This window comes from Diadema antillarum, unplaced genomic scaffold, assembly GCF_040938485.1.
Source record: "Diadema antillarum isolate AM-2024a unplaced genomic scaffold, OU_Dant_1.0 seq00000098_RagTag, whole genome shotgun sequence".
In the NCBI taxonomy this organism is placed as follows: Eukaryota; Metazoa; Echinodermata; class Echinoidea; order Diadematoida; family Diadematidae; genus Diadema; species Diadema antillarum.
Genome location: NW_027271187.1, coordinates 260,609 through 332,697, shown reverse-complemented (window position 1 = coordinate 332,697; position 72,089 = coordinate 260,609). Strand labels below are relative to the sequence as shown.

Here is a 72,089-nt window from a genome sequence, read left to right as displayed (position 1 = left end):
TAATGTACTGTAATATTGTATGGGGTAACAGTAGCAAAACAAAATTGAACACAATTTTTCTTCTCCAGAAAAAGGCTCTTCGTATATGCACACATTCACATTTTTTGGCTCACACTGACCCCATATTTTATCGCCTAAAAACTTTGAAGGCCCATGATATACACTTATACCTAACTGCCATATTTATGTATAAACACACTCGAAATGCATTACCATTTTTTCATAATACCCTAGTAACCAATGACCATATTCACTCATACCCTACCCGTCGTTCCCATGATTTTCACTTAAGTAATCCGAAGCTTTTACTTGCTCAAAAGTCGATTAGACATCAAGGTCCGGATACATGGAACACTCTTCCTGAGGAGTTGAAACAGTGTGCCTCCTTGTTTTCATTTAAAGCAAACTTAAAGAAGTACATTTTATTACAGTATATTTCAAATATGAACTAAAAACAAATAAATTATATAACTAATGTTGGTCTCTTGATAGCAACAGCGCATATCGTCCCCTCTTTCAGTAAACCAATTTCACTATTCTAAATTCCAGCCTATCTGCTATTGTGCACCCTCAAGCACCTGCACACACATTCACCACCACCACCATCACACACCAGAGTTTATTTTCCCCTGCTACCTTCACAGCAGAATTTATATTGTTACGAATTTAGTACGTCCTTATCTTTTCCTCGGGCCGGCCATCTTTTCAAGTAATGCTTATAATGGCGGCCCTCTGCATAATCGTTTCTTAACTATAAATGTTATTCTTATTCTTATCACTGCTGCATAGACATGCATACTGTATATTAAATTTCTTTCATATCGTTGTTTATGCAAGTCAAAAGACTGTGTTAAATTTACTTTACATATGTCCCACATGTTCATGATTATGTACTTAATATGTATCGTGGTTTATGCAAGTCAAACGACTTTGCGTTGAATTTACTTTGTATATTTCCTGCATTTTCATGATTATGTAACTTATGTATACTGATTTGCAGAAAATAAAGTATCTATCAAATATTGTACTTGGGTGTGGGAGAGGTGTTTGAAGGTTTTGATGTCTTTTTTTCTGTAAATTTTATAAGCATTGCTTTATCATAAATATCTCCTTAACATAACCCAGAAAGTCATGAATATCGCTGAACAACGACAGCGTAACCACAGTTTGTCTATTCCATGACTGCAAGTAATATTTTCTTACTCTAATGTTTAACTTTTCGATCTATATTGTATTTTATTTGTGGTATAGTGATGTTAAATGTGACCCTGCACCACAAAACACACAAAAAGTCGCCACACATAAAAATTTTAGTTGGGAGCATGTTCTGAAAGAGCAGACTTTAAGCTTTAAAAATAATGATGTATTACTCAAATCAAATGGACTCTCTTAACCTATCTAAATATTGGAAAGAATGCACACACTCAGAAAAAGTGTGAACTGAGAAAAGAGGCTCTGAAGTAGAATGTCTATTCAAGCGCTTAATCTTTATCAAGCCGTGCTGGTTGTGCGATGAATGGGACAAAAAACAGGATGGAAACCACCGGAGTAACAACAATGAGGGGATTATCAGATTAAACTGAAATTAATAATAACAATAATAATAATAATAATAATAATGATAATACTAATAATAACAATAATAATAATACAGTGTATTAATAATAATAATAATAATAATAATAATAATAATAATAATAATAATATTATTATTATTATTATTATTATTATTATTATTATCATTATTATTATTATTATTATTACTAATAATGATAATAATAATAATAATAATAATAATAATAATAATAATAATAATAATATGGTAATAATAATAATAATAATAATAATAATGATAAAGCCTTATTTACCCAGGGTAGCCAAGTCAAGATCGGCTCGGTTGACCCATTTCACCTATTTTCAGTCCTCACACAAAATCAGTGTGTGCGACTTTTTGTTCGTTTTGTGATGCACGGTCACATACATTCTTTACATTTATAACGTTTATTCATATTTGAGCTGCACAAACAAAATTCAAACTTCAAGTTCAAAATTTCATATATCTTTTATTATTGTAAAGTAAATTAAAGGATTACGATTTTTTTCACAACTTGTACGTAGCTCAATTTCAGTTTTCCCTAGTGTACAATGTAAGACAGTCCAAAATGTGATAACCTTGCTGTCATAATACACTGACTTAGCAGGGATCGTAAGAGAAAACCAAATTGTCCATAGTTATTCATAGCAATCTGTAACTATCCGTAATTATCCGAAAAATGCGCAACTCTCCGCAAGTGTTCAGAACTATTATGTGCCAATTCGTAAGAATATCCGCAAGTGGACGCAAGTATTCGCATCTGGTCGTATCTGTCCGTATCGCCTGTATTTTTTGCCCGCATGTTTTGTACAAATTTCTGGTGACGGCAAAGGATCCGCGGGGGTCCGTGGAAAAAATGATTTTTTTGGACGTAACGCCGGACGCAGAGCATTATGTGACTGGGGCTTTACGCAGACGGATTTTATTCTGATGTGCACTACTCTGTGGGTGCGTACAAATATTGGATTTTAGATGGGTTAAAGATTGGTTTTAGGATGCTTCATCATTATAAAACTATTATTACATTTTTTAAAAATCTTCATTTGAAGGCGTGGATGTACTGATGGATCGATCTCACAAACACTGTGCCAACTATACTCATCTACAGAGCATATTATCATGATCACTTTCATCTAATGGCAAAATTACTTCAAAGATATTTTCCTGGGCCCCGTTTCATAAAACTTGTTATCAGTGACAAGTTGTCATAGATGTGACAAGCTACTGAAATCCTTCCATCTGACTGGCTGAGGGCAAATTTGTCATAGAAATGTGGCAGTTGTCACTGATAACAAGTTTTATGAAACGGGCCCCTGATTTCAACCTCTATGCGCTCATCTCACGAAGATACGAAACTAGTGTCTGCAGAGGCGCACTCTGAAAGTGAACTTTTATACAAAAAAGAAGCACAGTTGCATCGAAGCTTCTAGAAAAGTAACACCATCAAAAGAAATGAGGGTTTGTTTGTTTGTTTGTTTGTTTTGACAAATGCATCTCTTTATTGTGCAATAGGCAGCAGTTGGCACCTCAGTGTAAGAACATAGTATTACTATAATATACGAAATATATCCATTGTTACCTTTTTTTTCCAGACTTTAGATAAGGTGAATAATATAATCATATATATGCATAATATAACGCATAGGTAGTAGTTGATTATTTATATATACATGATACACACACACACACACACACACACACACACACACACACACACACATATATATATATATATATATATATATATACATATATATATATATACATATATATATATATATATATATATATATATATATATATAATTATATACAAGTCCCCTTTACACTCATTCATACTTATACATTCTTCTCCATCTAGTCACCCTTAAAGCTTTACTTATATATCATAAATCCTTAATCAGCATCGGACATACTACATTTGGTACTCAAGCGATCATGCACCATGCGGTTATTCTACACTCCAGTGTCTCACACCTTGCTTTGTGAGTATAACATGGTACTCAGAACGATCAAACACACATATCATGTAAACACACACTCGGCCTCACACACAATGGACTCACATGCACTCAAGATACAAATCGATTGAGGTCGGAAGGTAGGACAAGGCGTATTGGCATAGTAATGGGGCGAAGATGAACAGCTTGCGGAACTAGATACAACACCACATTATGACATCATCGCTTAACATAGCCTTATCGCCACTCTGATCAAGTCAGGTGTTTCTTTACCCATCAAAGGAGCACTGATGTGCAGGATGTTCCTCTCAGCAACCCTCTTTCCTCCCGATCCCGGGAGATTTTTATGTTACCTTGATTCAATACCTGTGTTAAATCTCTGTAAGGCGGTTTGCTTATAAGATATACTGTCATATAACTTTGACTTCGGTTAGTCGTTGGACTTTTTAGGGCAAAATAACAAACAAACAAACTAACAAAGCAAAATACCCAGATAAGATATAAATATTAATTCTTCTATTTCTTTTACTCCCTTCAAAGACACGTTTGAACTTGTTCAAAAAAGAGATAATAACATATAATAATAACATATAATAATATGGGCAGTAGTGAGTGTACAGTAAAAACGCGTATGTACAATGCCTGAATTATATATATATACATATATATATATATATATATATATATATATATATATATATATATATATACATATATATATATATATATATATATATATTGCTTTTGCATAACATAGGGAAATATGGCAAACCTGTCTATATTTCTATGTATGCATACATTCTAAATATGATTAAATTTATGTGCATACACATGTAAACCGAGAGAGAAATCAAATTACCACTCTCGTTGCACTCACTCCAATTTCTAGGGAGGATTCCAGGCAAGCTGTCACGGCGCACACCTTCCGACTTCAACCAATCACAGCGTCTCGATTGTAAACTTGGCTATAGAGGGGAGTATGATTATAGAGCGCCATTGTAGAGCTCTGACCACGTACCCTAATCTCCTGTATAGGACATACGAATAGATATGCATATGTGCCTGTTTGTTTACACGCACAGGTGTACACGTTTGGGTTTATATATCGAACTCTATTTGCCCTCATATCTATTCCCTTATTTGTAATGCATGTACAACTTTGCTGTTACCACTGCTCCAACTATAATGACTTTAAGAAGGGTGACTCAGTCTCTCATCTTAGCTGAAATACCGAGATTTACACCCACACCAAGCCATGATATTGTGCATACAAAACTGCAAAGTAAAAAACACCAACAAACAAAATCCCCCTTTTACGCACCCATCAGAATTCGATTGGGAATGGGATGATCAAAGATAATTGGATGCATCTGTTAACAGGAGGGGATTTCAGTATCAAAGAAAACACTGCCTTGTACAACACGTAGATATGTAAAGTACTTGGCTAGTTATCAAAGTTCAGTCGAATTAGAGAATATCTACAAGGCTTTTATAAGCCGCGTAAAACTAAAAGAGGTAGGTTTGTGCAAAGATTTCAAGATTACATTCAGTAATGAACTCATAATTGCAAAGTTTCCCTCCAAAAATTATTGCTAACGTATATGAAACATATGCAAACATGTCAGTGATTTACGACAGTTAACCACTGTCCTTGCTTGCCCGCTTCTAATCAAAACGCAATAAACATGTTTCAAGACATTTTTATGAGACCTTGTCTTAGGAGCTTTAAGTCGTCACACGGCCCAATGCGGTGGCTAGTTTGGTACTGTCACTTTCAGTTCTGATGGCAAGTGCTAGTGAAAAGGGCATGGCCATTGGAAAACAAGTAATGTCAGCCATCTACTAAGTTCAACCATTTTTCACGTGCCTGGGCAAACACCGCGAATACATGGAAAAGAGGTCACTATGGCAACCAAATATTTCGCCGCACTGGCAGTGATTTAAAGACAAGGATGCTGTTTGTAAAGCACGAGAGAAAAAAAAAAGAAGCCTAGGCAGCTCCATATTAGAACCTGAAGCTGTCGACCAGACAAAGAAAAGCGCGGGAAAAGTGGCGCAATCGAGGGTTTATACAACCAATACATAGTGGATACACTCAGGCGACAACTTCCTGTAACAATCTTTGCACGATCGGGTGCATTTGTTCAAGGTTGCACACGATAGTGGGTATAAATAGCCTTCTGCGTGTCGTGAAGGGCGGGAGGTTGCTGATATAACATTGTCCCCAAATCATTCTTGACGACTCGTTCAATCATTGCAACAGTTTCTACTCGATATCATTTCCCTGTTTTACTCGTATATCTGGAGCCTAAGGAGACACAAACATCGGTATGGATGACAATTGTGCCTCTATACTAATTTTAGATATGTTTATAAACAGCGAATATAGAGGGGCGTGAATGTAAAAATCCAATGCTTTTTTGGTTAGAATAATGATTGTATGATGATTCCAGTCATTATTGAACATACGACTATTAGGATTTTTTTTTTGTCGCTGATGTTTTGCCACGATTAACATTTAGATTGGAACATGACACTATTGACTAGTCGCTACCCCCTGTCCGATGCAAATGCTAAATACATCATCGAGGCGGACGGAATTACTTCGGTCAACGTAAAGCTGATGGGGAGTTAAGATGCCAACGCTCCTAGAGCTTAAAATAACTTGACTGAATTCAGGTCCTCAAGTACATTTTGGTTTAGCGAAACACCATCAAATAGCAGAGTTATCAGTGTCACTTTAATCGTGACGTGAGTTCCTTCAACCAGGTTTGTCTATGTACAAGGAAAGTGCTGGTCCTTAGTCACCCCACTAGATTTTTCGTTCAAGCTCAGATACTCGACTGGAATGACACGGATGAGATTATAAAATGAGTTATGTTATTGTCATCTCATATTAGGGAAATATTGTCATTTTTCTAGCTTCCAATGTCCGACTCGATGAAGAGTCACGCCCTGATGTGGTTTACTCCGAGCTGTGATGATTACGCCGGCAATGATGGATGGCTGAGAAAGGTGAGAAGAAAAGATTTCTCAGCATCTCCCCTTTTAATGGTTCCCATTCGTGGTTTCCATTTATGGGAACCAGCACATAACTCCTCGTTCCATGATGCCTGATGAAGTCAGTAAGGACACGTTATCATCTTTGCCACCATTGGTGGATCACAATACACCTCAAATCCTCCCCCTTCCCCCTCCTACCTTCCCTCTAAAGAGATCAGTGGTCCTCCACGTCCCTAGAGGAGTCGATATAGCATCATCCTCCCACCAGCACTAAGTGGATCAGACGCTGCTGGCAGGGCAACGCCAGAATGCCAAACCATTTTTCAGCGGTGGATATCGCGCTCTGCCCCTCCCGTCATTCAGCTACTGCGCTGCGACTATAGATGGAAGCCATCAATCTAGGGGCAAATAATCGCGCGAAATATTGCACCAGGGGTCAGGTGTAACTACCATATTGTATTAACTTGCAAAAGAGTTCGGTGCGAAATTGACAGTCTAGAGTTATCAGCAAAAAATAAGGACCAAATTCAGCATGCTATTCGATAAATGGATATGGCCTTCCTTATCCAGGGCAGCCTCTTCAGTGTTGCCACTGCTCTACTTGTCTACCGGAGGGCCCTTTGATAATGATGATGATTACGATATTATCAAGTAGATTTTCTTCTTTCAATGAAACTATTTCGTGAGAAGAAGAGATTGCGTAGATTTACAGATTAGAAGTATTACATAACTAGCCGTTATCCCTTTTAAACTATAAGAGATGAATCCACCCTGACTATTTCAGATTTATATCACCTATGATAACGCTCTAGAGGCTTTACCTCTTTTCGATATGCTGGAGAGATTCTTTTTTTTAATCACAGTGATTATCAAGCAGTTTTGAGAGTATAAACTCCAGTCGAGAAGAACATATTACTGAACACATTTGACCTTATGTAATTGTAATCTCTCACTTTAATATTCTCTATTCGTTATACCATTGATAATATCATGTAGAAGATAATAAATACACACATACTATACCCATGTAGTAAATAGTAAATGAGCACTATGAATCCATATTTCGATAGTCATTTTTTCTTCCCGTATCAAACTCGAGTATCCCAGGCTTCAGTATAGAATTGCATGAAAGCAACTACGCGTACCTCTTGATAGACACGACAGAGCAAGTGCGCCTCATCTTAGTTCTCATTACCTTGTCACTCGCAATAGTCGACCTATTCTGTGCTCAAAATGCGTGAAAATAGACCTTGTACATTTGATGAGGGTTCTTTGCAACACATCGTGTCTGAGTCTGACCATTTCACGCCAAGTATTGTATTGTGGTCCGTGCATAAATGCCAACATCTAACAAAACCTATCAACGGTGTCATTATTGATCTCCCCTCTGCGTGCAGCAGTGACATCTCCACACTATCCATGATTACGTATTCAAGCCTCATTGAATAGGGAGAAATCTTTTAGCCATTTCGCGCCCTGACGGTTCATTGTCTATTCAATATTACTTCAATTAATTTCATTTCATTTATCAATTTCAAATCTAAAAAAAAAAATGTACAAAGCATATCATGCTAATAAAAAAACAATCAATATAAAAATACACATTCTAAATATGTCAAAATGTACAAAGTGTATGTAATCGCAATGTTTTAGGTCATGTATGTTGTAAAGAAAATACGTATGACATTTATGGCTTTACGCCTATCATCAAAATAATACAAGTCTGAATCCTAACATTTTTCCCCCGAGGCTACAAATGCAAAAGTCTTTGGCTCAGGTACTTCACATATAAATGCCACTGAAGTCAGAGGGATGGTTTTGGCTGAGATGGGGTATTTATATTTTGACCATTTTTTTTGCGAGACAATTAGAAACCACTTATGAAATATTGAAGAACATACAATTCTAAGAGGTATTCAAAGTTTATTTGATGAAATTGGTTTTGAAATGGCTGAGATATCCAAAAACAAAGTAAAACAAAGTGGTCCTGATAAAAGATGGGTCCCACCATTTATGAGAACCTCTTTGTTTCTGGATATCTCGGCCACTTAAAAACCAATTTTCATCAAATAAACTTTGAATTCCTGGTAGATTGTATGCTTTCATATCTATAACAGGTTTCTTATTATCTCACAGAAAAGTTGGAAATCTGAATCTCCATCTCAACCAAAACTATACCATCCCTTTAACAATAGTTACATAAGGAAAGATTGCTGCATACGTAACGTATGTAAGCCGTCTGGTAAGACAGACACAATGACCACTGAAGATGAAAGCGTGGACGGAAACGGAAAATGAGAGAGAGAAAAAAAAATATAGAGCACGGATACTGCTGTTTCTTCAACTCGCCATTTTGTTGGCCATGAAGATGTAAATACACATAAATGAGTAAGCCAGCCTATCGAGGCTCTGCAGTTCGTTGCTGAGGCCGATATTGATTAATGAAGATTATTTTTTGACCGATTATCGCAGCGAGTCAGAAGCAGAATACATACATACATACATACACACACACACACATACACACACGCTCGCACACACACACACACACACAAACTAGCAATAGATACTTGTGGAGTACTCCATTGTTTTCTCCCACAAATACTCCCACAATGTCATTTTTCTTTACCCCAACAGTGCCTGACTAAAAAAAGCGAAAGATAAGATGGAACCCCCGCAATGTACCTCCTCCTCGTCCATGCACACTAACTCAGACACGAGTTCAAATGTTGTTGGTTGATTTTTGCTTTTAGCAACTTTACATACAGCAAGCAATACAGATATAGATGAAGAATCCGACATAAAAATATGCACATACAGAGAGAGTCAAGTGAGTGTCTGATTTGCGATGGCGTATTTACCCGTGCCTGTATACAAAGTGTACAGTTCAAACACTGGACTTCAGTGGGCATCGTTTGACGTCCAAGCTAGTTAGATTTCAGACTGCCGCTCTAATCGGGGCCTCTGTCCGAAAGGTGGAAGAGTCAAGTCAGAGGAAGATGGAGAACACCGATTGATGTACTGCGTGTTGCCTTTAACCTACAGCCCTGCCAAGGGTTTGCGACACATCTGAAAACCTTAGGGTAGATATTCAACCTGAGTAAGATCCCATCCTGTAAAGACGAGCAAGGATTGACGGGATGGTATAGTTTGGGTGAGATAATGAGAAACCTCTAATGAATTGATGTGAGGAGAGGATGCGATTCCAAGAGAAGAGTTAATTTGATGAAAATTGGTTTTTGAAATGGCTGAGATATCCAAAACAGAGCGATCCTATGATAAAAGGTGGGGACCGACTTTTTATTACGATCGCTTTGTTTAACTTTGTTTTTTGGATGTCTCAGCCATTCCAAAACCGATTTTCATCAAACAAACTTTGAATTCCTCTTAGAATGGTATGCTCTGTACTATTTCATAAGTGGTTTCTTGGTATCTCGCAAAAGGTTAAAAGCCCAAAACCATCCCTTTAAGACTATGCAGGTATGATTTCCCGTTATATTATATACGTTTTACTTCAGTGACGGACAGCATCGGGTCGTTGATTGTTTGAGATTTGCGAAGGCTGATTCTAGGTCTCATCTTCTGGACGATGTCTTTCTCCCCTTTCTACTCTGTGCTAAATCGAAGCCTTAGAAGACAATTTATGCGGGATTCAGAATGTTAAAAGTTTGAAAATACTGTCTTTTTAAGGTGCATGTTGGGGACAGGACGTCAGAAGCATTGTCTTATAAAGAGAAAAGACTCTAGTGTGGAAATCAACTTTACCGTCAAAGTCATTTTAGGTTGGTCAGTGTCAAAGACACGAAATAAAACAAACTAAGTAATCCATTATGGTACTACTTCACATATCAAAATGGCTATATCTAAGTTTTACTTCCAAAATTTGACTCTTGGAACCGGAAATTTAGGTTATCTTGACTGCTGCTACCTCCTTCAGAGCGCTGCCACCACGCCATCAATCCAAGAACAACAGAAATACCACCAGGTAGGCCTGCTTCCCGTGTTACATCACCGGTGTTTGTTGGATAAAGAGCCCTAATAGACTCTTAGAAACGACACATAGAGTTCGAATTTACACTCAATGCTCCTTTTGACATAGAAGTAAAAGAGACACCCACTGAGACCACTGCAATGCTGACCTTTACAGATTCCTCTGTAAGAGCATTGTGGGCGTCTGAGGGGTCCCGAGGTATAAAACCTATTTTATCATTTCTTCTTTCTTTTCAAATGATGATGGGAAAGATGATTTCAAGAAATTTAACTACATAACGGCACAGATCGTTTGCTCATACTTCGCCGATCATGTTCGATATAACTTAATCATTTGCATATACCCATCCTTCCATACAGCCAGGAAATACGAGAAACGAGTGGAGTGAGATTGCAGAGCAAACTTCCACTGAAAGTGAGGATGCCTTCAGAATGGCTGAGATAAGTTTGATTGGCCCTGCGGCAATCAAAACTTCGCTCAGCATTCCTTTCCCATGTCGCCGTTAAATCACCGCCCTGAAGGTACGATATTTAAAGCTGCATTGTCCATAATACGCAAAGCAGATTGCTCTGTTTTACGCTCTAATACGGCGGAATTGGCTTACAGAGGTATACGGCACGATCTCAAAGTCTATTGCCCTCTAATTCGTCATATGGAATCCCCTTTCACATTTATCTATGTGTGCTATCGGATGCGTCTCATATTGCCGAACACGTGGCCACTAAAGGCGTCCATTTTGATTTTAATAAATCCGCTCCGATCCTCGGGTCTCGTCGCGCGCCTAGCTCTCTTTTCCCGAAAAACGGTCGTGATAAAAATCATGCTCCTGGCGTGACCGAACGGATGTGGCGATGTTTGAGGGGTAATCTGCGTTCACGTCCCTTGACATTTGACATCAGACTCATCCGCGATCACGAGTCGCATGATGATCCGCATCTTCCCGCATCTCCCCGCGTGGGGCTCATCTGAAACGACACGAAGCGCATCATGACATGGCAAGAGTTTCCTCATACTGGAAAGAACACAGTGTCCCACAGTGTGTTCACAGTGTGTTCGCTCGAATTCAACAGTGTGAAGATGATTTCACACTGTGGTGTGATTTTCACAGAGTGTTCACATAGTAACACTTTGTTTCACACTGTGAATTGATGACTCACATTGTGTTCACTCTGTTAAAACACTCGAATTTAACACTGTGAAGAGATTTCACACTGTGTTCACAATGTGTTCACACTGTGTTTCTCACACAGTGGGACACTGGGTTCTTTCCAGCAGGGTTCATCGGCGTGGATTGCTTTCTGTTCCTTCATCTCCCACAAGCGCACACATTGACAGATTAGCTTAGCTCTAAACCATTTTCCTAATGTTCAACTATCGGCAAGGGGAAAAAAACACCCCATTCATTTCGCCATATTTGAAACTTCTACTCAATGTCCAGAGGACAGCGATTTTAATTCGACCCTCAGATAGAATGCTGGAATGGAACTATACAATCTTTAATGGCAGTATCATAATTCGTTTTGTGGGTACTTGGCTGTGTAGATTTTAACTAACTGTATACAGAGTTTGTGAGGGTATATGTTACAAAACTGGTGGAAATATGTAAAACCGTAATGATTCTTTAACACAGTCATGATTTGCTGCTAACCTGATACGCAGCATTCAAACGATGCGTTTTTAGAAAGTACTTAAACGGCCGTTTAATCTTCAATTTTGGATGTACAGGTATGATATCAATTCATTCATTCCTTATCTAGTTTGCGGGATGGAAAAAACGACTGTAAACGTCACACGCACAAAGACAGACAGAGAGACAGAAACACACTCACACATACACATACACACACACACACACACACACACACACAAACACACGCACACAAACAAACAAGCACAAAGAAGTAGATACTCAGACCCATGTAATTTGGGAAGAACCTTTAGGGCCTCCAATAATTACCGGCGGCCTCATTTCTGAAATCGAGGAAAGGAATGCAGATTAAATCGTAAGCCTTCGACGTTTCTGATCTAATGGGAAAGAACAGAATAATAAAGAAAATGAAGAAAATAAAACTGGAATTTCACTGCACAACCAATCACAACTTTCCTCCACATTCTTCATAGGCATGCATAATTGAAGAGCCTTGCCTTCCTTTCCAATATATCGATATTACCAAACATTTAACCTCTCGGGTTTTTAAGGGAACAAAAAAAAAAGTAAATGTGGAAACATTTCGAAGCTGGTCAAGGGACAAGGAACGGGGGATATAGTTGGGCAGTAGCCGCTAAAAGAAAGAAAAACACCAAACAACAACAAGTAACAACACAAAAACTGATAGGATTGTAAAACAAAACACATGAAAAATGACTTTCCGCGCGTTCCACTCCAAGACCGCGTAGGAAACGTTCTTCGGCAGTACAGAATTGACAGTTGTATGAAAAATATCGAGATGACACAATACCCCATGATATTTCGTTGCTGTCGTTGTTTTTGCCAACTGTTTTCACTTAACCATATCATTCGCCGATTGGGCGGAAAAGAAAAGAGAAGAAAAGGGCCTCGCGTATGGCATAGTACTAGCAGTTCCTGTAGGTCACTGGCCCTTTACGGTCCACATGATCAACTCCATGCATACAACCAAATTATGTGCTCTAAAGCAATTGTCATCATCAGTATCAACAAGCTCGTTCTGGAGAGCGCGAGGTCCATGCGGAAGGAGGTGAGGGAAATATAAGTCAAAGGAAAATAACAGCAAAGACAAAAAGCTAACAATCGACTTTTCCGTCAGAGATGAATTGTGAGTTGTGTTCATGAATTTTACCTGGTAATGAACCGTTATAATTCTGCGGAAATTACGTCTGCTTTGTGTTGTGGACAGATGAAAGAACATATTATGTTCTCTTTCTCTTTAACATGGCGGAGATACACATTACTGGCGTTTGTGCATGTAAAATAGGGGAAAATTGTTCTTATACTTTAAATGAAAAAAAAATAGACTGGTAATTGAGTAGAGTTGTTGTTATGGTTCTCAGCCGTGTGGAAAGCGATATCCTTTTCCTATACGGGCACTCAACAGCCTGCTCGAGAAGGCTGTACCGCCATCACGCCAGTTTAGAGGAAAGATTATCACGAATGCGTGTACTTCTTGATCCAGGGAATTGGAAGAGAAAAACCATTATGATTTCTCTTTATTACTTACATTTCTGAGAAGAGCTCAGATCACAGATGGTGAGCGGGAGTGGGAGTGGGAGAGAGAGAGAGAGAGAGAGAGAGAGAGAGAGGGAGAGAGAGAGAAAGAAAGAGTAGATATCCATTATGGCATGCATTCGATGTGAAAATAGCAACAACATACATTCTGCGGCTTTCAAGAGTTTTCGTCGACTTTGAGTTTGTTATTGCTAAACTTAGACAAAAATAATTACATCTGCGTCTTGATATGCAGTCATAAACAAGGAGAGAGGGGGGAAGAGCGCAAAAACAGCATGACATGCATTAGATTGAAAAAGGAAACATTTTGTAGCTTTCAAGTGCTCAAAATAGATTCGTCGACTTTGTAGCTAGTATTGGAAAAGTATAGGAAATAATTATTTACTTTATATCTACGTTTTGAATTTGCAGTTTAAAAAAAAAAAGACAGAACGAGGGAGTGAGATGAAGGGAGAAAGAAAGGTGGGGGGAGGAAGGGAGAGAGGAAAACGTGGGAAACCCCTCTCTTACCCCACTCCCCCCCCCCCATAAAAAAAATCACACATCCGGTGCATATGCATCAATAACGGGACATACATTAAGCTGAGATATGAGGCTATTGATGAACGCGCGGTGTGGCGACTCTGAGTGAATGGGATTTATTAAACATCCATTGACGGCGAAAGACTGGCAATCTCATGGGGCCTTTCAGCGTCTGAAAAATACATCACAATATTGGCAAAAAGCTCCTACTCAGATGCTCATAGCAATGATTCCGGCTAATACGGCCCACTTTTACACACGGAGAGACAAAGAGCAGGATGGAATAAAGAACAAGTTGGATAAGTAGACAGCTAGAGAGAGAAGGGGTGAGAACAAAAAATTGCGGGAAAGAGTTCATTATTGCGATATGAAATAATCAGCCCCTTCTAGTCAGCTTAAAATAACTCCAAACCTCTCCAAATTGCACGGTGCACACCAGCCAGTAGTGCGCTGTAGGAGTGAAAACAGAGATGACAGGCTGTTGATCGACTTGGTCAAATCATTTCATGAGAGTATTGCTTTGCCTGATCTGAATTTCACTAATCGGCTTCCCTCAAAAAAAAAAAAAAAAAAAGGGGGGGGGGGGAGGGAGGAGAGATTCTCATTTGTATTACTGCAATCTATAAGGGAATAATTCTGTGTCACAAATTTAACTTTTGCTCCAATAACAAAAATTCAATATGTAGAGTAAATGGCATTTATTTTCCAGTGCACGTTTTTACAACCTTATAAACTTCGGATATCACCAACCACTCCTTACTAAAACAATTACTTTCGACATCAGTAATAGTTGAATTTGTGTAGAAACCCTGTAAACCGCGCTCAATTCCTCATGCTTAGTCGCTGTTAGAAGGGCAGTACATTTATGTCCTACCAGATGGATGTTTCCTTCAAACTGTGTAGGAAGTGCAACCACTGGGTATGGAACACTTGTTGTCGGGACAGGGGGTACAGCGCGAATTTGCTGAGCCCGGCGCATATACGGTGTACGGGGAGTTACACCACTGGGACGTTGTCGATGTGAGACTCCGAGAGTGGAGGAATCACTGTCGGCCTCGGAGCGCCTCGTCACCACGAATCGATTGCGGTGCCCCGGTGGGAAAAAGAGCAGATATCAGCGATAAAATCTGTCATTCCATTCTTTCTTTCTCTCTATTTCTTCTTCTTCTTCTCTTTCGCTGACACTTGCGTATAAAGTAGAACACCGGCCCAGATAGCATGCTCCAACTGCGATCGTGTTTGCGTACTTTCATTCAGGAAAACTCGGGTTTCGCAGTTGGAAAGTTATATCTTTGTAGAAGGGCTGTTATCATCTCATGTCGACATTTTAGCATATCGGACGCAGATAACAAACGTTTCCCATTCATCTTTGGAAAAATAACAAGAGTCGTTGGTTTACAGGGAGAGTTTTTACGTCGAATTTTGATATTTGGACGTGAAACTAAACTTTCGTTTGAAATTAACCTCCGGAGAATTCTCAGTAAAAAGAAAAAAAAATCAGCAAAAAGGGCCTGTCATCTCCAAGATTGTCTGTGATCCAAACGAGTGGGCGTCTGTTTCTTACGCATGCGCAGGAATTGTTTATATCTATTCATGAGCTTGGTCGGCGTAAAGTGAATACATTATGACGTCGACGCGCTGGGACCGCCTCTCGTATAAATGGTGTGGTGAAAGAGAGACTTCATTTCATCCGGGCGCTCAGACTTGGTAAGTTGATTTGATAGCGAGGAGTATCACCAGACGGAACACTGTTAAGTTCGTTGGGCGAGAGCGAGAGAGGGGGATAAGCTTCAAGGAATCGTGGTAGTGAGAAGGAGCCGTGTGCATGCTTCGTCCAGGCAGAGGAATCAGGGTGGACATTACTACAGGTGCTCTGGTGGCAAGGGCTATACTTTGGAATTTGAAAAAGCGCCTCGAGAAAAGGTAAGCCAGATTCAAACAGTTGTAATAAAATCAAGCTCATTTTTCTTTTTTTCCTATTTGACAAGGTAATTAATCTTTAGAATTAAAACATTAAATCTATGCTGAATATTCGCTTTCGTTGCATGCTGGAAGAGGCACTTAAGCCTCAATTTTTTTTTAAACCTCGTACAACGAAGTAATGCTAAAAAACAACCAAACAAAGATTTATGCAAGCTATATAAAGATGAATGTCATGCAATAACTAGAGTACACATGCTAGCCACTGCGGAAACACATGTCTTTCCTTTCATCATGGCGCGGCAACTGATCTGGTTCATACTTGCTTGACTGAACATCTGACACGATTCTCATCGGTTCGATCGCAATGACGTTAGGTCCTTTTGACGGGGAGATGGATGTGGAAAGGTTATAGCCTACCGCTTATTCCGCGCTGAGGGATGCTCCGAGTCCTTTGATGACAAAAGCACAGCTACCTCCTGAGACATAAAGGCGAATTCACCCTCTGGGAATATTAATGCGCATATATGTCCAGTAATTGCACGGAAGATGTTAGTGTGCGTTAACAGCGAAGTTTGGGGATGAATCCCTAACCGGAGCTCCATACACATTACAACCCCGCAAAAAAAAAAAAAAAAAAACCTTAGCGGCTTCGTGCCATCGCAGGGCTTCAAGTCTGCTGAAATGCTTAAATAGCGTGCAAAAATAAATCTGAGGGATTAATATTCCACGGCAGCGTCAGAATGGCTTCGGCTCAAAGTTCAATTATAAAAAGCAAGTTTACATGTACTATAGATCTCTCCATATCACGAAAAAAGGGAAAACCCAAACAAACAAACAAACAACAAACGTCATCAAAGAAAAAAATTAACCCAATCCAAACAGAACAGAAAAAAGACACAAACACGAAACAACCACGCACACACACACACACACACACACACACAGCATACTCAATAAAAAGGGGGAGGATTAGGAGAAACAATCTATGACAATCATTTCAACCCTGTGCCAAACAATAATTGCTTCACAAAAACATGCTGGTCCTAAAAAAGTAAGAAAACGTGTATGGCATGCACTCACATCGACTATTTAGAACTACCCATTGTTTTGTATTTCCATGAAGTTCTTCTTTATGTCACATTAACAAAGAGTGCATTCAATGTTTGTTGATATTCCAGGTCGTCTTCATTTTTTCCCAAGAGTGAACATTTTTGTTGTATATTTCGTTGTGAGATCGGTTATTTGTCTTTAGTAGCATTCTTCTTCGAAATTTAAGATACGCGTGTATCCTTAAATTTTGCTTGTATTAGCATTCATTATCGACTATGCAAATAATTCATAAATTCATTCATTATTCTCTAATCAATTTCATCATTAAGCTTGTGTTGTATCTAATCATCTCGCTGTGCTCAATAATAAGAAAAGGAGCCACCTTGGTGGGGTCATTCAAATTCTATGTTGAAACAATGCACAGTAAATGATAGCTTTTATTGGATCAAGGATACACACGCATTCAAGTGATTTCCATGAAATATGCAGTATTGTAATGATAGGTAGCAATAACAGCTACATGTAACACTGATATCAAACCTTCCAATGCTTTTATACAAGTTCTTTTCTCATACCATTGTCGCCCCCCCCCCTATTTCCTCATTCTATTCTATTATTCCTTCCCAGCTGCACAAACCACTGCAGTTTCGAATTCTCACACTCCACTAACACATATCACGGTCTGTTTATGAATTAGTTTAAGGACTTGCTTTCAAGGCGTAAAGGATAATTCACGGAGCCCCGGCTGCAAACGAGGATTTTATGAACTAAACCTTAAGTCTGTCAGCGACCCAGATCCGATAAGTATCATTGCACCGTAGGCTGCCGGAGTCTAGGAAACAGCAACAAATGTAAGCCAACGTCACAAGCTTCGGGATCAAATAAGGTTACGAGAACACGAACGCCATTGGTAGAGTAAATGTCGAGTATTAAAGCTCTAGGTGTTTTTGTGAGTTGTTACATAATTCAAATACCTGAAAGAAAAAAAAAGTAGTGTCAACAAATACCTCGATCTTTCCCCCTGTATTTTCAAATTTGACGAAGTCTTTCAGTTCTTACCTAAGAAATCAGAGAAAGAGCGATATATGTTTCTTCTGTAGGTAACAAACAGAAAAACCACCGTTGAATAAAGATCCTCTAAAAACACTCCTTTGTATTGAGATACTGAGGGTGTGTTCAAGAGAGGAAATTGCCTAGGTTTGTCTATTTCTAGTAAGTAAACGATGCATTACATCTAAGTGATTGCTTTTTGGGTTCACAGATAACTATTTGGACGCACTGACGGGCACTGTCGAGTAAAGACCGGAAAGATATAAAACTGGCGGACTGACTGAATCCATCGATCAATAACTTCACATGAGATCTTTGTCATAACAAAAAACAAGAGTTTAAAGTTCAGTCCGAGTCTCAGCGTAAAACGAGAGATTTCGTAGGGAGCAAAACAACAACTGATAGAAACTTTTTTCCTGCCTAATTTGGTGATGGTTTTCTGCAGCCAGTAGGTTAATATTTTCGTTTCTCTCTCTCTCTCTCTCTCTCTCTCCCTCTTTTTTTTAGTTAGAAGACAGCATGCTTCCACACATTTCTTTTTCTTCAAAAGTCAAAATTCTTCCTTGTCCCTACTTCTTTCAACACACCTATATCTGGCTCAATAAGCCGATAAAAGTACTACTCAGTGTGTGGCATACCCTACCAAAACGCAACATTAGTTAGTGTATTCTTGCGACTTGTCTCTACAGCGACATAAACTTCGTGATGCCTTCCAAATAAATGCAACCGATTTACATTTAGACTGACCATTTTTGTGCATTCTACATAACACATAAAAAAGAATAGTGTGTGTGTACATTATGTTTGCATTATGACTCGTTAGGATTGTACATCACAAACACAATACTCCATCTCAACATGTGAAATGATTATTTCCCACGGGAAGTACTTTCAAGTTTGGTGTATTTCTAACGTTAGCTCCATACTTTCGAAGCATGGTAGTTGGGAGATTGGTAAAGATGTGAAACAGTTTGTAAACGTTTTATACCCTCTTAACTCTCTCCTCCTATTCCCCCCTATCTACGAGTGTTGGTGCATCCGGTCAAGTCAAATTGGTAGAAATATACATCGGGGTCATGTCATCTTTTCTCAGTTAGGATTGAGGAAGGTCCTATGGCTAAGTCCTAGAACACATCGATCGCACCCTGTTTTGCAAGTTACAGACAGCAGCGCAGTGATTTTTGTCTACATGTAGTAGGTTTCTTATTTTGTATTGTTTTCTTGTACTTTTTCCCGTTCCTATTCATCTCGTTCATGTTCATGGAAAGCAACGGACCGAAATCAAATACAACGTGTAGATGGGTTTTCAGCTACATAGAGTATCAAAGTGATGTAAGCCTAGGTTTGAACCAGATGCAAGCATGTTCAGAAACAGTGATGTTCACGGACAGGGCAAGGTGAGGTTGTTAAGAACCAGAATGCATGGCGATTGATGTTTCACTTTGGTACGCTAGTGACTTCTCTACGTCTACGCAAGGGTCTAGGTATCACATACCCATGTTCTTGTCTGAAACGGAGAAAATCTATGACGTTTCTAACAACATAGGGAATCACTTCACGATGTATCGCATCACATACTGCCATCGCTCATAATTTAGGTCTATAGCATCCTTTAATATCAAACAGCTGCAAAATAATTTTTGACTGACTAGAATAAGCTATTGGTCAAAAACGTGATCGTCTTCAGTCTGCAAATGTAGATTTACCCATCCGGTTCTTCACTGCTACAGTAAATGAATTGAATTTATGCCATCGTATGGGTTCCATAATCCCAAGTTTCAAAGCTGACTCGATGTCTGTACCGAACGTCTGTTGCGATGATGACTGAACAGGCTGATTTCCGGAAGAATTGATTCTCACTTCGCCATCTTAAGTTTTAGCTGGAACGTCAGTTCAAACCACTCTTACATTCACACAGCAGTCGAGATGTCACCCCTTTCCTGTACGATTCCTAAGTCTCATTAATCATTACTTGCTCGACTTTCTGATCCACAGATAGCTATCGCCTGACGCCCTCGTTATCACAAATTTCTCACTCATTTCTGATTCCTTTGAACCAAGCATCCTGATATTCACGACAGACGTCAAGATATGCGACATTTGACTTTTAAAATCTCGCTTCAGAAAAGTACCATTTCAGCAGATTTATATTGTAGAATATTGTGACCCCATCAGCATCTGGCACATAGTCGCAGTCGTATTTTGCCTAGACAATTGGAAAAAGGAACTTGCCACTCAAGGAACAACTTCCGATGCTCTGTTGGATGCAAACTCTAGATCTCCTACAATTTTCACTTCTTTGCAAGTCTGTCTCAATATATATTTCCCGACCTGCTGCAATTGTCATGCCATCTTGGCTAACTCCCACACCTACCGCATCCTATCTCTGAGTACCAGAGCGTGTATCCTTCTTTCCTTGACTCCTCTGGAGATCCTACAACTTTTGTTCACAACTCTTTTTTTAACGCACCAAAGGAAATTCGAACAGTTACCCATGAAACTTCTCGAAGGACAGTATCCAAGAAGAGAACTCGAAGTCTCAAACAAAGAGAAAGTGTTGGTAAATACGTGTCTCAGTGAAGTAGTTCCTTGAGACATACCCTCCTGAGAGCAGTTTTCTCCAGCCAATCTTCCAACTCGACAATAACACAGGAGATGGTACCTGGAACTAGTAACATTGTTGCAACGAAAGTAGTGTTGGGTCTTCTTTCGGACCGAATGCAAACTTCCCAAGATATGATGTGAATTTTTAATGCATGTGTACTCTACGATACATCGTAGGCAGTGTCTTGGCCACTTCTGCTGGTTGAATAGACTCCAAAGGCATGCCCAATAGAGTCTTTACATACCTAATTGCATTGTCGACTGTAGCTAGAAAGGAACAGGAAATATATGAAAGGAATATGAGTTTCCAAGAGAAACGATTCCTGTAGATCTGAAGATAACTGCTGGGAAAAAAAAAACCATTAAGTGGCATCCTGTTTGACGTCGTCTTATAGGCAACCGCACATACATACAAGAAAAGAGAACAAGAAAAAAGAAAAGCAAACGTTTGATACTGAAGTGTTGCCTCGGCGCGCACTGCGCCTAACCAAGGGAGTAGCAGGCGAGCCTTGTGCCTCCTTAGTATAATGGTTGACGTTATTTATTGAGAAGGTTCGTTTATCCGAAAATGAAATTGGGTTCATTAATTGGAATATTTATGGCGTTATTCCGAAGGTTCATTTACCCGAAAATGAAATTAAGTTCGTTATTCCGAGGATTCGTTAATCCGAAAACAAAACAAGGTTTGTTAGCCTGGAAATGAAAAGAAGGTGCGTACTAACGAACTTACGAACCTTATTTCGTTTTTGGATTGATAAACCTTCGAAATCATGAAACCTTTTTTTTTTAATTATCGGATTAATGAACGTTCGAAATAACGAACCTTACCTAATTTTCGGATTTAAAGATAAACTTAAAAAACCCTTAATACCTCATTTTCGGATCAAAGAATCTTCGGAATAACGAACCTTATTTCATGTTCGGATTAATGAACCGGAAAAGAACGGCACCACCATTGCTTGACTCCTTTCACACGGGCTAGGTCAACTACCGTTACCTTCTTTTCGAAGGAACGTCCAGATTTTGTGCCGGACGCGTATGATGATTACATTTGCCTCAATCATGTGACCATGTGGATTCTGTTACAACCCTCCGTGGCCATCAACCTCATCACCTTTTCAACAAGGATGTACTGGTCGAGCTTGGTATTCATTCTCTTTTTAGAGTTTCAGTACTCCTTTGTAGCAAATTAGAAACTGCTTCTGTAACATAAGATTTGACTACGTGTCATGAAGGTCCTTAGTTCTTTCAATATCGATACGACATATAGGAATATTCTTTACCCCACATATAACGAATGGCCTTGAGCTGTCAAACTTACGCGGTTTCCAATTCCGATAATTTCTCCTGTACCCGTTTTGATTAGAATAAAAATGTTTGGGCACTTGCGCGTCGGTGATATCGCATCTATTTCAGTCTTCAGGGAGAAGGCTATTCGTAGCTTTCTAAACTTACTCAGTAAGATTTGATACTGGCACCATTGCTCTGAAATCATTCCATTTTCTGAAGCTCAACATTGCTTTCAAGTTCTCACGGTGGCTGGATCATACATTTCCACATTCAGCTCCGACCTTCGTTTGAACATTGGATTATTTCCAGTCGAAGCCCCCTTTTGTTTGTTCTGCAGCAATCTCAGCTGGCATGGCTGGCTTGAAGTCCATCGGCAATGCACCCCACATGCATCTCAATCGGGCGCTGCTTTTTCATGTGAACTCGTGATAACTGCTACCCGTTCAGTCACCAAGATCTTAGGTCGACGGTGATCATTTGTCTTTCATCAAGCTCGGAAGGTTTAGTGACGAGATGAAAGCAGCCCGACTCTCGACAATTCATAATATCCCCCTGGATCTAATCAAAGACTTACGGTAAATTCTATTCGCTATTGTAAGTGTACCTGACGTCTGTTCAAGAGAAACACGTCTGATCTGCGTTTTGTGTAGCGCACGCAACATTGCCTACACATAAATCAGATCCACCAAGTTTTCAGTCCAAGAAAAAACCGCTTCCGCAGTTAGTAAGATCCGTACACTGCAAATCCAAGGTTAGACAGAGGGTACAATAGGATCATTGGGTTCAAAGAGTAGATAAGCGTCTTTGAACAGACCCTGCTGCATTTTCTTATGGCTGCGCAAAGAAATTGAAACTCACCTCTTATATGTGTACGTGTGTGCGTGTGTGTGTGTGTTTGTGCGTTCATATGAGTTTTAAGTGTTGAAATGGCCTGCTCTCCATACTTGAAAATCAACGCACATCAAAGTGTGGACGGTGGTACTTGTAAACGGTTCTGAATAATACTCTCTAATTATTGACATACCCGTAAAACTATTGATAACGTGAGCTTCATTCTTCAAGGCATAGTATACTATCACACATGTATTTTGCTGTGATATCTAAAGTGCCCACGTCATATACAGGCAAAATATATTTCATACACATCCTCGTTACATTTGCAAAAAAAAATGTGAGTGTGTATATATGTGTTGGTGTGCTCGGACCTCCGGTCCATTCATTGCACCCTTGTTCTATAGGATCCTCGCTCCATCGGATCCTATGAGTCCATACGGATATCCCTAAACAAATGGCGACGGATCTGCTATTCCGAAGAAATATTTATATTTGTCACTGGAAGTTCGGCCCAATGATACATCAACATCCCAATTGACAAATTGATAAGAGTCATAAAAGGTCCCACATCTTGCTAGGGTCCCCATTGGTATTTCAATTTTCAATTTCAATTTCAAAGTTTATTTCATTTTTCGACAAAACATATATATTTCACTTCCTTTGATAACAGAGAATAAGGTAAAGATGAACACTGTAGAATGAAAAGACTATACAATAATTGAGGAACCCTACAGTAATTATACATTGTAGTAAAAAAAGGAAACAGAAATGGTCGAAATAAAGTACATGTATAACCTTACGGAAAGTAAAAAAAATGGAGGGACCCACTATGAAAAAGACAGAGCCTGTAGAATGTTGGACATCAATGGAAAGATAAATTGAACCACCGTAAAAAGAAGAAGAAGAAGAAGTCTGGAAGCCCATTGAGAAATAGATTAACAAATACACTTACATAGTCGCGAGCAAACATGAAATGAGACAGACAACAATAAAACTTCTGATGGAAAGGCATTATATACAATCAACATTATTAATATATATATATATATATATATATATATATATATATATATATATTAATAATGCTGATTGTGTATATATATTCATATGTTTTATTTTTCATCCATAATATTGTATATCAATATATATACATATATATACATATATATACATATATATATACAACATATATAATGAATATAATCAGCATTACAACAGGGCCACCATATCTCCCTTGTCCCTGTTCTGAGCGTCGAGGGCACTAGAAATCAAGTGGCTCAGCTACTACAAAACCCTTTCATGTCCAATCGAATGTTGTATTGGGGTTTATTTTTCTGCCACCATTGATGATTCCTCCTTAACAACATGAAAAGTTTTTCCTTATTTGTATGTGCCTGAGAGAAGAGTCATCGTCTATATATATATAAGCCTACTTGAAGATCTGTGGAGAGATGCGAAAAGAAGAAATCACTTAAGACGCCGATATGGATCAAGGTGACTTTTACAAACAGCATTGCAGACAAAGCAATTAAAAGAAATACTGATGATTTCTTTGGCAAAATCTGTGCACAGCCCATTCTCCTTTTAACGATTTGTTTCAATGGCCTTTCTCACCAGGAATAAAATGCGTTATCATTAATGCTAACAAAGGATGCCCAAGGGTTACATCTATGACATGTGATGTTCCAAGAAATTTGCAAGAAAACAAACCACTTGCAGGAGAAGTATTTCACATTCCCTATAACAATCAGGTTCAATAGAGAATGATATTGTGGCCTCGTATGAAAATGAATTAGAAATGAATTAGAAAACAAAGAAGAAAAACAAAGCAAAGCAGAATACTTACAAATCAATGAGCGCAGACTGTAGACTTACAATAAAAAAAAAAACAAGTTATCTACACCGCAGTGATGTAACAATTATGTAAAAAGGAAAGAAATCGCGAATATCCATATTTTTTTTTAAAGATAACATGAATAAATAAAAAGGATATGACTTTGGAAACGTAAATGTTTTATTTCTTTCTGCCCCTTTATTAGATGGAAATAAACTAATATTCGAATTGAATCAAATTGAATATATGTACAAATTCTACGACAGTGTATTTACAACAGCCATGATGCATGAACTAGAATGAGATCAGTATTCGATGGGTTTTTCAGCGACCCGATGTATTCTCCACATGGAAAAACACCCGCCTTCACCATTACAGACATTTGGCATCTGACGTCAAAATTTGGTAACAGAGTCTCAATTGATGACAGTTTCATTCATCATCTTCCCTGTCGTAAATATCGTTGATGGTTGCAGGAAATTTCGTCTCAAGATGACGACGAAAAAAAAATGAGACCAGAAAATTCAGAAATGTATCGAGGATATCGGAGTTACTATCGAATAGTCGAAGTATTTTAGAGATTGATATGTGGCATTTAGGAGTTACAGACATTCATGTTTAAGGAATATACACAACATAACTGCATGGGCTAGCTTAATACACGCCTCACCAGCAGAATTTACCGGTACGCCTTACAGCCCCTTTTATATTATCCATTGCGCTGCTGCCATCTTTGAAGTTGTCTTTGAGAGCACGTAATAAAATGTGAACTGACGAAATGATGCCAAGCACGATATGCAATGGATAAAAAGTTTATCGAGCGATGGCGTCCTCTGTTTGAAGATGATAGAATCTTTATTTTGATGACTCATCAAAAATGGGAAAATGAACTCACTTGACCCATTCGTCTATTCTAACGTTATCATGGTCACACTTTATCATGCAGGGAATCCGAAGTGATTGACGGATGTTCTCTATCATTGCTAAATGATTTTTATTTTCTATGAGTAGAAAATGTTTATTATTGTAAGCAAAGCAGAGCATCATTTTGAAGAATAGAACAAGGGTACTATTGCTAAATGGAGATAATCTTAACTATTATGGCTGTTATTTACATTACAGCAACAATAGCTATTGCGCTTAGTTAGTTTGATTGGAATATGCCACTGAATTATCATTGACAAAAAATAGATCAATGATGACAATGCAGCACGAAAATGTCTCAATGCGATCCATAAAGGCAGTAAACGCGGCTGGCCATTCGATTCCAAGTAAGGCAAGGATTCAACTTGATAACGTCGTATTCCATTAGCATACACATTGCAAATGCGTCCGTCCTCGCTTAATGTGCCTTCTGTTTTGTTTTGGTTTTTTTTTTTGCTTTTTTTGTTGTTTTAGCAGTGACCACTGACCGTGATTATTCAGAAAAAAAAAAAACGTAGGGGAGAGCACGTCTGGAACAGCTGAGCAAGGGAATGGATGAGCAGGGGATGAAAGCATTAAAGTCACAAAGCATAAACTCGCCGTGGGAAATAAAGCCAAATCACACCCTTTTGGGTGGTAATCTGCAGTCGTATCAAAGCTCCATTCCTGTGCTCATTCGACGATGCGTATTTCCATGGATACGAATATGAAAGGAGTTGATAATGTTCTTGCAACAAAATACTAAATAATGGTGTTAATTGAAAATCAGCTGTGACTTGGCATGGAAAACATTAGAACAGACTAGAGCGACAGTAAGAAACTTACGCAGTTTTATGTTTTTACTTTATCAATATATACGATCTATAGCGAGTGATAATCAATTACCAGAAGTAAGCAACCTTCAAGAGTCTATTTTATGTCATTAGATAGATGCAGTTTGAATAGATGTCATTAGATAGATGTAGTTTGAATCGAAAGAGTAGACGGCAGATTACTCGTACTGATAGTACGATAGTACGGCATTAAGCAATTAATTTCTGGTATGCTGTTATTGGTTGAATGATTTACAGGGATGGATAAGGGGCGCACTTTAAAGGGGTCATTCCAGTCAATACCATTCATTTTTTTATAGTTTCACATCGTGTAGTACATAAATCGACAGCTCCATGCATAGATTTGTGGAATTCATTTTGGTCCTTTAGCAGAGAAACTAATACTCTGAAAAATCTTTAACAAATTACACTGAATAGTGTTGATGACATACACTGTAAAAACATGGGTGTTAGATTTAACACCACGGGTGTTAAATCTAACACCGATCAAACTTCAATAAAGGACCACACCCACAGGTGTTAAAAATACACTGTGATGGTGTTGAAAAGTGTTCACTTGACACTTCGTGGTGTTAATTTGACACTGTATCATCTGGTGTTATTTTGACACTGTACTGGTGTTAATTAAAAAATGACACCACATGGTGTTGATTTGATATTTGTTGGTGTTAATATCAATGGTTTAACACCCGTCCAGCTTCAATAAAGGACCACACCAGCTGGTGTTACTTTGGTGTAAATTTATTTTCACATTTTTTCAAAAATCTAGTATTTTGATGTAAAATTCTTGATCGTCTTGTTTAAATTAAAAATCAACAAGAAGTGCAGTTACTAAGAAACTCTTCAAAAAACAGTTTAAAATTTGGAAATGACACCCGGAGGTGTTAATTTAACACCATAAATGAGCACCGAAAATTTAACACCAGCTCGGTGTTCACTATTTAACACCGGACTTTTTGCAGTGTAGGAGCCCCACATATTAAAAAAAAAATGTAGCAGTGTAATTCCATTACAATATACCGCTTGCTTAACAAGTTCACCTTTGTAGAATCTATGCATTCTGCTTAGTTCTTTTATTCTGCTTCCTTGAGCCCCAACTCATGCATTGTTATTCTGAGGCTGCCATGTCATCATCCTTGTTCATTGCAATTTGCTTTAAATTTTTAAAAACATTCTTTTTCCTCACCCCAATCACTATAAATTCTGAAAGTCTGTACTCACTATAACTAATTCATAGTTGTTCAAATGTAAAAGTCCGAAAATCATTGGGAGGTCTCCTTTAAGATAACGCATGATATCCACATCTGTGGGTGATTTGCGGGACACCATTGTTACACATTGTAACCTCACAGCAGTAATGTCAAGCCACACACTATAAAAGCGCTCCAATTGTTCTGCGAAGTGATTTCTTATCCGATCTTAGCTTCAGGGGTCTTGAGTTGCCTTCCATTGACACAACATGGATAGGTTTAACGTTTACGTAAAACAGCAACAATGACAAACGAGCAGCCATCGGAAAAAAAACCCCGCCTCTTGGCTGACGATGTTAGAGGCACAACAAGTGTTTGATTTAGGTGCTCAAACCTACTGCCATGTGCTGTATGCGCTCTCTCGTCATCTCTTCGAGAGGACAATTTGATCTCTATATAAATGTATAAGTTACGTCTCTAACAATGTTCAAGGCAGCGGAATTTGTTTGTATCTAATTCTATGTCCACTATTCAAGCTCATTCACGAGAAATATGGACGGAACAGATTCGAAAGACACACATAAGTCTGTATTAAATACAGTCTTTCGTAATACTAGGAAGACGCGGAAAGCACGTGTGTTCTCATCCGCATTGACATAATCAAGTCTTATGAACTTAACATGACTCAGTGAGCTTCCATAATAACAAACGTGTATTAAACCGGAAGTAAACGGTTCTTTCCATTCGTAAGCCATAGCAGTTATCATAATCACTATTCCCCCAAATAAATAAATAAATAAATGAATAAACACTATACAATGTTGAATGCAGCCAAGCATTTTCAAACACGCTATATCCCCAACGCAAGGCGGTGTTTCTGTTTACGCTTACCACTGCAAATTAGATGGAACAACTTTAATGCAGAAGATGTACTCTTCAAGTATAGACGACATCCGAAGATGTACACTGCATATCGTTATACATCGGTTGGGGGGGGGGGAGGGGTTTCATAAAAGAAGTTTTCATCTTCACTAAGGGCGTACGCAAAACTAAAACACACAGACACACACACACACAGACACACACAAATCGTTCCTTCACTTCGTGTCAGAGTTGTATTCTATCGCCGAATTGCCGTCATATTACATTGGACTTTATAGACAGGAAGTCAGATGCAGAATTGCTTATACAGAGCTAATTAGAGACCTTGGGAAGGTGAAATAGTTTATCGAGGTCCATTCAGAGTCTACATCTGTTTATACACGTAGAAACAGCCTCCATATATGTGAGTGATGTATACAACCTTGTTTATGTTACTGATGGGGTGGGCAGATCATAGCCTTGCCCTTTAAAAGCCTAATACGAGTTTATAACACTATTAAAAATAGTAGCATGCCGAGGGACTCTTTACGTGTTCAGATACGCCACCTTGCGACTATACAAATGTACATACCCTCCTACACCATTCGATTCATAAGGAAGTCCACAGTGTGTGCATGCGTGTGCATCTTTGTGTGTGTGTGTGTGTGTGTGTGTGTGTGTGTGTGTGTGTGTGTGTGTGTGTGTGTGTGAGTGAGACGGGAGGGGGGGGGGGGGCAAAGATAGAGAATAAGTCAGAATGGATAAATGCAACTGGCCTGATAAATGAATAAGAATTTTGAGGTTTATTCTAATTAACAAATCGTTGGGTTTTTTCTTTTTTTTTGTGAAAATGAATACCAGCTGGTTGACATTAACGACAACGTTTTATAATTCACTACTTTAATAACAGAAAGTCTGATAGATTCATTCACATAATTTAATAGAAGGTCGTACTGTAGCAGACAGGTCAGTCAAAATATCAAAAAACCCTACAACAATATGGAATTAGTGATCTAAAGCATTCAACGCTCTGATATTCGGAGTTTTGGTCTTATTAATAAACTTAGCCGATTTATTGATGGTTAATCTTACAATACAAAGGGGTGTAACTTTGGTGCAAAACAAAGGAATCGAAGGAAACAGCGCCATAACAAGAATAAAAATAAAACATGTTAGAAATAAAGGTTGACAAGGAAAATGATCATTCACAAAATTATACCTAGCGAAAGAAAATACAAGTAATCGTCCAATGATTGGAGCTCCGAATTTTAAGGATTATCAGCACACGAAGATACGTTATGTACTTTGAGTGCATTAATGTTTCGATTTGTCATTCCAGGTGTTAGTTCACAGTCAGACTGCAGAAAGAATAGCAGATGATTTGAAACGTGCTAATCACCTTTGCCACCGCATCAGCAATTGCATATTCATTTTGCAAGCTAATGTGCAATCATAATATGCGTTATTTTTTGTCGGCGGTGTTTTTTGCTGTCTCTGCACTGTTTTAAGAGAATATCGATCAGTCATAAATCAACCACGACTGTGAAACCCAACGTGTACTTGTTCATTCGAGATACAATGTTCACGATTGTAAAGGACGTCTTATTCTCATCGCTCCAGACTATCTGCAAGGGTTGCTTATTTTGGACCTTTCCGGTTTCTTAGAACAATGTTTGCTATCATCAGAAGAAATGAAAAAAATGAATTGTGTTAGAATGGATCTCTTTTCCTTTCATTGTGCTTATCATCATAGAATCAAATTCATATCTGATCATAAAAGTAAAAAAAACCCGAACCTTGGTGTACGAAATATTAATCAGAAGAAGAGAAATTGGCATTGTAATTATCTAACTCTAACTGCGATTACATTGGAAATCCAACGAATTCTAAAAGACGAAAAACAAACATGAATTTTTCGTGTCTAAAATCTCACTATTTAAGAATCATAGATGCAATATTGAAGACTATTTGTAACCACGTTCTGTTCATCTTTTTATTGAAAATGCCCATTAATTTTGAAAACGGTCGTATGGAGCAACATGAGCTTAATTCGTGTACCTGTACCTGTGAAGCTATGAGTAGAACGCATTTATTTGTAAGATGCTCATATGATGAGATGTAATAGTGACTCAGGAAGGCCTTCCAATATATTCTTTTATGTTATATGCAAATCAGAAAAAAAAACCCTCTGCAATCTATGCAGTGAATGGAAGGTATTGAAGAGCACTTATTTGGTGTATAGCCTTAACTTGCGATCAGAACATCGCATCAAAATTGACTCTTTATTTCTCGAAAAAAAGGAACAAACTCTATATAATATGATACAATTGTAAACTGACATTTCAAACATCTGCCAGGATGGTTGTATTTATTGTTGCATATTTCAGCTGTTTTTAGCTCACTAAAAGCAAGCTGTAAAAAAAAAAAAACCCGGACAAAGTGCCTGGAAGTTCTTTAGGGGTGACCGCTCAGACGCTTACGAAGTGTCAGAAAGGACGCCTCCGAAAAATCTATTAAATATACATTTCTATGGTAACAAGCACGACCACAGAAGTCAAGGTGGGGCAGCAGGTGACTTGGTGGGCTGCTACTGTTTATGGCCAGGAGAAAAGCGCCTTCCATATTTAGTCGGAGCTCTAAATGACTTTCATAATTTATTCATACCTCGGAATGTTTCATCTCGGCAAAACCGCAGTCAGCGGCAGTGTTTTGAAGCTGATTATGCATTACAGTTGTAGCTCTTCAAATATACTGTATTAGTGGTCTACACGCTCTCAGGCACAATTTGAAACAAACCGTTTCCTGTAATTGGTCATGAGACTTGTAAAGGCGTACTCGACATCACAACATCTATCGCACCTTACATCTATTGGCATCAATATAAAAAATGAAATATTAATACTACCAGGCATTTAGAAACATTATACAAAGTTCAACTTTATCTTATCGCCTACAAAAGATATATGTACAAAAACAAACAACATATCATATCCAATCATTATACTAGAGGGGAAAAGATAAGTTTCATTTTTTTTAATAGAAAAGCATGCTCAGGCTACTATAAGCAAAGTCAAAGCAAACAAAGAGATGTATTTGTGGAATATGCTTTAGATACTCAGCTTGGAAGGAAAAAAGACGATTTCTTTTAAAGACAAGACTTTTAAATGTAAAAAACCCTCTTTCAATTAAGATTCTTAATTATCCTGCTTTCATGATAAAAAAAATAGTTTTAGAGCATTTATTTGGCTCGTTCATTCGTAAGCAACGGAAATTCTGACGCTACATAATAGCTTCAATCATTAGTACATTTTTGGGAGGGACTTTAAAGCAGACGTGGTCCGATCGCAATCTCTCTCTGTTCTGTCTGTCTGTCTCTCCTTTTCTTTTCTTTTTTTAAAGCGGAATGTCTGAAAACATGACGTTCAGAAAAATATGCAGCGCTCGTGGAGTTTAAAAGCATTGTTATGAAGAATAGGATCTGGTTTGGGCGAAAAAAGTGTGTTATAAAAATTATTTGTATTTCAGATTCTTTACACATCACTGCAGTCGAAGTCTAGACATGGACATGTTTACGTCACACAGTCACACTCATTCGAGAGAGTGTGAAAAATAGAAACCACATTTTCTTACATTTACTCGTGCTTCTACGGTAATTACTCGAAGAATGCGAAAGGAATTCAAAGCTCCACATAACAGGCATTCGTATTAACAGTCGTGTCATGAGAAAGAAATCGTGGTGAGAGAAATAATTCCAAACTAGAAAACAAACAAGCGTGTCTACAATCTATTTATTTTAATATGTCTGTCCAGCTGCCTTTGTATTAATCTTTATGCCAAATAATCTACCAATCTCTATCTATCTATCTATCTATCTATCTATCTATCTATCTATCTATCTATCTATCTCTCTCTCTATCTATCTATCTATCTCAGGGGTATTTTTTCTTACTGGTCTCCTTACCGTAAGGTAGACTTTAAAAGCCAATGTAAGAAGACAATTTGCTGCTTTATATTATAGTATTTATAATGTGCTGCATAGCTATATATATGTGACCAGAATTAATGTAGGGTTTCAGGTCAAAACATCCGTGTACATCGAATTCTATTTTTACTTTCTCCATAACAATCAGCCGAGACGATCCTTACCTCATCTAAAAAAAGGGCAAAATTCCACTCGCGCCAATATTGATACGCCGTAAGTATGTCCAGTCTAATCGCAACTGTAACGTTGAATTGCAATGATTCATATGCATTTTGAAAGTGTAAAAGTGGATAGCAGACAAAAAATGAATAAATATGGAAATCAAAGGATATTGTGAGCTGTAAAACTTACGGGTAAATAAACTGGGATATGGGCAGTGGACAAATTAGAATCTACTCTACCAAAAAAGATGGATTGAATGAGCTGGGTCAAAAGACTGTGGTTAAATGGATAAATGCGTGCGACATAGAATACGATACCTGTCTGGAAACAGGGGAAAAAAGAGGAGGAAAATCAAAAGAGAAGAAAACTTTCAACCCCTAACAAAGAAAAAAATATTATATATATGATAATAATACTCGTTATGATGAGAATGAACAAGTGGCTCTACGTCATTTGATGGCAATGCCTTGGTTTTGCAAACGAGCTGAAATAAGAATGATTATCATAATTCACAAAGCATGACATGCTGTCATGGAAACACAAGACAAAGAAAACTCTTTTCTGGCAGCGGTTTTATGTTTAATCCGTTCTTTGATAACAAGCAGACAGGTTCGCGAATAGTTGAGACTTGATAAAATAGAACTGGGCAGAAGATTGTTGTATACAGAGAGCGATAAAACAAATATGATAACATAAACGGATAGGCCAAACTTATGAAAGTCATACAAGAATGTAACTAGTGATTAGATTGACATATAAGTCTTTACTCTTAACATGCAGCAAGACATATTACTATAGAAATGGGTGTGGACGAAAATGCAACAAAACGAACAAACAAACACAAGGATACAGATTAAAGGGACAAACTGAGGAAAATATGAAGAGCAAGATTATGTAGCTAGAGAGAAAGAGCAGGAGAGGAGCAAAGAGGGTCTTCCTGGGAGACAGGGAAATAGAAGGAGAGAGAGAGAGAGAGAGAGAGAGAGAGAAGACAGTAGGAGAGTGGGAGAGAAGAATATATTATACATATGAGAAAGATGGAGATAGGTAGAGAGTGAAAGAAAGAGAAAAAGAAAGGGATATAGGAAAATGTGTGTGTGAGCATATATGAGAGAAAGATGGAGAGTATGAGAGAAAGAGAGAAAGAGGGGAATATGTGTGTATGTAAGAGAAAGATAGAGATAGATAGACAGAGAGTGAGAGAGAGAGAGAGGAGAGGAGAATGTGTGCTGATGTGTGTGAGTATGTAAGAGAGGGGGGGGGGGAGATAGACAGAGATGGGGGGAGAGAAGAAAGAAAAAGATGGAATTTGTGTCTGAGAGAGAGAGGGAGTGAGAGAAAAAAATGATGCTTATGAGATCAAGAGAAAGAGGGATATCGATAGATAGTTAGAGAGAGATGGAGAGAGATTGAGAGACAGATCAAGAAAGAAAGAGACGAGAGTGAGAGAGAGAAGAGAGACACGACATATTGCGTTGAGACAAGAGGCTATTTCTACCCCCTCTTTGAGTGACTTTCACGTATCAGTGGGATCTGGAGTGTTTGATCTACCCACCCTCAATAAACGTCAGGAGACTCTTTCAGGCTGGCGTGACTAGTGGCGGGATGGGATTGACGTCCGCTAATTCGACGGTCGCGATCTCCTCATCCCTAGATCGCGGCATCCTCGGGCATGTTGGACATCACATTCCCGTCAATATTTCTGAGAAGCGAGGTCTCAAATCTCGTCATTAATGAGTACGAATTCTCCTTTTCTTGCCCCCCCCCCGTCTGTTTACAGGACTGAGATCCTAATGATAGAGTACATGGATATGTATGTACTGAAAAAAGAAGAAGACAACAACAATAAGTAACAAGGGCAGGGAGGGAGGCGGGTAAGTGAGAGATTTGCCCTACATCGAAAATCCACCCTGAAGGCAATAAACGCGAATATATGAAATATCATATAGACATTAAAAGACACATCGCAACCACGTTAGGATTTTCGTTGAGTTTGTTTCTAACGTATGTCTATAATAGCGTCACTCATTCTTGACTTCCGTAGATATTAAAACATTATTCAATTTTTGCGCATTAGCGCCTTTTTCTAGGCAGGTCTTTTCCATGCCATGCAATTAGTTTCTGGTTCTACGTTTCAAACATGTTATGCAGGACTAAAACAAATATTGGCACTCATCCCTGTAAAACTTCACGCACATACACACACACAAACACACACACACCCTCACGCACACACAAACACGGGTGTGCTAACAAAAATAAAAGGCCACAGAGTTTTGTAACCAGTTTCTTCCCCAATATTTTTGATCACCGAGTTAGTGGCTGCCCTCCTTGTCTGCATCTTCGGGGGTTGCACCACTAATCATGTCGACATGAGACCATTGTGATGGTGTGACAGATAAGGGTGTCCTCGCGCTGCCTGGCGCCTTCTGCCTAGCTGCCTCCGAGTTAACACGATTTCCCGCCTTTTCCGACAAATACGGCGTGACTGTCGGTATATTGTAGAACAGTGCTCCACTTGTTTCGCGCTGATTGGAGGAATGTGTGATTGTATCACGTAAATGATGGTCTTCTATAGGCAAAATAGAAAAAGGAAATGGAGAGAGAGGAGAGAGGCTAATGCGGTTTCTGCTTCTCGGAACACATAACGGTACATTGAGGCCGATAATTATCTCTTGTGATCTGTCTATTTTTTTCTTTCGTCCTTTGGATTGTCTCTTACTTTAGTCGAAACTCCCCACTCAATTGCGATGCTGCTGACATTGCAGGAATAGACTTTGTCGAGAATGAAAGCGAGGGGTTATTTGCACTAACTTGATGCCGGAGCGAAGCAGTGGAATTGAAACTTAGGTATTCACGTCTTTGTCCACCTTTCTTTAGATTTTTGACCATTCCTTCGAGTTGAGTGAATTATTTTGTATATACATTCATATAAATATATACGTATATAAATATTCGCATATGATATCATGGAATGAAAAGAATTAGCGATAAGATTCCTTCCGCGATGAGGCCACGCATATAAAAACATACACAAAGAAGAAATTGCTGGACAACGGCTGTTCTGACGTAAAAGATATTGTGCGTCCCTTTAAGAAGAACATTTACAGGATTCTCTCTGTTTCCTCACTGTTCGGTTTTCAGAACTCGATACATATCATCCTCTTTTCATCGTTCTAACAAAGAACCCATGCTGAGTGTCGAAGGTACAAATTGTAGAAAGAGTCATTGACTTGCGGAAATACAATTGTAGGGGTAACCACTGCCTCCCTGAAGAATACCCTGTGACAACTCTACATCAGATTAAAGATGGCGTGGGATTCAGACATGTTTAAAATGGTGTGTTCTTTTTCACATTTGCCATCCGCTATAGTTATAAAGCATGAAGTAGTTTATACAAAGTATTTCAAAAGCGGTTTGAAAAAAAAATCGAAAGACTTATTTATGTTTTTCAAGTACACTCTAGGAATTATTTTTTCTTTTTCATTTTGGACATACGTTATGTATGGGAGAGAATGCCCGTAGTTTTGTTGTTGTTGCTGTTGATATCGTGTGCGTTTTATTTATTTCTCACTCTCTTTCGAATCTTCTTCATACAGCAAATCAAATGCATTACTTTTGTTCTTCACGTCTCCCTTTACATAGTTTGTTGAGTAATAAGGCTGATGCAGTGTGACACACGGAACATACAGACGGATATTCCAGACAGTACCACCATTGCCAGTAAGACTGAAGGTGTGAAATTTGTCTTTAAAGAAAATAATAGCAACACCCGTTCCGTAATGACTACCTACGTCCTTTTTTGCGGGCCAAGGTCACATATCAGAAACACGTGACCATTCCATTTACCACGGTTTTTGAGAATATTACTCCACCTGTAATTCATTTTTCTTTTAGCATCTCTTACGGACACAAGCTGCTTAGGAAGGTGTCAAGGTCACATTTCCCATTCCTTTGTATCAGAGGCTTCACAGGGGCTGATCGTGTATTGGAACAGAGAGGCAGAGAGGGAGCACTGGAGTCGATATATGAGTTCAGATGATTTTTGTGAAAGTAAGTCTGGTCACACAAAACACAGAATCGCAATACGGTGACCATCAACTACTTTGATTTCATTTCCAACTACATAATTGAGGTCCTGCTGAGGTAAGACCTATATTATGTTGCCAATATGGTGTGAGCTGATGAACATTATCAATATGAGACGAGTATAAATGTATACATTCAAATCTATACATATTTCTATATATTTATACTTATCTATGTTTATATGTGTTCTTGTATATATAATTATGTGTGTGGGTGTGGGTGTGTTATATAAGTGAATATCAGCTGCATTTTTTTTTTTTACCCCAATCATTGCAGTATATCAACTTGTCATCACGAGATTCACACGGGATGAACTGAGGGCAAAGTTTCCTCTTGGATGCTTGTAACAATTTCTTTTTCAAATGTGGATGGAGGGAGGAGGTTGAGGGAGGGGTGGAGAGGGGGTGGAGAAGGGGGGGGGGGGATCGTCTTTGTTTGCCCTTCTGTAACCCTGCAGTCAAAAAGCTCCTAATAAGAGCGGTCGTTTCCCTGCTCGCGATCCTGCCTTGTTTCTGGAAGCTGAGCAAACGTCTCACAGACAATTGACCTACATGCTGACTGTCAACAATCCCTTCCAGTAAAAAAATTGGGCCATTTCAACACTACACGTATATTACATGTTTCTTCAAAGAAACAAACTCGCAACGTTGGCTTATCTTGTCTAAGTCGGGCCTTTGGATTTTCGTTCACCGACTCACGTCAAATTCTGAAAAGTACGTATAGAATATACCATATTGTCACTGAGATTTGTTTCGGAGCAGCCTGTAAACAGGCACTTTGCAAAATTACTTACTTACTTGCATTACACGATCCCCTCCAATGACTTGTACGGGCGGAAGTTGTAAGAAAGACGAAATGTACATTGCGGTAAGGCACCGTGAAAGTAAGAATTCCTTATCATGTAAAGTGAAACTGTTTTGCCAGTTCTAGCACTATCCCATTTACAAGGCATATAATATGCAGTTGTCTTTTACATTTCTCGTTTCTTGGCACCTTTATTTTTCAAGAGAGAAAAATCAACTTAAATTTAAAGAGAGAATTTGAAAGAGAGGCAGCAAAAGAGGAGCTTGGGAGAGATAGAACGTGAGACATAAAGGGGAGGAAACAGAAAGAAACAAAATACTAGTGAGCAGGGGGAGATGTTGACAAATACATGGAGAGGGAGTGGGGAGGGAGGAGAAAAGGGAATTACAAAGTAGAATTTGGACTAACAGAGAAAAGAAGAGCAGAACCAACTGATAAGAGACTGAAAAAGATCTGAAAACAGCCTGAACATTAGCGGGGAGGAGAATTGCAACCATCGTAGTGATTTTCCAAGTAGGTTCACAGCGACAGTTTATGCTGAGCACTTGATCACCACTTTGGTTAGGCGCTGACAATGATATCCGGTTTAGGGAAACGCTCTTTTTTTCTCTCTCCTCGACAACAATCAATACCACTGCTAGAGACTTCTCCTGGATTTCAAGCAGAGACTGAGCAAGATGCAATAATGTCGCTTAATATAGATCCCTCCCTTAAATGGAGTAACGAAGCGCTCAACCGAGATTAACTACCGTCTCGGAGGTATATCTCCTGCATCCATAAAAGGATTACGTCTGAAATGTAGGCAATGTTTTCCTTGATTTCAAGAAGTTGAAGTTTGCTTGCACAGTTTTTTTTTATTTCATCTTTGGTAGTTCGTAGCCGCCTGTTTGACATATATACATAAACTTCTTGAACTTGTGAAGAGAGTGTCGTAGAGAAAAAAAAGTCATGATATCGTAAGAAAGGTGGAAAAAACAAACTTCGGTTCGTGAACTTACGTCAAAAGGAGTTCTCAACTCCACGTAACATAATACACTAACAGAATGTGATACTCTTTGGGTATCGCCTTCTTCTTCTATTGAATGAATAATAGTATATAGGAGCTATACTTTAAAGCGTCACTTTTTACATTAGAAAAACAAACAAACAGACACACGCAGACAAAATACAAGAGTGATTTTGCCCATGTTCCGGCTTTGGTACCTTAACGGAAACGGGAGATGGAGATTGAGATGATTATGATGTAATCATAATACCATGGTGCAACAAGTTGTCAATGAAAATAGCTCTGTATAGCCATTGGAGCAATACCAGTACATGATAAGTATTTTAAGAATTCAACATTTCATTCCACTTGGCGCAGGTTTTCAGATCTTAAGCATTCGTTCATCTGTCTATAACTGTCACGAGCCATTTTCTCCTGGGGTCATTATCCCGCCACTGTGACCACTCGCTGCTTGCGATGCTACTTTTAGCTCTGCATTACATGTTAGGCTGACCGGAGCCATGGATTGATTTTATGTCTCGGAAACGCTTTCATTCTGGAGAGTGGCGTGTGTCTCTTTCTTTCTCCGAAATGTCGCCTTCATGATTAGATTGCACAAAATCATGCTAAAGCCCACAAAAGCAAACCCTGTGACGTAAGGCTTTTAACCTCCCTTCAACTGTGCTGCAGAGTCGATTTGTTATTCTCGTGTAAAACAAGCAGGGACTTCCTTCGGTCGATCACCCATGCCCCGACTGACTTTATCGAACATGCCTGAAACATTGCCCTCGCGTTTCGCGCGCTGCGCGGTCCACTCTGCGCGCACTCTCATCCATGGGATTGTACATACAAGACGCGCTCTGCGAGTAGTTGCTCGCTGACGGAAGATATGGAAAGTTGACCCCGTTTTCTTACCCACTATCTGAAGCCTGTGCCTAATAAGTACGCGTTCACCGGTCCGAAGTTTGCAGATGGTTTGGGCAGTAGCCTTCAGTTTGGCGGGATTCTACTTCGCGACCGTCGTTCCGGTCATTTCATTTACGAGAATGACACTTTAACAAAAGAGGAGTCAATAGTGGTGAATATTGACGTAGATTTAATCAAACAAGTAACGTACCATTTCAGACTGCAAATAAAGTACTCCTTTCTGGACGATCTCAAACTGATCTTTCAAAAGAGTCTTCCCTCTAATCTCGAGCTAAAGTTTTGACCGGTGTGTGAAATATTCAGCCCTGCTGATTTTGTTTAAAGTGAAACCAATTAAAGGGCCGCCCGGCGCCAAAAACTGTCCAAAATACACTCAAACCTGGCCAATCACATTATATACTTGGAATTTATTTCATTAAGATGATGCAACGGGTGGGGAGGGGGGGGGGGGAGTTGCTATGCAGAGAGCGGTATATAAGTTACAGTGCTACTAAATGCATTTTTGTTTAAATATGTGGGGGGGGGGGTAGAGAGAGCGGTGTCCGTAGCACCGTATATTTGATCTAAAATTTAGTAGTCATCACCAGCTGCAACTGCGTACGATCAATGTATTTCTACATTAATTTTTCAGGTTTTTTACGCGTCTTTAGAGAAACACGTGTTTGCACTCTCTTATGATTTCCGGTTGGAATGTGATGTATGGATTTATGCAAAAGCAGCGGGATTTTTTTTTTCTTTTGCATAATTTGGGATCAGAAAATACTACTTCAGTTGAAATCTAGAGGATTTATAAAGAGCGCAACAATTCAGCAAATCTCATGTCCGAAAGGCCAATCGACTCTGGAGTTTCGCTTCAAATAAAAGTATGCAAAAAAAAAAACCCGTCAAAACAATGTGATGACTTGTACACCAACAAAAATGACAAGAATAACGATGAGGAAGATGAGCGTGATGTTGATAATGAGGAGAATGGGAAGGTAGGATAGGAGGAGCTCCAAGGAGGAGATAACAACAGTTACAGTATACAACTATAGTAAAAAGACGGTGATTGTTTGATTACAGTGCTTTAGCGTTTTAATAAGGGGTTTGGAAACACCATTGCCCTCGTGGCATACGAAGTAGAGGAGATACTGGTAGATAGATAGATAGATAGATAGATATAGATAGAGAGAGAGATAGAGATAGATAGAGAGATAGATGGATAGAGATAGAGAGATAAAGGGATAGATAGCTGGATAGAATGGTAGAGACAGATATGTAGAGAATGTATTATAGATAGATAGTAGGTAGGTAGATAGATAGATGGATAGAGATATATAGATAAATAGAGAAAGACAGACAGATAGATAGAGAGAGAGAGAGAGAGAGAGAGAGAGAGAGAGCGAGAGAGAGAGCGAGAGAGAGAGAGAAGAAAGAGTACTGGAATTGTGTCCACGACGACCCGTCTTCAATAGGAGGAGCCTTGTCTTAGGTTATATCATAAGAAAGATTAATTTCCAGGAGTATAAGAATAGAAGAATTCTAGAATGTATATATGCGTGTGTGAGGTACTCTGTATGTGATGGTTTGCATACATGTTTGTGCAAGTGTGTGTATGTGTGCTCGCACCTGTGTGTGCGTGTATGTGTGTGTGTTTTTTTTTGTGGAGAAAGAAAAAGTGAGTCAGGAGAAAATAAAAGAATGATTTTTATCGGTGTCAGTTTATATCTATTCCCTCGAAATATCATGCATCATTCAAAATGAGCTTCGTGCTCGGGATTTTTCCGGGCCCGGCAGGTGGTTAGTGCGATGAAGGGCTATGGCAGGTATCCAGTCGAAGAGACGATATACCACATTTATTGTCTTCAGCAAGGAATAAGGTCTGGGCTTACTATAAATGAACTGAGTGGATTCAGCCCCGAGTTGGGGCTTGACAGGAGATACAAGCCATAATTCTATCCTACGTAAGAAACAAAGTATTTCTTGTGTTCGTGTGTGTGTGTGTGTGTGTGTGTGTGTGTGTGTGTGTGCGTGTGCGTGTATATGTTTAAGGTCACTACAAAAGACAACAAATTCTTACTCTCGCCGTAGTTTTACAGCTTTTCAATCAAAAGTATATGAATTCTGCTTGCGATCAGAGTGCGATCAGGGAAGTGGGCTCTACATTCATTTGGTATGATGATGTGCTGCTTGCAGAATCTGGAGTGGAGATGCCAAACAGTGCTAATATTATACAGAAAATATTATTGATGATATATATTTTTGATATTGTTTGTGTGTATGTGTGAGCGCGTGTGTGGGTGTGTGTGTGTGTGTGCGTGTGCGTGCGTATGTATGTTTTTTAACACACAGGTACATTTACATTTTAATAACGAGAAATTCTTGCTCTCGTCTAAGACGTTTCTTCCAAAAGTTTCTTTTCAGTCTAAAGTATGAATTCACTTTGCGATCATTGTGCGATCAAATAAAGTGGGCTCGCCCACCATTTTTGGTATAATACTTATGATACTAGCAGAATCAAAAGTGGAGGTGCCAAACGTTGATAATGTAATACCTACACATTTATGTTTAAGCCCATAGGTATAGAAAATAAGAACTTCTTACTCTCGCCGAAGACGTCTTGTGTTAAAGTTTTGTTTTTTTCAATCTGAAGTATATGGATTTGATTTGCGATCAGTTTGCGATCAGTTTGCGATCAGTTTGCGATCAGCGAAGTTATCCCTCCCCAACTTCTTGGTATGATGCTAGCAAAACCAAGAGTGGAGATGCCAAACAGTGTCTACATGATACAGAACAACTGATGTGTGAAATGTTTAACAGAGTCTATGTCTATGTATTTCATCTGTATTTTTATACATCTTTACGTCCATTTATCTACCATTCAATCAGGTTATCTATCAACCCATCTATCTATCTATCTATCTATCTATCTATCTATCTACCTATTTTACCCGCATTTTCATACATCTTTATGTCCATTTATCTACCATTCTATCAATGTATCTATCTATCCATCTCTCTGTATTTCTATCTATCTATTCCTTTATCTATCTATCTATCTATCTATCTATCTATCTATCTATCTATCTATCTACTTAGTCACCAATCTTTGTATCTACCTTTTCATCATATACATGTAAAAATCATCTCCTTTTTTGTACAATAGCAGCAAGATAAATATGATGTGACTAGTGTGTCGTGTGGAGTTCGTGGGAAGCTTCTTTGTCAAAGCTCGATGAAACAGAGAAGCTGATGGATTCCCCAAGGATTGCCCTATCCGGTATGACAGAAGGAAATACATTCTTTAATTTCAATTCAAGTGTTTCATTTCCTCGTCAATTTCTTAGGGTATCGCGGAAGGTAGATATTACCACTTCTTACTGTTGCACATGTTTGACGTGTCGTCATTCGGAGGGCATTGGGGTGTTGGCGAATTTTCAAATGAAGCAGAATCAAACGCACGTGAACTCAGTCAAACAAAAAGGAAACATTGGTGATGCTTTTTAAAGGGGGCGTTAATGAAAGTTTGAAATTTTCTCCATCAAAACTCTTTGGCGATATATGGAGACTTAAGTATGCTTCGAGGTCACTTTGATCAGCGGAAACTTAAGTATCCGAATTCTTGTTACTTCATCACATTTGCCTCTAACTTCCTGATCGTTGCCGAGAAAAGACTTGCAACAATAATCTAAACAGATAACTACGTCAACGTCATATCTTCAAAGCGTAGGCGTAAAAGATTATGTAGTCTACCTTCTCATAGATTTGATTATTTATGAATCACGTGGAACCGACTGTTTCAAATGGAAAAACGCGATTTTTAATGAAATCATACTTAGATCGATATACTTGTGTTTATATATAGATCACAGTATAGATCGTATTCACTGGCTGAATGAACTTTTGTGACAAAAAGTAAGTTCTAATCTTATTCCGTTTTGTATTTTTTGACGTATTCCATCATCTCGGCAGGATTTATAGATATCGATCTTCCCATAGGTACGTGATAAAAGTGGTCAGCAGAAAGAATTGTGAAGCTCGATTATTTCGATCCTTTTGATTCAGATTCAATATGATGCAACGTAAGTATTTATGTTACAGCGTGTTTTCGTTTCACGAAGTTTTTTCCACCAAAACTGATCTGAGAACCAAACTCTTGAGGAAATACACCAAGAGAGCTTACATATCGGAGAGCATGATGCTATTGTCAGACCCTGCAACACATGCTGGCAAAAAGGAATATTATTGTCTCCTTTTCATAAACCATGCCTGATATTATCTGTCATACTCCATCCAGTCGGTTCTTATCCGCAAAGTTCAGCGATCTTGTCAAAGGGAACAAGACGTTTCGGCGAAAATTTGATTCCTAAAGTTCATTCTGCATCGCAAAAAATTCCGGCGGTATTGAATTTTACCATTATGGGCATCTTTCCATACACAGTCTCCTACGGTGAAATTGCTCCGGTTATTGGACGACTGCATGCATTGTCTGATATTGACTATTCATTCTTTGGACAGTACAGGAATGATGATGAATGTCGTAATCCTAAACGAAATTGAATTTTGATGTACAAGGGATCTCGCTGGCTTGTCATATCCAGCGAGAGTGATGGAGCTCCAAGACAAAGTCGTAAAGATGTGTTGATAAATCAAAACTGTTCACGTTTTAAGTGCATTAATGAATCGGAGACGACCCCAACCTACCTCATCTTCTCAAACCGAGGAGGGGGAGGCGAGAGGATTAAGCATGCATGGCCATTTTTCGCGGGGAATGGGTGATGTCGAATTTCTGAAAGCTCGAAAGATTATGGATCTACAGGCAGGTGCTGAATAAACAATACGGTGCCGGGATAATGTATCATTTAACATGACGCAAAGTGATAATTGTTTTATCAAATGCTATGGGGTCGTTACATGACGGAGATCCGGGTACTACGTGACATCCACAACAATGCGGCTGTCATTAAACGAGCGTGAGAGTGATAACCGCTTCCAGATGGTAAAATAATTGATCGGGCAATCACCAAAATGGCTTTGACCTGCGGCGTAGTTATATTTTCCCTGGAATGTGTCAACTCAACTTTATCGAGTTTGGAGTACTCAGATTCAAACCAACAAGACCTTTGGTTTTTTTTTATCTTCTATCATCTTTGTGGGAGCTTGAGAGAAACAAAATTGAATGATAGAGTTTATAAATCTTTAGTTGGTTCTGTATCTTTCATAAGACGGTGTTCTCTTTTACAACAGTTTCATCAGGTTGAACATTTCTAGTGAAAGTGAGATAATTGTTTTTCGCTTCGATAGGTCGGAAAGGAGAACAACCTGCAATTTCGATGAGGAACTGGTACATCAAACAGCTGCCTCCCGCAGTCAACATTCAGCAGGGCACCACCTGCTCGTGCTGTTGTGTTCCCGTGTCTCTCTGTCTTCATTCTGCAAGCTTTTCACTATATATTACTTCAAATGTTTCATGGGTACTCCTTATTGACGAGGATTATGTTCGCATGTCATATCTATCTATCTATTTATCATTTATCTATCCATCCATCCATCTATCTATCTGTGTATCTATCTACCATATCCATCTATCCATGTATCTATCTATCTTTCTATCTACATGTATCTATTTATCTATCTATCTATCTATCTATCTATCTATCTATCTATCTATCTATCATATCCATCTATATATCTATCTATTTATCTACATGTATCTATCTATCTATCTATCTATCTGCCTATCTATCTATCTATCTATCTATCTATATATCTATCATATCCATTTATATATCTATCTATCTTTATACATGTATCTATATATCTATCCATCTTTCGATCTATCTATCTATCTATCTATCTATCTATTTATCTATCTATCTATCTACTATTTATGTATCTACCTTTCTGTCATATCCATCTATCTATCTATCTAGCTATTATGAACCTACCTATCAAACATTACTCATCGGGTTAATGTGTTTTTGTGACCAGCATAACTATGACAACAATGATAGCGAAGAATAAAAGCCAATAAAAAAAGGAGGACACGGGAATGACCATTTGCGATAAATAAGCAGTTTCGTTTACTTAGTTTAATCATAAAAAAATTCTGCCCAATCTCAAATATTGTAATGTAGGCGGCTCTTCAAATGTCAGTAAACTTTTGTAGATATGGTAATAAGTGCGTAACAACATCAAAAGCTGAAATATTGTGTTGTTAATAGCTGCACTCAGACAAACCGGTAGCCCGGTAGAAGTATATATCGGAATAGCCGCTGTGATCGTAAGATTTCGCAAGAATTTTAGTGTCTAGAGGAAAATCAGCGATGCTACTCTTTTAGTCCTTGGTAGATGTCTTACACAGATTGATCATACAGAGAATGCACTTTGTGTGCAATTGATGAATGGGTTCATGTCTTGACTACACTTAGGGATTTTCCCAAAATGGTGGCTTCAAATCTAGCTATTCGTCACGCTATCATCTGGCCATTGGAGAAATGAAGGCAGATAACATTTCCGTGCTGAAATAATATTGCAGATGACGAATGCTGTGGCGTTGATCATTATCATGATTTTTTTACTATTGAGCTTTGTTCGTCGACAAGACTTCTCCTCCTGGGCTTTTAGGAATCCTTTGATGGGTGAGAGCTTCTGGTTACGACACCGTGTGGCGCCTCGATAGAGGAAACGCTCACTTGCTTTAGTTCTTCCTTTAATTGCTGCTGCATGCTTTAAAAGATGCTGCAGAAACGCAAGCAATTTTGTTAATATCTGTAGTTTTGATTTCCTTCCCCCCAAAAAAAACAAAAACAAAAAACAAACAATAATGAGTGTGTGTGAGTCCTCTCCACAAAGTTATGATACTTGCCTTATATCTGCTAGACATGAACCACTTCCGGTATCTTTTAGAATCGAAGGGAATCCGCTACTGCCCCAAGGCATTTTGAAGACTGTATCATGGTCTTGTTGAGCACTATGTTGCATCCCTTCCTGCAAGGTGTGTGCGTCATGGATTGTTGACACATATTTGACAGTTTCTGCTGCCACTGCAGGTGCCTCATACCCCTCATCCTCAGCGAGAGAAATCCCCCAAACTTCCATCATCAAGCTTGCAAGCACACAACCACCCACACACTCCAACATCCACTCACTCCCACCTACATCCACACCACTCCCACACATCCATGCAGACCCACGCTTGGCGTCACATGCCGCCTTCTCTCCACGGCCTCTCCTCCGTCAATAAGCGTTGACTTACACTCAATTACACAAACACCAAACGCACCCACACACTTGATTCAATGGCAGTATTCTCGAATTCTAAAGACAGGTTTTTATTTTTCTTCCCGAGTAAAGAATGAGGAGTAGGCTCCGTGAGCGTGTTGTGCCAGCATCAGCTCACAGCGTAAACACAAATTGAATAAAAGGACAAAAAGATGGAGCAACTTTCCATCTTATCATGTATCAAAGCATATCAACAATGCCCTCTTGCTGCGGCACTACTTAGTTGGCAAAATACCGTTGCCTTGAACAAATATGCATGGGTAAATTTTCCTTTCTTATCATTTTCAATTCATAAACTTTTCTATTTCGTCTTCATTACTTAGTCATTAATGATATTATCTTAAAGGATTCTCCTCAGTTGGTGTATAAGGAGCTGATATCATCACAGTCTGAAGTAAAACTGAACTAATGTGAGTTGAAACAAACTTGGAGTTGCTCATATGCCTTCTCCAAAAAGATTGTTCTTCTCTCTCCCCCCTTGCTTTGCACGCACACAATGTTCTGCCGCGGGTAAGAATTGATGTGACACCTGCGTCATTGTTGTATAGATGCTGGGATTCTACATCATCTTTCATCTCTCTCTCTCTTATCTTTACATAAAAGGTAAAGAGAGCTGCGAGCAATATATCCTTCTTTTTTGTCATTTTGAAAGATGCATTCACAATTTTTGCATGTCGGTGCGCACTTCGTAATAACCGCAGCCACCATGTTCCCCGTGTATTAACAATGCAGTCACAGTCGTGAACTCAATCTTAAATTCTTGAATATTATTTTGCTAACCAATCAAATCAATTGGAATAATTTTGTTGAAAGAAAATGAACCACGAAGTGGAAAACTTGTCTGACGATTTCCATCCTGTGATTATCTTTATCATCATCATTATCAAACATATTACTATGATTTACGTCATCATTGGTCCCTTGTTTATCATTATTGTAGACGTTGCATGTCAATACGTTGATATCCCAGGCACAAATCCTTCGGCGACGAGCCAACTGTCCGTAATGAATAACTCGGAAATGGAATACCATTCGGTAGCATCGGTAGCACCAACTTGATCATTGTTCTACCTTTAATAATCATCCTTCTATACCCATTCGGTAGCATCAACTTGATCAACGTTCTACCCTTAATAATAGAAGGATTTGGCGACCATCATTTTTATTACCCTGACACAGATTCCTCACACCTATAGATAGATGCTCGTCCGGATAGTAACCTGGGATTCGAAGTGTATGTCCTGCTTTGTTTGCTACCATCTCTCAAACAGGGGCCAAGACTGCTCCTTCAACTTTAGTAGACACTATATATCCTACACTACATTTATCTTGACAGACACACGCGATAGTGTACCTGGGCTACATGCATCATTGTAATCAGATATCATTTTCTCAGAGTAATTCCCCAAACGATCAATATTTTGTAGGGATTCCCCACCCCTTCCCCCACTGCATTAACTTGACAGAACTATCGGCAAGCTGTTTGTGAACAAACTTCAGTGACATTTCTAGATGGAGGTTTTGTTAACGTGGAACATAATATTGTATCCTCTACCGCTATGGGTGATCCCAAGAGATTTTAAGAGACCACGCTCTTCCTTGAGTGTTACAGGTCAAATCAATAAGTGCTGCAAATGCACCGAAACATTTTCTCCCTGTATCCCTCCCCCATGTCTGCAGAAGAACGGGACTGTTTGAAATCTTTTTGTTTTTAAACCTTGAAGGAATAAAAAGCCCTGAAGCCATAGAACGTGTGTTGCTGATGTTAATTCATTACAGCATAGTGTCTGTAAGTATGTTTGATTGGCACGTCGGGGAGCAATTAGCTTCATTACATGTTCCGCTATCGTCATGCTCATCAATGGTTTCTCATTAATAACCGTTTAGTATTAGGTTGGTAATTGATTAAGCATTGTTTTCATAGGCCAAGAGTCATTTCAATGTATCTATTGCTTAAAAACAGTAACGTGACAATTAGTTGGAGAACATTGAGCAATCATGAAGTCAGTGTAATGTCACCTTAATTTGCCTACCATATTGGAAGCACATTTACGACTCTTTAGTGGCATGCACGTGAGGTTAAAAGCTCTTTTCCGTTCTCGCCCACTATCTCCTTTCTCCCACCGTTTTTTCCTCACTCTCGATCTCTTTTCCAACTCATCTTAGCGAAAAACAACAAAAACAAAGAATAACGTCATGTTATTCAAGCAACAGTCTTCTGCCAATGTTTCATGTCAGGACAATGTTGTAGAAAATTTAGGTAAGGAATTGATTAATGTTCCTGTTGTAACTTGTCCGTGAAAAAAATGTTGTGAATAATAATGATAATTAGACAAATTTGTATAGCGCAACTACTATAATTATGAATATACTCTACATGCGCTGTGATGTAACAGAGCTCCTAACATTGTTACTGATTAGACACACACACACACACAAATAAAAAATTAATCCAAGGCTTCTGAAAAAAAGATAAGTCTTCAACAAAGATTTAAAGTCAGCAAGTGATGGGACCTTCCTCATTTGATTTTTCTCAGGTAATTCATTCCAAATTTTTGGAGTAGCACAACTGAAGGCACAATCCCCCAAAGTTACTTTTGTTTTTAAGTGAGGTTGCTTTAGAAGCAGCTTATCCTGTGCACTTCATGAATTATGCGAATATTGATATAATTTTATTGATATTAGTTCTGATAAATAACCAGGCGCTTGGCCATTCAGTACTTTGTAAGTAAGTAACAAAATCTTAAATGCATTTTTCTGCCTTACTGGCAACCAATGTAACTTCATCAAAACGGGTGTAATATGTGAAAATGTTGACGAACTGGACAAAAGTTTAGCACATGCATTTTGAACACGCTGAAGCTTGGTTATATATCTGTGAATCTGGCAAGCCAAACAATAACCCATTACAATAATCAAGCCTACTGCTAATGAATGCGTGAACGAGAGTTTCAGCGTCTTCCTGGCTAAAGTATCTTGAGACTCCGATGTTTAAATCATCATTGATAGAAGCATTACTTTTTTGTTTGTGGGAGGGGGGGTGGGTGTGGATCGGAAATGATTCCGTTACTAAAACTATTAACGTAATGATGACGTAACTATTTGATGATGGCGTCATTACTCTCGTGTCAAAATCAAAATGCTTCTCTGAGAAATTTTGGTACAAACGACAGGACTGGTATTATAAGCCTACCCAGCGACTTATCCAGTCCCGTCGCAATATTATCACAGAACCTATCCACGTTACAATATGTGCAATATGCAAGATCACGTTTACTTACGTCTTCCACTTCCAGGTTTGTTGTGAGAAGCTGATGTAATATGGATTTATATTGGATGAGGATGGCAAACTTACAGTACTTGGCACCCAGGTCTTTAATATCGGCCTAAAGATTTGATATGTCTTCTGCGCACGTATACGATTCTCTTTCACACGATGTTGCGATAGTGTAAATAAGAAAGGTTGAATGTCGCGGACAAAGGTCGCTATGTTCTGATCATGGAGCTACAATATCATGTAGAAATGTAGTTACAGTAGCTTCATGGACTAATCTTGGTGAAGAACATTCTTCCATACGCTATGATCAGAATCAGATCGACCAAAAGGCAGTTATCCAAGTCAAGCAAATTTACAATCGACAACGGTCTCCTAAACCTGTATACCTTAAGATACGATGAAATGTATGTACGTTACATTGTACGCGTTATTATATTTTTTTTCTTCAAGTACTCTTGTTTCTATTATGATGTGAAAATTGCTTGATTTTGTTATAATGGTTTCATTTGCATAAAAGTGGAGAAATAATGCGTAATGCAACTGAAACTGAAACTAAAAACGACAATCCGAAATTGAAAAAAAAATCGTTGGGAATCTTTACCCTCCTTCGGCATGGTTTTATTCTTATTACACAGAGAGGAAGAGAATATCATGCACAGAAAGCATTGATGACATTTGTATGTCATCCTCATTGAAAACTGCACTCCCACACACGTAAATTATTTTTTGTGTAGCTTTTGGTTGATAATTCGGGCTTCGTTTTCTGGGCATGATTGAGTAGTTATAGTCATGAGAAACATACCCGTGGACGTATCATAAATTTAGAAATTTACATCAGACTTTTAACGAACCGACGATAAGGTTAGTGGAGGGGAACAAAAAAAAAAGATGGCTCTTGGATGTCCATCCGGATTATCCTTAAGGGAAATCTAGTTCATGAAGAACCCTTTGACTGAAACTAATGTGGCTTCATCCTCTCTAATCTGAGCCCAAAATAGTTCAAAGGACAAGTTCACCTTTATAAACATAAGGATTGAGAGAATGCAACAATATTAGTAGAACACATCAGTGAAAGTTTGAGGAAAATTGGACAATCGATGCAAAAGTTATGAATTTTTAAAATTTTTGTGTTGGAACCGCTGGATGAGGAGACTACTACAGCTTGTGAGTCACATGCGTACAACAGTATAAAGAAAATGTAAAAGAAAATTCAACATATTTTCACTTTTTTCGCATAAGAAAAGAGCTCTTGACTTGCCTCTTTCTAAAGGCAGGGGGAATAATATTACTCATAACATTTGTCGGTAACGAGTCATGGGAATGTGTACTTTTTTCAAAAGATGGCATTTTGTGAAATTCTCTTTATATTTTCCTTATATTGTTGTACGCATGTGACATCTAAGTTATTCATACACTGGAGTAGTCTTCTCATCCAGCGGTTACTGCACAAAAACTTCAAAAATTCATAACTTTTGAACGGATTGTCTGATTTTCCTCAAACTTTCAATGATGTGTTCTACTAATATTGCTACATTCTCTCAATCCTTATGTTTATGAAGGTGAACCTGTCCTTTAAATAACAAACGTATAGATGAAAGTAAGAGGGGTAAAGATTGATGCCTTCGATTTGTCTCCCTCTTCAAATGAAATCTGTAAGATCGCAACTGCTGATCTGTGATTAAGTAACAAACATGTCGGAAAAAGGAATCACGGGACTCGAACCTGTCATCTACTGTTTTGTTAAATCATAGATCAGCAGTTGCGATCTTACAAATTTCATTTGAATAGGAAGACAGATTGAAGAAAATTCACACCTCGATAGTATAGATAGTCAACAATGTCAACTTTCTGTAGCTTCGAATAACAAGAAGTACCAAAAAAAAAAAAAGAAACATCGAAAAGTTTGATCTCATACCTTATGCCTGAACGAATACCATCAGTCCACAGTTCCCATTTTTTTTTTGTCTGTTCATGAAGAAATGCTTAACTACTTCAGACGTCCAAATCTTTGTCTAGGAGCATTGCCTTTATTTTTCCTGTCAAACATTTGCTTATTCAAGGATGCAGTCATGATGCATCCATTCATAATAGATGGCAGAGAAGAGCAAGATTATTCAATTTTGCCGATGTTTACTCGACACTTGTACACTCGGCCTCTTTGATTTCTGTTGAGGAATACTAAGTACCCTACTGTCTCCGGAATGACAATAAGTGTTGTCAACGAAACAATGCTTTGCGCAAGGAGTCAATAAAAATTAACGTCATTTTCATTTATCATTCATTATTGTGATTTTTTTTTTCTTTTCAAGCAGACATTCCAGAATATTGTCTCGACGAGTTCGTCCCAGCACGTTCCCTCCTAACCACCGAAATATTGGGCGGAATGAAGAGGTGTTTTATTAAGATATCTCGCCTTGGGGTGATGTCAACATTGAACATTGCCCGGCACCAATATTTAGACAGCATCTCTCCCAGGCTGACTCAGTGATAAACATCAAAAACAGGTTCTGCAAATCCCGAGATAATTAACTTTCGTCAGCCACTTTCAAGAGATTCTTGGGGGCTCTCTTCTCTCAGGACATTCAATTTAACACGCGCTGCAATAATGCATAAGATAATAACGTTTTGACACATGACGGATCTCTCCCCGGAAGTAAGGTTCAAAAGTAAGTGTTCTGTGCAAGCCCGATATTTGTTGATTTGCACGATGAGCAATCACGCATATACCATTATGCTATTTACGTGGTATGCCATTCCCTCTCTGCAACGAGATTTAAATGTGGTTGTAGAGGACATGTCCAAGAAATTAGTGGATAATTGCTGTGTTTTCATAACCTTGATGCAAAGTTATCATTAATTGTCCATTTTTTCGTGGCTTTTTTTTTGAATGCTCTTCGATTTTCGTTTACGCTAATCTCTGCCACTCTGCTTCTGTTTACCCAAAATACGCGCTCCCCGATGCCGCTGAGGATCGACCTCAATGAAACGTTAACAATGAAACCTCATCGGAGCAGACAATGACCATTTAAGTAATAAGCCTCTGGTATCATCATCTCATTCTGAGGGACGCCGTCCGTCCACTCGTCTTGTCACTCACATGAATTAAAACAGCCATACATTCGGCTGGGCGCAGTGATGATGAATTAGACGTTGAAGTCACGACAATAACAGCACGTTCGCGACCGTGTTTACTGTCGAGAGGATGCTATGCCCGCATCCCCAAGTTATCTGGTAAATAATGACTTTGACGTCCACGTCGATATTAGGATATCCGGTAAACTCACTTCGCCGAAAGATTATTAGTGCAGGCTAGAGGGAGCACCAAACCCTATCCCGATATTGGAAATAATTCGCGGCGCCGACATTTTGGAGTAACCTTTCGTGTGCTTGTATTCTTAACTCAGCAGATCGTGCCGGGCTTTATAAGATATCATGGCGATGTTAATCTGCAGAGCACGTGCAGGAATTTAAAGGCTCCGCTTTTAAATAGTCCGCGTAGTTACTTTTAAGGCTCCGTCCCCTGTACCAACCCATGCGGCCTATATCAACTATTCACACGGTCGTTTCATTGATAGGACGCATTGATTAGATTGGGAATATCATTATTATCTCTTTTTGATCATTCTTCAGCTGGCAAACACTGAAGGAAGGTAGAGTTTAACGTACGCTAGCTACAAGATGTTTAATTCACCCCACCCACCCCGGAAATGTGTGTGGTGTATTCTGCAGTTTGATGTATATCAAATCAGAAGAGAGAGAAAAAAAAACTAGAAAGTTTGCAAATATAATCTTGACATTAAATGTTCACACGTTCATATAGTTCATAAGAGTGTTCTTTGATTACTTAAATGTCATTCTTTGAGGAAGTAGCATCACAGCGAGTTATGCACGCAAATGAACTTAATATGCATGGCTTATCACCACTTGAAAATAAAAGATAACGTGCCAAACATTATTCTCGTATTTGTTAGTGCGTTACGTCAAAGCACCTTGTGCTTTAGTTATTCAGATTTCTATAAGGTATCTCAAAATAATGTGGCTATAGGCGTGGATCTTATGTTCGGAATAAATTGGCCTTCTCTGATGATGTTTGGTATAAACAACACAACCACTTTAAAAGTAAAAATGTAGGTCTCACGACACCAGTTTGAGTATGGGAATACTATAAAGTAAGCTATAGGGTCAAGAAATAGGTTTATGTTTGTGAGTTGAGAAGGGGTGGGGTGGGGTGGGGAGGGTGATGACCAATTTCGCGCAATATTTTGTTTCGGCATGGTGACTGCGAGTGCAGGCGTTGGTAGGCCGGCCATCTCCGCCGTATTCGGGAGCAGAGCTCAATCAGCACGTCACGTCGCGTCGCTCCCCGGCGCTCCATGAAAAGGTTAATTGTTGCCCCTTCCTGCATAACTTGGGGGCCAACGCTCGGAAAATGGTCCACGCGAAAAGAAAAGACCGGTTTGTTCTTCTCGCCATGTGAGGCTATTCTGTGACATTATTGGAAAATTGGAGGAAGATGCTTATTGAGGGATTCGGGGGAAAGAATCGATACATAGAGCAGAGCTGACAATGGCCGTCCGTAATATATAGAGTGGCGATCAACGTTTGCGGCCGGCAACAGACTTTCGCCCCTGCTGCCGTTTGACAATGCATCAGTGTTGAGCGATTGTCTGGGCATGAAACTTTGCATGGCTGGAGTAATTACTAGGAGGCATAAATGTCTCCAGGTCCACGGGATATGATGTGGAAATGCGACCGTTGAACGAGTGTTTCCATCTAGCGACATGAGCGACCGATCGCTCACTTCTGTTGGTCTGATGAAAAACCTATTATACCCACCGGCTAACTTCTCCATGCTTGTGCAGGATTATATCTCACTTTTTTGTGTTAATCAACGCTGTTGACGTTTAAACCATAACACTTTAACAAGGCTCTCAGTTTCGTATCTGGACTTGACATCTGCTTAACGCTGTACCCGTTTGATCCTTGTCTCTTTCTGAAACGTCCTATTAAAATCGTTAGAGGGCGAACGCGTAATTTATGAATATCATCAAGAGACTGTCTGACTTTATTTCTGGCGGCAGGGCCTACGTCACACCACACCCCGCGAAGATCTCAGAGCATGTAGGAGTCAATAACAAAGATCGTGGTACTTTTACACCTCCACCCTAACACAATGCCGACGGAACATATCTTTTCCTTACATGCTGCGCCGCACTTAGCGCTACCAAGCATTGTCCCAAGCGTCCTTTCGCTCTCCTTTGCGCTGGTTCCTCTTCCACATTTCGGTCACGAAACCACGTGATCCATGCCAGGATGTTGGTCCATTAGTACCTGTCCCCGCGCCGTCTGCGAGGAACAAATCTTGCCCAAAATGGACGTTCTGAGTGTCCCACGTGGTGTGTTATTAATGATCATGACCTTTCTATATCCCCACATCACTTTCTATCCCGTCCGAACGACTCGATTGATGATCAAATACAGTTTGAACGCTGTTTATGTTTATCTGCGTCCTAGCTACGCTGAATATTTCCTCTTTCTCAACAACAGGTTTTCCTCCACTGTCTGTCATTATTTCCCACTGACTTTCCTCATTATGTTTCAATGACTTTAAAACTTAAATTGTGTCAACATTTCGATCCGGGTCTACGAATCAGAGTGAGTGTGTTCCGAGCTACCACGACTACCTTTCTGAGGGCGTGATTCCAAATATATCCAGGAAAAAAACCCCGGCAAATATACAATAATCCAAATCTAATTGGAAACAAATAAACGTGCACGGAGTCGCACTTTTGTTCGAACGGCTTTATTAGAACAGGGCTGCAGTCGCCGTAATATCAGTCTGCAATTTCCGAACTTTGGCGCACAAACCAGCATTAAAAATGTAATCACATTCATTACCATTTCACTATGGTAGCCTCTCAGGGTCCACGTGACAGCAACCCACTATCATTAATTGTACTTGATTACCACCTCTCTCATATTCAAGCGACAAATGAATGTAATTCCCTGGAGGGACACGGGCTATATAGTTCAACTTAATATCTCTCTTACTCCGTGATACATCACTATCTGGCGTTGCTGCTTTGAAGTCACAGCGCTGGAATAATTATGTCATATTTTCCCCCTTTAAATTCCTCCCGTCTTTACCGAAGAAAATGTATTCTCAGCAGGAATCAAGGGGATGAAGGAGGAGGAGAGGGGAAGGGGAAGGGGAAGGGGAGGGGGAGGAGGAGGAGGAGGAGGAGGAAGAAGAAGAAGAAGAAGAAGAAGAAGAAAAAGAGGAAGAAGAAGAAAAAGAAGAGGAGGAGTCAAAGAAACGCACAAAAGAGAGTCTATGAAAGGATTGACCTTAATATCGCTATATAGTTCCTTTAATCTATGTCAAGCGTCATAATACTGTGTTTCATCAGATATATTATACGGCTATTGAAGAACATGAGGAGTCGGTTAAAAACACACGCACACAATAACAACAATCCCTGCCTTCCCCCATGGAACAGTGAATATAAAACACACACAAACACACACACACACACACACACACACACACACACACACACACACCAACATACACAATAAAACCATGAAGAGCAATAGCTTCACCGTTGTTATAAAAATGCCCACACATGTGTCATAATGACGATCTTTAAAAAAAAATTATTTCTTGGTGGTAGTTATTAGTTTTCCACCCCTGTTACATTACGAAGAAGATTTTTTTTCCTCCTTCGGATTTGAGTTCAAACTATGTTGTGAATCAGTGCTTGAGGTTGGCTCTGTAGACAAGAACAAATCTCGTCACCGGATTAAAAGTAGCGAGGCATGTCAGCAACCGTTAAATGACACGGTCTCACGCAAGCGCAAGACCTTGATTAAGGCTAAATTGAGGTTAACACAGGTTGACACGAGAAATCAAGCGCAGTGAACCACTCTGACATGGTCATTCGTGGGCTTGAACTGGTAGGGAGAGAAAAAAACCAAGCAAAACATACGCACAAACACACAAACATACTATCACGCACACATACATACGCACACACACACACACACACACACACACACACATCGAACCAATCGTTGAGTCAGAGAGTGTGACAATGAAATATGGAAGATAAATTTTGTTTGACCATTCATTGACGACTCGTGGTGCTGAGTCGTTTTATGCGAGAAAAATCTTACGCAACCGTTGGTTTGATTGGAAAATAGTCATTATTAGTAGTATCATTATTTTTATTATTGTTATTATTATTATTATTACTATCATTATCTATCTATCTATCTATCTATCTATCCATCCATCTATCTATCTATCTATCTATCTATCTATCTATCTATTTAGCCATACAATTGCAGTATGATATACATACGGGGGTACATGTAAAAAATAATTATAGAGGAACCAATAAATCAAATCAAATCAAATCAAATCAAATCAAATCAAATCAAATCAAATCAAATCAAATCAAATGTAAGGGAGTGACAGGGCTCACAGAAGTAAAATTATTTGCATGATTCTTTTCGGCGCAAAATTATGCAATTAACCAACAACTGGGTATCGTATTTCAAACTGAAACTTTCTGTCCATCTCTACACAATAAGGGAAATGTAAAGAAAATTGCACAGTCGGCAGGTAAAAAAAAAAAGATTTATACATCGTTAATATATTCGATCGTTAGAACTCGAGCAGAGAGGGATGGAAAAAATGTTCTAGTTTTATTAGGTGTGCATAGCCATTATTATGTGATAGGGAAACGCAGAGAGAGAGAGAGAAAAAAAAAACAACGGCACAAATATCAAGGGTGTGTGTTAATCGTCTTGCTAAGACGTTCAGATAGCTGATGTTAATTTGCTTTAAATGAAGCAAAAATTGGGAACTGTTACAAACTGTAACAGACACAAAAGATCACTTTCAAATCATTGCCCTTCAATACATAACAGGAAAATACCGCCTTTATTGTGTCTCCATGGTGATAGTCATCTTACGTCATACTTAGTAAATCTCAACAAGAAAAGTTAGAAAATAGACTTATTCGATAATGTGAACGGCGATCTCGACTTTCATATAACATTTGATTCACATATTACATTTGAGGCTGGCGTGTTTATGAAACCGAAACTTTATCGTTTATGGCAGCCGATCACGATGGTTTTACTAAAAACACCCTTTTCGTGCTTGCTCTGGCATCCAAGAAGTAAGTAAAGTAAGTTAAAAAAAAGAATAAGAAACCATCCCTCTAAGTTCTGCGAATGTATGCAGGGACGTGTACATGCATTTTGTAAAAACAAAACAAAATAACACGCACACACAAAAAACAACTCGTTCAAATTGAGACAATGATACGGCTTCCATGGTACATAATGAAGTATTTCTCATATAGCATCGTTCTTCGATGCTATAGTGAGCATCTAAACAGACTTGTTTTTTCTGAGGTTTTGAAACAGCAACAACACCAACAACGAAAGCACAGAATCGAGATAAATCTATATTTGAGACGAGTAGTCCACACAAACGTCCATGCTATTAATGGTCAGAAGGTTAATGTTCAAGAATAAACATTTCATGAAAGTGAAAATAGCATGCATAACATGCGTTATCTTATGCATAATTATTATATGCATACCACAGTCATTAATGTGATTAATTCAATTTGAGATTGTTGTCACTAACTTTATTAGAATAAAAGAAAAAAATGGAATAGTACGTTTACTCACAATATTACACTCGAGTATTAGAAGACACAGCCATACTTTTATATGCTTAGGCACTTGAAGAAAAAAACAACAACCGAATTTTGGGTAGAGAAGCAAAAGTGATGGGAATATAGCAGCAGTGGTGTAATTTATGGAAGAAAGAGGCTAAGGCCGATCTGAATTCACCGCTTTCTAAATTGATATTTGTCCATCTGGACTTCAGTCCCACATATAGACTGTCACGCAGGGAGGAGCGATTGGTTTCAAGGACAAGTGAGGCCTGCAAGAAGTAAACAAGAACTTTGGTTCCACCAAGGGGAACAAAAGTAGAAAGATAGATAGAGAGAGAGAGCGTTTGTGTGTTCAAAACACAGAGAGAGAGAGAGAGGGGGGGGGGGAGAAAATTCTACAGAGTTACCATAAGTATGGACGATAATGAGTAGATCTGACTCAGCCTACAGACTGCTCTCTTTTCCGGGCAAATCAATACACAAGATTTTAAGCAGTGATAAACCGCGTTCTATCTAAACCATGGTTACTGTATGCATTTCAAATGCTCATACTCTCCAGGCTAGGTATGATTGCATAAAGGACATTGAAAAGTACGTAAAACATACAAACAACCCTTTTGGCGGCGAGAAATAACATAACTCCCACTTGTTATTCCATTCCATTCCTTCCCATACAACTGCCGTAGTATCCCGAGGAGTTTGACATTAAATGAAAGTCAAATAGTATTGTTTTTCATCTAATGAGATCAAAGATCTCAAACCGCTAAGTTTTGATGTGCATGGTGATTGTAGTCGATTTGTTTACTTGCAAGCCTGAGTATACGTTATGTCTGAGTTGTCATACATCACCTCCACAACACCTGCTCGAATAATTTGATTCTTAATAGAAAAATCTGCACCCTTACCACACGAAATCAGCCCAGGCTGAAAAAAAAAATGACGCTTATTCATTTGCACCATTTACTTCGGAGGCGAAAGGAGAAATCAAAGGAATACGTATATTCATACATCTTTCATTACGGTGTTTGAATTAAAAGATTCCACTTGTTAACTTATCCACTGGCCAAACAAGAACTGTTATCATAAATTATGAGTACAGCGCACAAAAATAATGTGAAAGTATCCCACACATTTTTTTTTTTTTGTAGGAAGTGGCAAACTTCCATGTGGTCATGTCAGACCACATGTTCAGAGAAATCTTTCATCTATTCTTTACATAACATTTACAATTTCCGCTCGCGTATCGGGTTTATTTTTAAACCGAACTATTTTCAACTCTACTCCATCGTTTAAAGCATAAATTTGAAAAAGGACATTGTTGTGAATGCATGAATTCCCTCAGTAAAGCTTGTAGTTTTTTCATTCAGTCCTGGATCAGAGAATGGTGGACATCTCTATGACAGCATTTACTAGCCACCAGCGATTGCACTGTAACCACGCATTCACTAAGAGAACACGCGAAGCTCGTCTTACGTAGATATGAACGTCGTTCAATATAGTCACGCTTTTTTTTTATCAGTGGCCTAAAACGCCGCAGCCATTCACGAGCCAGAGTCTCATACCTGCGTCACCCAGTGGCGCTCTTTGTCGTGCCCAGAAGACGCCCATATATTTCCGTCCCTGGCTCGCATGAGCGTATAAAGGTGGAAGGCTTGTGATTGGCCTGGCGTCAGATCCGAGTCGAGTGAGCCAGGAATGCATGAGCTACAAGTGGTGTGCAAACGGTGCTGGATTGGCATGTGGGGAAGTTATTGCGCGAGTCGCCGAATCCGCGCGCAGACAACACTCGTCTACCTGAAAGAGAGTCTTTCTTCTTCTTCTTCCACGTTCCTGTCTTGTCTCATTAAATTGCAGAGTCGCCGAAGTTGGCAGGGCACACCGCGGCGGATACTCCGGCTACCAATGGCTCACGAGAGGAGAGAGATAAGGATGCTCCTGTCCGTCTTCATAGTTCTAGCTTCTTTAGTCTCAGTCTACGGTGATAGAGACACCAGCTTTCTGCAACAAAAGGTATTTTAGCTAATTAGTGTGGCCATCCCTGCTTTCGGGATTTATTTCTGTAATGCATCCAAAAAGATTACAGTGTATCTTGTTGTTGTTAGTGGATCCCAGCAGAGGAACTTAGTGCAATCTCGGTGCATTTCAGTCAAAAGCACATGATGTTTTCTTTTCTTCATGAATCATTTGCTGTTCAGTGTCTAAGGGATTTGTCCCCATTCAGCAGATTTCATCATGTGCTACTGCCGTTTTACATTAACTTTAAAATGTGATTGCTGGATGATGAGTCTGCTTGTAGCAAATTTTGCTGTCGACTGCTGCAACTACATTTGCTATCCTAACTGCAGTTGCTGTCTTCACTGCATTACTGAATTACCAAATTAGTTTTCTACAAAAAAAAACTTCATGATCTACTGTTTTTAATGTTCTTTCCTATTCTCACATTTTGGATGATGTCATGCTTTCTGAGTTTTCAAACCTCGGTCTCCTCATTTGTGTTCCATACAGTTTGGCAATCATTGAAAAATTTGCTGATAATTCTTAGCTTGTTTGTTTATTTGTTTTGTTTGTTTTGTTTTAGTTTTATGTTTATCATAACTGAAGCTTTTGTAACATTTTGTAACATTGTGCTATGAGAGAAACAGAAACGGAGAAACGATTTGCATTTGATAATTCCCTTTCTCCAACTATTTTCTTTTTCTGTCACTTGCAGTTTAGAAATAGAGTACCTTCCGCGCTCGTCCAAAAGTGGCGCGACAGTCAGAACGATGGGACGGGGGAGGCGAACGGCAACGAACAGTGGCGCGAAGAGCTTCTTAGTAACCTTAGAAATGTGCTTAGAAAACACGAGTCGCCATCATCACAACGGGACGGCACGGATAGCGCCCCTTACGGCAGACAGGAGCCGATGTCGCTGGCAGCCGACGTGGGCTCGGAGCCTCTCTACCTCCTTGAGAACCCGTCGTCGCCCGAGGACAATTTCGACGGAAACAGGGAGGACAAGCGAAACGGGTTTTTCTTCGGGAAACGGAACGGGTTTTTCTTCGGCAAGCGATCGGGCGATGCCGGAACGAAGTCCGACGACAGGATTGTCATGCCATCTTACGAAGCCAAGACAATGGATGAGGTGAGACTTTTAACGCTGTAGTCATTCAACTTTTGCCAACTTATGCGTGAGAGAAATTTTTGGTGTAAATCATCTTTTTTTTTTTTACACAACATATCGTGATATAACACCACAAGTGCACTCTTTAACTTCTTTATTTGTGTTCTACCCGTCGCCGTTAGAATTTGCACTGTCAATCCCTGAAATCTAGTAATGGCAAAAGGTTGCCTGGAAACTAAATTGTGATGACGAATAATTATCATCACCGTCTTTGAATTAATGACTACAAAACAATACAACCTAACAAAACTTCAGACACGTGAGCCAAGTTGGTTTCTTATTTTTTTCTCTCAAAAAAAAGTGGGACAAATCAACGATTTTTGTCATTTGTAATTGACGTCATATCCACCTTATAGCTTGGGAAGAGTGTCCATGTGTGAGTGACGCATGACGTTAGCTGTGCAAAGCTGTTGATTTACTTCTCTTCCTGTTGTCTCGTAAAGATTGAATATGTTGTAATATGTTCATTCGAAAAAATGACAAAAGGAAAGAGAGGTATAAACATATAGAAAGTGAAAGAGAGAGAGAGAGAGAGAGAGCGAGTGAGAGATAAGAGCGTGCATATTGATAACAAAGCACAGATAGGTACAAACACATGTGCGATGGAAAGGGAATAGAACAAAAGCAGAGCAAAGCATGATTCACGTACTAACCAGTCTTTAGAATTTCCATTATTCTTTTCCTCTTACTCTTGAAACTTGACTCTCTTTCATGAAAATATTAAGTACTTAAGTTATCCATTGTCTCGATTCAAAGAACTTTTGAATTTATTGTTGCAATTTATCTGACAAACTCGGCCTTTGATATCGGAAACATCGCTTGTCGTGTGCACAATTTTCCTGTTAATGATTATATGCTATTCAAGCCCGATGCATGCAAGAATATTACCGTTTACTAATTATGCTATAGCGAAAGTCACTTGCAACGAATCACAAGGGGGAAGGTGTCGTTATGTATGACAAAATTATCTAGGGAAAGGAAAAGCTCCCCCCTCCCCCCAAAAAAGAGATCTATAGAGTAGAATGCGCGAAAAATCAACCTCACTTTCAGCGATGCTTTGCGTTTTAAGGTGATGTAACGGACATCAAATTGTGGGCGACCGAAATACAGTCATTGAGTGATAAGCGGACGGCGGGTGCTGGTATGGCATGGGCACGCCCCATCACTCCGGGTCAGCTTGTGGGCCGTGATCCGCTCAATAGACCCATTCAAAATCTCGTTAAATCTGTTGACATTTCGAGCGGGCTTGAGGCAGTTGAATTCTGATTTGGAACGCGCTTCCCGCCAATTAGGCCGGTAGAGTAACGTGATTTAACGCTGGCATGTTGGTGCAGCCACAAAATTAGACTCCTCTCCGGCTATGTAAATCACTCTGTATGATTTTTTCATAAGCTAACGTGAGCTGTGTTTTGAATGAGGAGAGGGTGTGAGGCATTGCCGCTGATCAATCAAGTTGATGGATGACTACTCTTGCCTCCAGAAAAAACCAACAACAACGGGGTCTTATTTTGCATATTACTCTCCCAAACAAATCATGAAGTTTTAGCATCGCTATGATTATAATCATCATTATCATATTCTTTTCATATATCTCTGTTCTAGTACAAAGCGCATTACGATTTATTTTCCATTCTTTCATCATCGATCCTCTATTCAAAAATCACTCCAGATTCCCAGTAAAGGTCAAAGTCATTTAGGCATGGTCCTACAATAATAGAATTTGTGTGGGAATGTGTACAGTGTTTAACAAACGAAGAACAGTGTTTTTCACATCTGACTGTAAAGACATCTGGGCTTTGTACGAGTACACTTCTGTTTCTTTTTCATTTTGAGTTTTAAGGCTTCATGACAATAGTACAAAATCACTTACTCGGCACAATCGGGATAACTCACCCGTACGACTGCAGATGACCCACGCACAATTCAACCTACACAGACTCACACACACACAAATAAACACACACACTTTCATAAGCACACACATACACACACACACACACACACACACACATACACCCCAACACTTGTGTGCCACCCACCCCCTGCCAACATCTCCGCTCTTATTCTTCTGGATTCTCCCAAACAAGAACGAGAATGAGAGCGCCACCAACTGAGCGCAGCGCTGTTTTCTTTCCCCTTTGGCGTGGGAGTTTGAATACTTGTATACAAAACTAGTGAATACAATGCAAGCACAAAACGGAGATGGCACCAAGGACTAGAAAAAATGTTTTGCAAATAGATATGAGTTGTCCTTTTGCTATCTGGAGAAGTTGGCGAGTCTGATAGCAATAGCGTAAATCTCTGCAAACCCTTGGTAGGGAAAAGTGTGTTATCAAAAAACTACATTTTTTTTTTAAAATGTACACATATTCGCAAGACTGATAGAGACTTAATAAGGCAGTATGCATGCGTGCAGTGCCAAACTATTCAGAGGTACTGTTTATGTGGTATGAAGGACAGCTCCGATGGTAGAAAGATTTTTTTCCCAATAAAATAGAGAATAGATGTAAAGATTTTGCAGCTGCAACAGAAAAGTTGTTTGAGAACCCGATTACAATGATCCATGTTCATCGTCAGCGTTAATGTCAATGTCGGACTTATCCCCATCCCCATACTTTTCAAGGATTAGATATAAAACGTGATGTTTGAGACTAAAATCACAGCCAGAGTTTTTCTTTTAAATACTCTTCCGTTTTTAAAATCTTCTAAAAGGTTCCGATAGATCTGACAGATCTGCCGAACAATAATTTTGATGTGCAGTAGAATGGGCTCAATAATTACTTTTGCCAAGGTCCATTTTGGCTCGTTGCATTTCAAAAGGATATCTACCCTTGGAGACGTGTCCCATCAATAGAGTCAGATAAGAACCCATAACTCTTGTTAATTGTGAGCTTGTGGGTGTTTCGCTCTGTTCCTCCTTTTCTTTCTCAAAAATTTGTGCCATTTTAAAAGTAAATCCGCTTAATGCATGACATGATACCAGTATATACGTTTCGTTCGAATGAAGCCTACCTAGCTTTCGTATCAAATACCGTGATTTGCAGATCACTTATGAGATACAGAGAAATATAGAGAGAAAGTGATATATATAACACATATATAAAGAGAGAGAGAGATGGAGAAAGAGTATTACACTGGAGATGGACCATTTCCAGTAGAGGATTTGGGTAAATACCGCGGTAGTTAGATAGATTTTCAAACTTCACCAAAAAAAAAAAGAAATATCTGTAGCCAATTTCAAGCCCACTCATAATAAAACTGTAGCACCAATGCTGTGGATAAAGTGGGAGGGGAACCGATAGCACTTCCAGATTATGTAGTATAAAGCAGAAGAACATTTATGGATATTGATGATGACCTACAATTTTTACGAATGAGATAGTAATTTGTCATTTTATAGTTCAGTATAATTACATCTATTCGTTACCTCCCAGGTACACTAACTTGCACAGCGTTCTCACATATTCACATACATTCACATGCATTCTTGCAAACCCGGTTTTCTTTGAATTTTAGTAAAATGAATTGTATACTGAAAACCTGGTACAAAATGTTGAGGCTCTTAGCAAATAATGGCAGCATTAAATATGCAAATACACACAAAACGCACACATAATCATACACACATATATAAAGCCATACGCTTCCATAAAACACAAGTTCAATTTCCAAACTCGCCTGCAGAGAGTATGTGTCGCTATTGACAAGGTAGCTTGAAATAACGACCTTTTACGAGTGAGAACGCCTACAGAAACAACAACAACGAAAATCCTAATAATGACGATATTGTGAAGTTCCATGGAAGAAATGACGAGGGTATCAAAACCTACGACAGAGTCATCGATAATATGCCACTCTCAAAAGAAACACTTGTATCTTTGAATGACTTAAACAAATAAATCCGCCCACACCTCCCCCAGGCAAGTCATACTGAAGCTGAGGGGAGTACAAAATCTCTTTTAAAAATCCGCTCATTTAGACATCATATCCCTTTCCATCAATATGCTGCGTATGGAAAGAAAAACAGCCCACAGATTTACTTTTCTTTTTGTTAAAAAGCAACCAAAGGCCGGTCACTTAGAATGCTTTTACATCAACATTTTAACAATCACGAAAATCCTCTTTCAAGGAATGTAAGTGAAACTTGACATTATTTCTTTACATGCGACGCCAAAAATATCAACTGACATTATCGAGAGTGATCAAAATCATGTTCATTGCTATCAATCACCACCTATTCTCATGCATTAGCCCCTGAGCGTGGCTGCTGGTAGCAAGATTATTCTTTGGTATTTGTAGATATTCTCGTTTTATTTGTTGTAGCAGTTATTGCCTTGTGTTAGATCCGAGTGTCAGACATTTGATTAAAGCATGTTTCTACAAAGAGAGAGAGAGAGAGAGAGGGGGAGAGAGAGAGAGAGGGAGCAGTTAGGGGATGAATGCGCGATCAATGAGACCTCGTTTGGAAAGGGCGAGGTGATTGATCAGACGTGCCAGGGATGATTCGAATGGTTGTTTATTGATAGGCATTAACTCCTCTCTAGGGAAAAAAAAACCCTGCAATACTTGAATTAAATTGCCCCAGCTACCAATATTATTACAACGATTATCGGTATGTGAGATATTGGCAACATAATGATTGATGAATGTAGCTTTATGTACCTTTTATATTCTAAGAAATCTATTTTTATTTCTCCGTCGATCTGTATTCTGTCCCTAACCGTAATTCTGTTTATTTGTTCAACTGAGTGTGTGTATGTGTAAGTGATCAGATATAAGTATCATAAAGTGTACATGACACAATGATTATATAGATAGATAGATGGAGAGATAGAATAATAGACAGATAGATAGATAGATAGATAGAGAGAGAGATTGATTGGAAGATATGTATGGAAAGATGGCCAATTCAGCGTGCTGACACACAGAATATCACATGATTCGATACTAAAAGTTAATGATTGTCACATTTATTTCATGTATCCGTGATAAGTGCCAAACCCATCTTACTGAACTCTTTTCTTCCCCCCTTTATCCCTCTTCATTTCTTTCCTCTTTATCTGCAGTGCAGACGGTGTGGTCCCCAGGGTCAAGGTCGATGCGTGATGGTGGGAACGTGCTGTAGCCCCCATTTTGGCTGCTATACCTTTACCCCGGAAGCAGCTGCATGCATGACTGAAGAGGTGACCCCGTGTCAGCTGACAGCACCGGCGTGTGGACGAGGAGGACAGTGTGTCGCCAATGGCATTTGCTGTTCCGCCGCTGAGGGCGCATGCCACCTAGAGCCAGCGTGTACGTCAATGCTATTAGACTGAATCTGAGGAAACGCCTGTTGAGAAACAACACAACAAAAACAAACAAAACAAGAAACCGACTGTGTACAGATTTGTTAAAAACTAACTACTTTACAATAAAATGAGAAGAAAAGCTGTTTGACTTCACCTCAGTTACTTCAGTTCCAATTTTATTTCTAGGAATCATGTTGTGATCACGTATATCAGATTTAGCTTCTATGACAAAGTATATATTTTCTGAATTGTAAAATATTTCACGCCAGCATGGACCAATAACATTTTTTTCTTTTTTTTTAAAGTTGTGTATGAATTGAGTTCTATTTTGTGAAAGTAACCATTCCGTAGATAAACTATTTCCGCGTTCAGAAGCAATCTACACTAATTTGTATGAAATCATTTAGTTTTTTGTTTGTTTGTTTGAATAACCACGGAAGAAAAGGAAATATGTAGATCATAGTGACATTTTTTCCTTCTTTTAGGAAGTTTAGTACCGTCATTTATAGCAAAACAGGAGCCAGGATCAATGATGGTAATGCAAGATTATTTTGAAGCATGCAATCGTGTCCACTGTATACGTAAAGTTCAATTAATATTGTTTACCCCAAGTATCAAATCGAGAAATTGTTTACTGCGATCTGAAAGTTAACGCATGGGTTATTATCTTAACGGTAGGGACAGCTGTCGCGGACCGATTTATGACATCTCACCGAATATGTACAATGAATTCCATACGTGGTATGATAAATCCTTCAGAAAGTGTCCTCCCTCAGACAGAGGCACGGCAAACAAGCCCCGAAAGTGAACGCGCAAAATAAAATCTTCATCTCACAGCCACGAGGCCACTGGACTTAACAGTTAATTTTGTACAGTGGTAAAAACCAGACTATTCCTTGGCTAAAGACATGAATCTATTCACAGTCAATTAGATTACAATGAGCATAGCTGACCTTGTCCGAAGTTGTTTCATACTTAACGTTTGGATATCCCGTAATCTACGAATGGATGCATAGATTGATTAATTGTTGTGTGTATCAGTGGTTATTACACGACCGGAAGAAAAAAAAAATAATTGCAAGTCACTTCCATTTGCATGACGTCACATCGGTGATCATACAAAATCTATTCAAGGAATATGCGTGTTATGCAGGGCATGGACTGCAAGAACGAAACTACTTTAGCAAAATAACATGTTCTGACGATCAGTGTAGGCAAGTAACACCGTAATTGTTAACTCATCTGTAGTTGTTGTTTTTTGTTCTCGGTTGTTGTTTTTTTTTTTGCCACGAACTTTCGACTGGAGCTTTAATCGATTGTCAATCCCAGCAAAATTTTGACCAGACATGATGAAACGAAAGATATGAGGAAGGTGAAAAGAAAACCCGTGAAGATTATCAGAGAATGTCTTTAGGGAACATCATTTTTGTTGTGATCGTTGATCAATGTGTTTTCAAAAAGTACGTGAAATCATGAATATGCCTACACGGGGATATGAACGTATAGTATGTGATTTGGTTGTGTGTTTGAGCGATGCTCTTCTTTAATATCATTATTGTCTGCCATATCTGTGAATGAAAAACAAACAAACAAACAAACAAACAAACAAACAAACATGATGAAGGCGGTCTTGATGATTGCTGATAGGTCGAAATTGATAGAAAACCACAAAAACAGAAGTGAAGAATGCAGGGCATTTTGGATTTCTGATCACTAGAGCTCAATGGCTGCGTTTATTTCAGATAACTTGAATACACATATTTATTTTGTTCACGATGTTTATCTTAAGTCGTTTCGACGAAATGAGATATATTACAATAAATTCAATCTTATTTCAAAATTTTGAGCAAACTGTGTGCAGTCGTTGATATTTCGGAGTTTAGAAGCAACTATATCATTAGGTACAACACAGGCATGAGAGTGACTAGAAAATATGACTTTGTAGCAGAAATTTCAAGGGGCTACTGTATATCTTTTGGTCAACATGATTTTCGATTCGAAAGAAAACGAGGTAATAAGAGCATTGGAATCACGTTGGATAAAATCAAATCCAACCCTGTCCTTCATTACTCGATTTTCCCAGTCTTTTATGGTGTGAACTTAAATTTATGTGAGATAATGACATTTGTTCTTCAATAATGTTTTCCTTCTTCGCAGAATACTGTCTCACAGAATGTGAAAAATAAGTATGCTGATTCTTTCATGAAGATGTCGATGTCTGTCAGTGTTCCACATTGTATAGAATCATGACTCTGTGAATAATGGGATTAAACAGTGTGAACGGTGCTGGAGTCAGGCTATTAATTCTCTACATCACTTTTACCTGATTCTCTTCTTATCGTTGTGTTATAACCGTATGGGGATGAATGTCACTGTAAAGATTGATATGAACGAATCTACTGTAGATGTATTGTAGGTGTGTATCTTTGAGTGTGTGTATGTGTTTGTGCATGTGTTTGTGTGTGTGTTTGCATTTGTGTTTGTGTGTATGCCTCTGTGTGTGTGTGTGTGTGTTTGTGTGAGCACTTCATGTAGACGCGACATTAACACACAGACCAAAACACGAACACGCCATTCTCCAACAAAGCGAATGATCGTTGCAGATGACTGTGTTTGTTTGTGCTGTGAGTTGCTAATGACAGGAAGTTTTGATTGTTGTCGTTTTTTAAGGCTGTTTTCTAGATAGGCCATTTAGGCAATGAATACAACGAACGATCCTCTGATGAAATCCTTCACACGAGGCGCAGGAAATATAAATTGTACATAACCAATAGATTTATGGGAGATATACTTATTATAAGTGCAACGTCTAAGTATTCTTTAGTCACCATTAAGCCTCAACATCAATTATGATTATTCATATCCAGTCTATTGTAAAATGTTCCGTCTAGTGGAGCATATAAGTCAACATCACCTAATAAACATGCATCATTATACAAATGATGCACAGGACAGAGTAGATCGGTGAGATATGGATGCGCGAGTCCAAACCCACAAGCGCAGGCGAGTGTGTTTTAGACTGTTTCCAAAGTTAAACGAGAGCATCCAATTTTCACTGATCCACGAAATGGCCTGTGCATCATTCGTTTTATAAACTGGGCCCCTAAATGCATGAAATTCAACCTTCTTTCCTGTCATGCGTCCGGTTCACCTATGATACTATATAAGACTTGAGCCATGACTGTGTTTGGATTTTACCAGACGCATGGCTCAGTGTTGATCAGTGAAAAAAAAAAATCAAGGCATGATAACTGACCAATCAGATTGCAGAGATTCTAGAGTCCATTGTATAACAACAACTGATTCACTTCATCAGACTTCTAACCCTGTGTATTTCATTATTAGTGAACTCAACATGAGAAAATATGGAATAACAGTGACAATTTACTTTAACCTATTCTTTGCCATTGAGTCAATTGTGCACAAATCTCACACACAAACATATAGACAAATGATTAATGTGGCACACAAAGAGTTAATTGGCACCATTGGTCTTTTCTTGAGCTGAGAACTGATAATCAAATCAAATTAGATTATATTGAATTTAAGTGAAAAACCGCATTTAATCGTATATTCACTCTAAAGCAGGCCTCGATCGTCAAGCACTATTCTAGAAGAGAGTAGAGAAGAATGAGTGTACTGCATGCAGACACACAAATGCTTTCCTTGACTTTTAACTGGTCTAATACACTATAAAAGGGGGAAAGATGGTACCCCACTCCATGTTATAAAACGCTCTTCCGGTGTAAATTTATCTTCCCATAACTCTCTTAGTATAATTATATATATATATATATATATATATATATATATATATATATATATATATATATATATATATATATATATACATATACATATATATATATATATATATATATATATATATATATATATATATATATATCACTCCCCAACAGCGCCCAACACTGGTTATCACTGATATACCTCTATTTACATCTAATAGTCTATAGTTTGTTCTCCCTCCTATTTTCAATAAACTTTGAGACAGAATTACAATTCTAACTTTTATAGACTGCTGCTTCAAGTATCACGTGGTTGATATAACTCAACGGCTGGTTATCATTGATACATATTTCTAGCTTATCTACTTCTAAAATGCGTCTGTTCTTCTCTCCTGTATTTCTTCCGGGAGTATAGGAGGTGTTAAACGTAGGCGTAGGCGTAGTGACGTAGTTTGTACAAACCATTCAATTTCCTAAAATTCCAACATTTTTCGTATCTCTCATCTGCTTTCCACGAATTCTGTGTGCCTATATATAAAACATATATATATCTATATCTATATATATATATATATATATATATATATATATAATGTATTATTGTATAAGAAGAGTTTAATCACAAAATGAGCTAAGCGCCACTTTTAAACATTCTAAAGTAAGTCCATCATCAGAGAGAGTAAAAAAAAATAAAACTATCCATTAACACCTCACTTGCAACTTAAAAATAATATTCTTTACTTTACAACTAAATCAATATATCCCATATTTCCTTGTAATTTTCTTGTTTTCTAGCAGCTTTAATAGCAAATATCTTATCTTAACGAGAACAGAGTTAACTCATTTTGCAATCAATCTCTTCGCACATACACAGACACATACACGCATATGATATATATATATATATATATATATATATAATTATACTTTTTAACCTACAGAGACAAAGTCTAGTGAACAGACGAAGATCAAATACACAAATATATATATATATATATATATATATATATATATATATATATATTATATGCCACAT

The 72,089-nt window shown here is 38.7% G+C and overlaps 1 protein-coding gene across 1 annotated transcript; it reads left to right on the top strand.

Moving 5' to 3' along the window:
• The first annotated feature begins 15,976 nt into the window (after positions 1-15,976).
• LOC139726769 (uncharacterized) lies at positions 15,977-68,476 on the top strand. The gene is made up of 4 exons (XM_071637760.1): positions 15,977-16,198; positions 60,711-60,866; positions 61,567-61,980; positions 67,086-68,476. The coding sequence occupies exons 2-4, from the start codon at positions 60,759-60,761 to the stop codon at positions 67,332-67,334; spliced, it is 771 nt and encodes a 256-aa protein (XP_071493861.1). The 5' UTR covers positions 15,977-16,198; positions 60,711-60,758; the 3' UTR covers positions 67,335-68,476.
• The last annotated feature ends 3,613 nt before the right edge of the window (positions 68,477-72,089 follow it).

Excerpts from the sequence above, each read along its gene's own strand:
- LOC139726769 (XM_071637760.1), top strand. The coding sequence starts at position 60,759 with ATGGCTCACGAGAGGAGAGAGATAAGGATGCTCCTGTCCGTCTTCATA. Across the intron at positions 60,867-61,566 it reads CCAGCTTTCTGCAACAAAAG|TTTAGAAATAGAGTACCTTC; the intron begins GTATTTTAGCTA and ends TGTCACTTGCAG. Across the intron at positions 61,981-67,085 it reads AAGCCAAGACAATGGATGAG|TGCAGACGGTGTGGTCCCCA; the intron begins GTGAGACTTTTA and ends CTTTATCTGCAG.